General features: G+C 37.7%; 1 protein-coding gene and 4 long non-coding RNA genes across 6 annotated transcripts; 4 read left to right on the top strand and 1 right to left on the bottom strand.

Moving 5' to 3' along the window:
* Window positions 1-26,278: 26,278 nt before the first annotated feature.
* Window positions 26,279-35,467, bottom strand: LOC133881594 (uncharacterized). Its single transcript, XR_009902560.1, has 3 exons — window positions 35,320-35,467; window positions 33,486-33,585; window positions 26,279-26,510 (listed from the first exon to the last, which is right to left on the bottom strand). It is a non-coding gene; the product is annotated as an uncharacterized LOC133881594 (long non-coding RNA).
* Window positions 29,656-31,855, top strand: LOC133881438 (uncharacterized). Its single transcript, XR_009902513.1, has 2 exons — window positions 29,656-30,862; window positions 31,718-31,855. It is a non-coding gene; the product is annotated as an uncharacterized LOC133881438 (long non-coding RNA).
* Window positions 35,468-41,294: 5,827 nt separating the features above from the next.
* On the top strand, window positions 41,295-42,172 carry LOC133882000 (vacuolar iron transporter homolog 2-like). Its single transcript, XM_062321086.1, has one exon. It carries the CDS (start codon window positions 41,427-41,429, stop codon window positions 42,078-42,080), a length of 654 nt encoding a protein of 217 aa, XP_062177070.1. The 5' UTR covers window positions 41,295-41,426; the 3' UTR covers window positions 42,081-42,172.
* A 2,582-nt stretch (window positions 42,173-44,754) lies between these two features.
* LOC133882537 (uncharacterized) lies at window positions 44,755-48,768 on the top strand. The gene is made up of 2 exons (XR_009902682.1): window positions 44,755-45,150; window positions 48,521-48,768. It is a non-coding gene; the product is annotated as an uncharacterized LOC133882537 (long non-coding RNA).
* Window positions 48,769-56,172: 7,404 nt separating this feature from the next.
* On the top strand, window positions 56,173-59,184 carry LOC133880963 (uncharacterized). 2 transcript variants are annotated; one of them, XR_009902466.1, is made up of 2 exons: window positions 56,173-57,098; window positions 58,922-59,184. It is a non-coding gene; the product is annotated as an uncharacterized LOC133880963 (long non-coding RNA). The 2 variants fall into 2 exon arrangements; XR_009902467.1 differs by having other exon boundaries at window positions 58,901-59,184.
* Window positions 59,185-72,089: the final 12,905 nt, after the last annotated feature.

Raw genomic sequence — 72,089 nt, 5'->3', positions numbered from 1 at the left:
AGAGTCCGTCCTTTCTTGTTTTGTATTCAGTGCTAGGGAATCATTCCCTATTTTTTTTTTTTAACACCTCGCTAAGATTTCAGGGGAACAACGGAATACTACGCCTGCACGTGTATTTACCCTAACTCCAGGTGATGTAGCCGCGTCAAACGAAGTAGTGACGGGTACACTTTTGATTTCATTCCACTAGGTTACTGTGCTCTTTGACTCTGGTACAACGCATTCATTTATGTCATACTCTTTTTCACTAGACTATAACTTGATGTCTGAGTAGTTAGATGTAGACCTAACAGTAGCTACCCCTGTAGGGAATTGCATCATAACAGTTTGACCTTGTGAACCCTAGGATTGATCTTATTAAGATTGAAGTCTCTAAGTTGGAATCAATACTAAGGAGTAAGTTATGATCAGTATCAAAGTATGATAGGTTTTCAAGACCTGTTTAACTAAGTGTTAAGTTGTACAATCTTTCTCGAGGAATAGCAAATTTCATCGGTTATAAACCAACTTGTTTTGGATGATTAGGTATTGATGATCACAATATTTTTGAGGTATAGTCATGATTTATGAAATGCTTTTAGAGATAAAGATTATAGAAATTCGGATGCTTAATAACTTGGCAGATCTATGGATATTAAGTCAATAAATATATTAAGCATCACATAGATATTTTATGTGCTTAGTGATTATATTGAGGTTTATAGATTTCTTGATTTACTATAGGATGTAAACAAAGATATTTATGATCTGGAATCTGGTATTCTTTTGGAGATGGACACTTAATCTATAGATACTGATTCATGTGTTTTAAGGACATATAAGAAAATAAGTTGATCGAGTAAATTGATGATATTTGGAGCAATTATATGATCAGATAACTTTGATGAAGTTAGAATATATTGAGAAATTATTGAAGTTTTCTAGAGGATAAGATAATCCACATGATAAGATGAATCTTTCGGAAGATCTTAAGTTTGAGGAATGCTCTAATTATCATATTTGAGGATGATTGAGGTAAACCATATCTTGATTTATAATTTGATGCTTAGTGTGATTTTCTTATGTGATTTACGTGTTTGAGGTCTAAGGAATGAACGACTATCGTCTACTTGAAGATAAGAATGGTTAGACTTAGACTTATGTTAAAGAATTTCCTAATGGAAGGAAACTTCAACCCCTATTGATGAACATATATGGAGAATAGGTTATGATATACCACTTATATTGATGCCTAGTTGAATTTTAGGAAAGTGAGTAATGCTATGTGAAGGACAAAAGGAAGTTGTTCCTAAATCAAGCTACAGGAATATGATAATTGATTATTAGATGTTGATAACACATTGATTTTTGGAGATGACTGATTTATATATATTTGAGGAAATTAGTTGATCAAATGATTTAATGATTTTTGGAGAGATTATTTTCCCTATGCATCTAACGAACTTTGGAGAAATTTATATATATTTGAGGTCTTTATGGAGCTTAAGTCAAATAAAATTTTGATCATGTGATTCATTGATTCTCTTAGATATCCTTGCTTGGCAGATAAGTTTATAATTAGCAGATCTAAGTATTGATTGACTGCATAATTAAGTTGGAGTAATACTAAGGTTTTAATCTATTGAAATTTGAGGATGATAGTAATTATGCAGAAATAGAAAGAAGAACATAGTACCATAAGGATTATACCCGAGTTTAAGATCATAGTTTAAAGGATTACAGACATATTAGATGATAAGGACAGTATGTAGAGAATAATTATTGTCTTACAAATGAACAACTTTAGATTTAAAGAAAACCATAGACCTGCAAATCGGACCTTTTTGCATCATTCCCGGAGAGTTCAGACCTGCAGATATTTCATAGTCCTGCAGTTAGTTATTTATTTTTGGTAGTAAAGAAATGCTAGATCAAATAGAATACCTGGCTAAGTCTCAGAGCGGAAAACCCTAAGATCTTGGACTGCACGCATAAGATCCTGGTATTGTTCTTGGAGACGATTAGTGTTCTGCTCCAAGTCAGCATACCTCTTTTCCAAGTCTTTCACATACGAATCTACCAACTTCTTCAACTTTTTATTCTCTTGTTGAAGAACCCGATTTCTTCGCCTAAAATCTATATACATTCCCTGCAAAGTTGAAATTTGAGCTTTCAGCGTTTGAACTTCATTTCCCCGGACTTGGAGACGCCGAGCCATATTTGAAACCGAAGAGGCACCCTGAATACTGAAAGCCAAGGAGTCATTGATTGCTTGAGCATCAGTCCTATCCGCCAGCAACTTTTCATCTCGAGGAGTTATGATGCCTTCAGCCACGGATGCAGCTACTGCATCATTCAGCATCACCGAATCATTAGTCAGAAGAGGACCTCTCTGAGATAGGAACAAAGGACGCCAAATTTCTGGTACTACAGGCGCATCATTTAGATCAAAATTATTTTGAGAGGATGAGGAAGCCATTTTTAGAAAACTAAGGAAATGATGATACTCCTCAAGGACCTGAAGGAGTAAAGATAGAAATGAGGCTGTTGTTTGAAAGATTTGAAGGAAATGAAAGAGAACTTAATCAGTGAACGAGACGCAGTCTAATCAACGTCATTCTGAGCGTAGCCACCACTACCACTAGTAGACAACTCTCGAATCACGAGCTCTCTTCTTTTTCAACTTTCACCATTTTCACCTTCTCGAATTCCGAATTCACCCAAGACTTTTCCGGATTTCTCGCCGCACTTTTCGTGCCTAGCAGACGTGGAAGAGCATTCCGAGAAAAGGATGGAGAAATTGTGATCCACTATCGGCACCACTTGCACCGACCCTTCGCGAATCTTTTCTATAAATTCGCTCATCTTCTTCATTGCAAAGCACACCTCTGAGCTCTCAACCCTTCATACTTTGAGAGCCAAAATTTTTCTTATGGTCTGAGCTTTCATCGCTTCCTGAGAGGGAAGATGAAAATTTCATAACCAAATTCCAAAGTCTAAAGTTGGAAAAATGCAGCATCACAATCAGATTCACAAACACAACGAAGCAAGATTATTCTTGATCATGTCATCCAGAAGCAAGATTATCCTTGATCACGCTTCTGAGATGAAGTATCTTTCTCTTCCTGCGCATCACCATAAACTTTTCTGGCATCTATCCACAATCCGGTGATGGCGATCTATGACAGAAGAGAGAGAGCACTACGATATGAGTACCGCACTCATACCCTTTCATGATTGCTTGCCTCGCCTTCCTCCTTCCTGGATTCCATGTTTCTATTTAGCAAGCTTTCCACCATGATTATCAGAAAACATCTGCACAAAGGAAATGTTATACAAGAAATTTTTCCTGTAATGAGGATTTCTTAAATGAAGTTTAGATTTTCAATTATGATATGAATATGATATGTTTTGGCTGATTCGAGTACTTTTGGAGTATATTGAAATTTTGATGAACTGTCGGGATTCTAAAGAAAGATTTCCAATCTGATTAATATGGGATGAGTTTGAGGTTTAAAAGATTAATATCAATTCTATGATAGTAGCCAGTGATTACGGATTTTGAGGTTAGGTTAATATTTTAAGGCAATTCTGAATTATGGAACTAGAAATATATGATTTTGTTATTGGAAGAATTTTGGTGTTATAGGAATATGATTTGCATAATTATTGTTGGAAAACAACATGTTATGATTAAATCCCATTTTGAGGTTTATTTGGACCAGAATAATTTTTATGGGATATTACTGTTTCTGACCCGAATCGTGATGATTGTAATGTCAAATGTGGAGACTAGGTTTCGATGCATTTCTGATATTGATGCTTAGTTGATTTTTGGAAAGTGAGAAATACTACATGGCAGTAAATGGAATCAATTATATATCAGTTGATATGATTAAGGAAAATGATTATGTTATTTGAGGTTTAAGTCTTGAATTTGAAATTTGCTGATTTACAGACTTGATGTTCATACTGGATGATCTTAGAATTTCTGCATCTTTATTAGATACTAAGTATACCATTGATGATTGATTGATCTATACTTCAAGGTTAAATCTTGCAATGGAATGCAATGATATTGCCTGATTTACAATTTGAGGTTTACCTATGATTAGGGACAAGATTTGAAATGATAGTGTCTTACACACTTTTTATTGATAAAGGAAATAAAGATTATATTGTAGGACCTGATCTTAAGCCTTTATACCTTTGTCATGATATTAAGGATAGTTATGATTGATTTGATTTACGTGTCTAGGATATGATCTATGTTTTTTTTTGAGGTTTGAAGAATTAAGACTGTCTTACTTGAGGATAGGAACAGTTGGATTTAGAAATAACGTTTAAGGATTTTCTAATGGAAATGGAAACGATGTGGATAGTGATGGTTACATTGGAAGTCATAGTTATGACAAGATGGTATAAGTATGCATTAGTTTCTTTGTTTGGGGTAAACTTTATAGTTTACGAATTTCGGGGACGAAATTCTGTTAAGGGGGGAAGAATGTAGCGCCCCAGATTTTTAGGACATAAATTATAATGGTTTAAATTAATTTTAAAACATTTTTTAATAAGGAAAAAGAATAACTACGATTATTAATAAATGTGTATTTTTGTTTGTAGAAACGTTTATAGTTGCAATTTGATAAAAACTCAAAACAGACCTTAAACTTTGGAATAACGAAAACAGGGTCAAACGAACTCCGTTTTGGTCGATTCAAATTTCTGAACGCTCGTCTTGAAGTCCTCTAGCTACCCTCCAAATTTCATAATTTTTGGATTCTATTTGATACCCGAAAACACCCGTGCAAATATGACCCCTGTTCTGGACGGAAATTCACATTATTCTTTAATGGGCTATCTTTGGACTTAACCCAACCCATTCCAATTGCTATCTACAAACCCAAACCACATTTCACATGTTAAATTCACATTATTCATTATTGGGCCATCTTTGAACTTAACCCAACCCATTCCAATTGCTATCTACAAACCCAACCCACCTTTGAGAAAATAGTAATTTCATTGAGTGAGAAACTAGGCATAGTAGATTGGTCTAGCAATGAGAATGGTTAAATAATAATAATAATAATAATGTTAGAATAATATATTAAGGTTTGAGTGCATTGTGATAGGTAAATTTGAGTGCATTGTGGTAGGTAAGGTTGAGTGCATTATGGTAGGTAAGTTTGAGTGCATTTTTGAGTGCATTATGGTAGGTAAGTTTGAGTGCATTTTTGAGTGCATTGTGGTAGGTAAGTTTGAGTGCATTTTTGAGTGCATTTTTGAGTGCATTGTGGTAGGTAAGTTTGAGTGCATTTTTGAGTGCATTGTAGTAGGTAAGGTTAATTCCCATCCATTGGATCAAAATGTGTCTACTTGATCCTAACCATTCATTCTCTTATAAATAGAACCCAAAATGGAAGACACAATACCCATCAAGCTTCACTCACACACACACCTAAGGCCAAGAGAGAAAATTGTGGGATTTGGGTAGTTTTGTGTGGTTTAAGGCTTGAAGTGTGTGCAAGGAAGTATTTTGGTAAAAGCTCGATCCCGATGCTAATAGAAAGTCCAAGTAAGGGAACCCTTTACCCCTTCTCAAATTATTATATTACTTTAATTATATTCCTTTATTTGCAAAATTTCGATTTAACTATTTTGATTCGGTATTTCAAATTATTTTATTTATATAAAGGATTTGTTGGTTTTGATGTGAAATTTTTGAGTATAAAAATGATATTCTTGAAATCGTGATTTTGAGTAAAAAACCCTCCAACACGTTGCCCTATATATACTAGTAAAGAATGAGAAAGTTTTGTGAGAAGATATACAAGAAAAGAATGAGAAAGTTTTGGGAGAAAAACTCTTTGAGTTATATATAAAGGAGAAATATTTTTGAAAAGGGCACGTGTGTGGAGGAGACTATTATTTGGGCCCTAGACCCGCAGAGATTCGAGACCCTTCAAGATTTAGCTCGGTACCGTAGCTCGAGATGGAAGCGCACCCGCTGGTTCGCTTAGTGACAGCGGTATCTGTCTCTATGTCAGTCTAAGTGCACTTCAATTAATTAGCTGACGGGGGTGGGGCCTGTGGCCACAGGTAAACCGCGTTACTCACCCAGGGTCACAGCAACGACCGCGCAACCCTACGTACACAGGGCGTAATAGTGTATTGGGCATACTATGAGTAATGATTATTTCAAATATATATATATATATATTATCTTGTGTATAAAAAGGGAGTTTTTGACAAATGTTTTGGAGATTTATAAAAGGGAGTTTTTTGACAAATGTTTTGGAGATATTTAAAAGAAGTTTTTTTTGACAATTGTTTGAAGATTTTCAAAAGAATTTAACTCAACTGTTTTATGGTTGAGGATTCCTTACTGAGCATGTTTTTTTGTGCTCACCCCTTATTTTGTTTTTGTTTTCAGGTTATGAACAGAGAGACGTAGGTGGCCGGGATGGGATCTAGGAATGCATTAGGACATTTCATTTATGTTACCCTAAAATTTTCAGTTATTGTATCTTTTATAATTAAATTTTTCTAAATGACCGTTTCCGCATTTATTAAAAACTCTGAGTTTTAAAATCATCATTATTATATTTATTTAAATCAGTATACTAGTTAAGATATTTGGCAGACCTTACGAATCTTTGCAGTTTAAAGAGAAAAGTGACGAACCTAACCCATAGCGGTTTGGGGGCGTTACACGTCTTCCCTAGATATGGATTAGCTACATCTTTAATAGGATACATACAATCAATGGAATAGTAAAACCCATTTTCGATTGGTACGGACTATCTACCTAAATTACACTAAACTAGGGTGTAGTACAATCCGTCTTCCCTAGGCATGACCTATCTAACCCTCTTGAGCATATGTCAATTAAAACCGTTGTATAACAATCATTCACATAATCACAGAAAATATGAAGGATTAAGTTCAATCAATATAAAAGACTTTCTAAGACAAGATAAGAAATTTATAATGATTGAATATAAACATTAAGATCAATTCTCACAGTTATACAACTATCATGCATATAGAAAATACCAAATTAAAATACAATCAAACCATTGTTACTTGTAAAGGGCTACATCAACACCATATTAGGAATTTAGCCGCTCATCGTGGTGTTGGGATGACCTCCTGCCATGTTCTTCTCCTCTTCAACTTGTCAAGCCTCCAAGAAGAATTTTATGTCTAAAACTAAGCACAAGCACCCCTTCTCTTGAAGCTTAGGGGCCTATTTATAGAGACTATGAGAGGTCTAGAAGCTCTTGAAATTCTAGAAAAATCGTCTCTTAAGTCTTCTTGTCCAAGTAGGAGATTGAAACTTCAATCCAAGTAGGAAAAGGATTCCAAATTCGTCCAAAATTGCGGTCTTTTATTGCGGAGAAATTTTGGCATAATAAATGTCCGAATTAAGGAAAATCTATTTCTAACATATTTGTTGAATGTTTTATTAGCTTTCCAACGCCACAAATTTCATTGCAATCCAATATTTGAGGAAAAAAGTTATGATCCAAACACTAAGATATGTGCAGAATCCAAATTTGAATCCAATCCGATTTTGACTCTCATTAGAGAAATTCTGATTTAATCCTTCCCTTGGTTTGATTAAACTTAAACACATCATATAAGTCTTCTATTATGATTGGTTAAGCTTACCAATATCTTCTAGGTCTTCTCCAAGTGTGCTTTAAGCCCAAAATCAATGGAATTAATTGTATCTTTATTTAAAACTTGAAAACATTAAAACAACACAAAATCAAACAAATAGTAACGCTAAAAAATTAACATATATAAGTTAAGGGGCTTAAATGTGCAACATTCGAAGCATATCAGACTCCCTAGTAGACGAGTGAAATCTCGTGAGAGTTTGCCAGAAATTATACCCATAAACATTTTAAACTACTATGTTGTTGACAAACAAAGATTTCCACACAAATACATAGTTTATACATCGTGAACAGGTTTAATAAGGTGAACATCACAATCACATCAGGACATCACAAATCATTTAACTCATAGCTGGAAAATAGAGACAACACATGCTCCAATAAGTACAAAGTGATATTAACATAGACTCATGAGGTTTCAATTTTTCTCAAAGCTTGTGTACCCCAAAATTCATAGGATTTTTATCAGAGGAAAACAACCAAAGCTTATATCTTTCTTTATTTATTTATTTATTTGCGTAGGTTGTGCAATGTTTGACTCCCTTAAGCTTTCTAATTGACTTGTGTAATGAATGTTGGGTCGGTAACACCCAAACCAGATGGTTTTATGGCACTAGATGTAGAAACATTTCTAAGGGCTTACTTACTCAAGTCAAAAAGGCTGCGAAGCCAGACTAGCTATACAATCAACCAAATTGAATTTCTCATTTTTTTACGCGAACACTCAATGCTTAGTGAGGCAAGAGGTCCAGTTACTCAATGAGAACTCAAACTGATGATTTTATTTATTTATCCTTTTTTTTTTTTTTGTTCTTTGAATTTCAGCCAATGTTTCATCAACAAATCATCCTACTAATCTCAAGACACACATTCCTCAATTCAAATCTCATACCTCACAGACCCTATGCTAATGTGTTTGTGATGAACAACTCAAAAGTACAGTCTCTTTCTAATCCAACAAATGAGTTAAAAGATTCAGATTTTTAATGACATATAGCGTTCAAGATGTTAAACCAACCAATGATATACAAACCACAGTTGTAATGTAATCATGCTTAATCAACAACATAGCAATTATTATTATTATTATTTTTAATACAAAAGCAATAAAAATAACAACAAAAAAACAGACAGAAATGCCTACCCCACCCCAAAACTAAAATGAGACAATGTCCCCAATGTGACCAGAAATACAATACTGAATGGGCAATGCAAGTAGAGTGTAACGTAGCAGAATGCTCCCCAAAACTTGATGTGAACCTCAACCAACACGCTTTGAGACCCAACAAACAATATTGGAATAATTGCCTCAAGAAAGCTAAAATTCATATTTTTGATAGAAAACCCCAACCCAACGTTTTTAAATGAAACGCGAACCAAAGGTATAAAGTAACAAACCCCGACACAATGATCATAATTTAATCACAAACCAAAGGTCTAAAATTTGAACGCCACAAGGAAGATTCCTTGATAAGTTTATAAGTTCTCTGAAAAACCAATAGAGGAAACAAACCTCATGTTTTCTTTTATTTCTATTCAATGATCTTCATTACAATGAGTGCAGGTTATTTATAACATTTTCAGCCTACATGCCCACTATAAGGAAAAGGAAACTAACGTATTTTAAGAAAATAGATAAAAAAAAATAAAAAAAATAAAAAAGACTAAAAACATAGGAGCCTAAAATTTAACACTAATAATGGACAAGTCAATCAGCCAATTAATTGGTTTGAAATTGGAAAGTCAATCAGTCATTAATCCACGCCATTGCTAAGGAGATTACGCCTATCAAAAGCTTGGATTAAATTTATTATGCCTTCATTTTTCATTGGGCCAAGCTTGGAATGCCCCGTTTTAGAATCACCCCAAATCTCTTGAATCAGCCCATTAAGTGCTTCTTTGATCTTCTTGGATCTTACTCTAGTAATTGGCCCAATTGGAACATGCAATAGATCCTTTAATGGTGCTTGTTGATTCTCATCAAAACTTGAATGATAGACACTTATCCTGAAAAAATAGAACAAAAACAAAACAAACAAACAAAATCAAGTGACAAGGAAAACAATGAGGGTTGCCTCCCACAAGCGCTAAGTTTTTAGTCTTCAGCCAGACTTTACACAATTGATGACCATCACTCTAAATAACTAGGATCCTCCAACGATGTCTTCTCAATCTCCGAAATCATCAACTCCAAGAATAGTTTCAGCCATTGTTCATTAACCTTGAAAGTGTTACCATTCTTTGGATCATGTTGTGAGTTTTAATTTACTCATAAGTGCACTAATCGTTTGCAATTTAGTGTGTGCAAGTGCGAGGTCGAATCCACAGGGAATTGCATTGCAAAAATCAATTTCTAATTGAATTAATCCTATTTTAACCTAGTATCGAATTTTTGGGATTTTTGTTTAGAACAAAAGAAAAGATGATTAACTCAACAGAAAGAAAAGCAATAAGGTTTTGGAATCCACCAAACCAAATCAAACACCACACTCTTGCATGCTAATTATAAATCCGATTGAAATGAATTGGCTATTCAAGTTCTTTAATAAATCGTAAATCATTTGATGAATCTACCTTTAAAATAAATCATAACGATTATCCCTTTGAGATCAAATCATCTATTGTATTCGTTTGTCAAACAAATCACAATGGATATCCATTCTCAACGAAATCAATCGATGTATCCATCGGTTGAAATATATCAAATATCCACTAGAAAATAAAATATTCATTTTAAAGACATGATTCAATAAATTGAATTAGAACTTGAATTTTATAAAATATCGAATTCATAAATTTCATGACAAGAATGTTGGTGTTATGATTGATGAGGTTTCATTCTCAATCTTAGTTGAGGATTTTAGCCTCTCATAACTAAAAACACCGAATAATCTTGTAATGAAAACATAAAGTAAAATTAAGACAAAGAAAAAATAGAAGAAATGAAGAATGACAGAAATTAAACTAAATTAAACGTAAAATAATAGAAACTAAAGAGATGGAAAAGATAAAAATTAATTAATTAATTAAATTGTGAAAAGAAAGAACAGAGCTAAAAACATGCTCTGAATAAATATAAATTTTGAATTTTGAATACAAAGGTGAATACCAAGATGCTCCGAAAGTGGTGCCTAGCATGGATTTTTTATAGCAAAACATTAGTTTAAACCCCGTATTTTCAAAATAGCACATCTACTCCTCAAAACCCTAATAGGAGAAAAGAGTGCTAGGGTTTAGGGTGTCTGCAACCGCCAGGAGCAAGGAAATTCGCGTCTGCCACGTTCGCCTTGATAATCACTCGAGCGACTTATGGATCGCTCGAGCGACATCATGCTGATGCACTCGAGCGCCTTCCAGGGGCTTGTTTCTCCAATAGCGCTGCCACGTCAGCCCTAACACCCGTGCTTTGAATGGCTCTGAAGACTTCTTCTCCTGCTTCTTTGCAAAACCCACAAAAATACTGTAATTTTATCTCAAAGTCCTACAAAACATTGAAACACCAAAACTAACTAAGAAATCAAAAAATAACAAAACTAAAGGTTTAACAAATGTCAATTACGGGGTCCAAATACACAATATTTGACACTCATCAAATAACCAAAACTTACATTTTGCTAGTCCCTTAGCAAAACAAAATAAAAAACAAAAATCAAAGCATGAAACATAAGTCCGCTATCGTGGGAGGGACGATTGCATTTAGCATATGCAATAAGCCTCTTAAACCCCTAGGACTCCCTAGTTGTAACGACCAGCCTTTTACAAAAATGCATAAGTGAAAAATTTCAATTTTTGCACGTGTAATTATGACATCATCAGAGTTATAAAATAGCAGCGGAATATAATTTAGGGTGTCTGCAACCGCCAAGAGCAAGGAAATTCGCGTCTACCATGTCAGCCTTGATAATCACTCGAGCGACTTATGGATCACTCGAGCGACATCATGCTGATGCACTCGAGCGCCTTCTAGGGGCTTGTTTCTCCAATAGCGCTGTCGTGTCAGCCCTAACACCCATGCTTTGAATGGCTCTGAAGACTTCTTCTCCTGCTTCTTTGCAAAACCACAAAAATACTGCAATTTTATCTCAAAGTCCTACAAAACATTGAAACACCAAAACTAACTAAGAAATCAGAAAATAACAAAACTAAAGGTTTAACAAATGTCAATTACGGGGTCCAAATACACAATATTTGACACTCATCAAATAACTCAAACTTACATTTTGCTAGTCCCTTAGCAAAACAAAATAAAAAACAAAAATCAAAACATGAAACATAATTCCGCTATCGTGGGAGGGACGATTGCATTTAGCATATGCAATAAGCCTCTTAAACCCCTAGGACTCTCTAGTTGTAACGACCAGCCTTTTACAAAAATGCATAAGTGAAAAATTTCAATTTTTGTACGTGCCATTATGACGTCATCAGAGTTATAAAATAGCAGCGGAATATATTTTTACATAAAGACGTTGAAATCATAACACATTGAGCTAACTAAAATACTTCTAGACATTTATTAGAAATCATTTAACTAAACATTAAACACATTTAAGCAAGTGTCATCAATGACACCAAAAACATACATAGGAAATATTCTTCTAAGCATATTATATATAGAATGACTTAAACACAAGTAATTACAACCAAATGCAATAAGCTATATTAACTTTATCTCTAACTCTTTAATGCTAGCGTAATCCAATCCTTGTCTATAGAACCTGCACCAATAACTCTGTGATTGTGGATACTTCCACAATCTCATATTGTGATGTGTGAGTCAACTGTTTTACATAATAAGATACTTATAAATTTATTTAGAAAAGGGAAAGCACAATGAAAGATAACTTCATGTCCATATGTATATGCAATTTATGGGCTATGGTTGCAAGTCATAGTCATAGATTGTTTATGCATATATCTATGAAGCAATGCATAATGATAGTTTTAAATGCAATATCTTAATTATTCTTTTTTGCACTCCTCTCATAATGAATCCAACGGTCCGAATTAACGTGTTGTGCAGGGAGCCAAAGGTCCCCTCACTTAAAGTTTATTGGTTTGTTACTAGAAGCCAAAGGTCCCAGCGTCAGTTATTTATTAAGTTAACATGGAATCCAAAGGTCCCAGCGTCAGTTATTTATTAAGTTAACATGGAATCCAAAGGTCCCACTGGCCTATTCACCCTCTGCCTACCAGCTTTGTTATTAAACAGTTTAATTAAAAATGGAAAATATGTAAATTCACATGCACAAACAATAAACAAACCCATAACCATGGTATTATGAAAAACTGGTATCATACTCGGCAAGTATTTTAGAAATACTTACAACCCTTTGGTACAGCTTCAATTCATTATCTGCAATAAATATATATATTTATACATACAAAATGTTAACATCATCATTCGTGAATACGTATACATTTATTGTCTATCATTGGCAAATCATGTATATTCTCTTTTTAAACTATATATAATAATTCCAACTTCCAGAACACCACTAATCACTAACTTATTAGACTATATACAATAATTTGAAACAAAGGAATAAATATATTACCAACACATGGAAACCACACGGCTTAACAACAATAAGATGCCTATTTGGTTTTAAGGGAAATTAATCCGAACAATTAATTCAACTAGAACAGTTTCTAGAACAATCATGGCAGAACAGAATACTCAACCTTAGTGAAACATCAATACTCATACATATTTCCAATTGTTGGTATAGTTTCCAGTATGGTGACGTGTTGCCTTGTGATTCGTTGCCTTCCTTAATCTTCGCTCTCCTCGTAATTTGCAAAATAATAAACGGCTCGTCGGACTATAGGGGTGCCAACCAGACCCCCACTCCGATGCCTAAGTCAGTTCAAACTAATTTTCTGGATAATATTTGCAATCTCAAAAGCTCAGAGAATCTGCTTGTTTTCAATACCTCACGCAGTAGTCTTATTTATAGACTCACAGTTCGCAGTTATAAAACTACTGGAGTGCTTGGAGCATAATCTAATTAGGAGTCTGAGTCCTAGATCATATAGTCTTTAATCTTATCTTCATAGAATTCAAATTGGGTAGTAGAGTCCAAACTGGACATGACACTCTCTTTAGCTAATGTCATTCTATTAGGTACCTTATCCCATATTTGATGGGATAGAAGCCTATTTTGATATATTTTGAATATCCGTCTTTGTGGAGATAACGAATGGTCTTGTACTTAGGTCTGGTCTGGCCAGGCCAACCCGATGGGCTCGGCCCCCGATACTACCTTAGGCCCACATGTCTTTGGTGCTAATTATTTCTCCCACAGTTACCCCCCTAATTCTCTTATTTTAATTTAGAATGTAAGAGAATTAAGTACCTCAATTTCTGAATCTGGATCTTCCATAATCTGTATCTAACAATTGCCACCTCTTTCAAAGTAATTATGATGAATAATTCCTCGAATCTCTGGAAGGATTAGAATTCCTGCTCCTTGTCGATCTAAAACTGCTGTCAGAGTTCTAATCGAGATCTAGAATTGATGTCAGAGTTCTAATTGGACTCTGATCCTTTATTAGACTTCTAATTTGATATCTTCTTAGACTTCTGATCTGATCATTCTTCTTATCTGATTTGACCATAAGTCCTATCACAATTCTACCAGGGATAACTGATACCTGATTTCCCTGAAGTAGTTGCTAAATGTTTATCTCCTCCTTGGATCGGGTTGAGTGGATTCAACTTGTGATCTGTCATAGTACTAATAGCAACTTCTCATAGATATCTTCTTCATAAATGCCTCTACATAATATTGTCGGTAGGGCCAAAGTTTTAAAAATGATCTCCTACTCTCGGTAGCAGATGGATCAAACTGATGTAGTTGATTTCACCAAGATTGTGGTGAAATGCCACTCTGAGAGAACACTTTGCGTACAACTTTCCTGAGATCAAGGTTCTGTCTGACAAAAAATGGTAAACCGTTGAAGAAAAGGCTTAACATACCCGAAGCTTCTTCATCGGTAGCGCTTCGTAGACCGCTTCCACAAAAATCTCTCTTGGGGGCTTCAGAGGCCCAAACTAGCGCTGAGGCTTTGGTTGTCCGAGACTTATAACGACTAGGGGCTTCTGGTGGCCCGAGGTTTTGTGCTTGGCGTACCGAATCTTCTAATCTGAATACCATCTAGCTTGGTCTCACCTGTGAATATCTTTATTTTCGAACTTTGTAATGTTTGAATTCTTTGTTATGGAAAAACTTTCCATAACAAATCAATTCTCACTTATCCTCTAATAACTTGAACAAACAATCGGTTTGCGTAAGTTAACTCCGAGGAGGGTAAGAAAAATCTTTTGTTTCAAAAATCTTTTTGTTTTGAACTCCGTGACTAGGAGAGAAAAAGTCTTTTGTTTTAACCTCCGAGCTGAAGAGGGAAAAATCTTTTGTTTTGAACTCCGTGACTAGGAGAGAAAAATCTTACTTTGAGTTATCCTCCTTAACTTAAACAAACAATCAGTTTGTGTATGTTATGACCGAGGAGGATATGAAAAAATCTTTTAGAAGCGATGAACTTACTTGGTTATTTTTTGTAGAGGTGATATCCCCGTATGGTTTGTTATAGGGGTTGTCTCCCCGTATCTTTGTTCGAGTTGCTCCTGAGAGATCTTAATTTGAGAGTTTGGTGTAGCTTCGATGATTTTCCCTTTGTAGAAGCTTTAACTTTGTTGAGCTACCCCCCATAGCTTTAGTCCGCGACCGCGGGCTAAGTCGTTCGAGGCGGATAGTCAAGTCCTCTTGGTATCCTGGACAATGGTGTAAAAGAGATCTCTGAGTTCGGAGTGAGTCTCAGGGCTTCAACCTGTAAATACTTGAACTTTCCTTTTCAAATGTATCTTTTCTTTTTCATGTAAAAAATTTTTTTGTAATGAACAAAATTTCAATGTTAATGAATGGAAGTCTTGGACATTTTGACTTTCACTTTCCTTATCTTATTAGCCATAGAACCTCATAATTTTTCAAACTGAATTGAACATCTTTACCTGGAAAAAAGTTTAAAGTTTCTCACTCAAAAAGTTCTTCCGAGACATATCTCGGTTTCTTATAAATCTTACTTTTTATACTAGAGTTACCCCCAAAACTCGAACAAACAATCGGTTTGTGTCAGTTTTTTCCGAGGGAAGAACTAGTCTAATTTTTTGAAATTTAAGCTACCCCAAAAAATTTTGAACAAACAATCGGTTTGTTGAAAATTTTTACAGAGGAGAATAAAAAAACTATTTTCATCAAAGTGTTGAGTCTTACTTGATGATTTTTTAAAGAGGTTTTATCCTCATACCTTCCTGAAGCTTTTCCTTCCTGAAACTTTATCATTCTAAAGCTTTGTCATCCTAAAGCTTTGTCGTCCTAAAGCTTTGTCGTTCTGAAACTTTATCTCCTTGAACCTTTTCCTTCCTGAAGATCTGTCTTTCTAAACCTTTACCTTCCTGTTTGTTTTCCTGAAGCTTTATCATCCTAAAGCCTTATCTCCTTAAACCTTTACCATCTTGAACCTTTGTCATCCTGAAGCTTTATCTTCCTGAATCTTTCCTGAAACTCTTTCTGAAGCTTTATCTTTTTGATGCTTTATCTTTCTGAATCTTTCCTGAAGCTCTGTCCTACTGAAGCTTTACCTTCTGGGCTACCCCCCATAACTTTAGTCTGCAACCACAGGCTAAGTTGTTCGAGGTGGGTAGTCAGGTCGCTGAGCTTTACCTTCCTCTGCAGCAGTTTTTTCTTCCTGAAGCTTTCCAATCTTGCCTTGGTATCCTTTCCATAACCCTTTCGGGTCGTTCGAGGAAAGGACCCAGGCCAATTCTTAATCTTATCCCTTCGGAAACCCCCAACCGAGGGGTTTCTTCCCATTGAATCCTTTCCATGACCCTTTCGGGTTGTTCGAGGAAAGGATTCGGGCGGATTCTAATCGGGATATCCATAATCTTATCCTTCGGAAACCTCCAACCGGGAGGTTTCAACCCTCTGTGCACTTTCCATGACCCTTTCGGGTTGTCCGAGGAAAGGATCCGGGCAGATTCTTTTCTGGATATCCTTAGCCTTATCCTTCGGAAACCCCCAACCGAGGGGTTTCAACCCTTTGTATCCTCTCCATGACCCTTGCGGGTTGTTCGAAGAAAGGAATCGGGCGGATCCTAGTCCTCATCCTTCGGAAACCCCCAACCGAGGGATTTCAACCCTTTGTATCCTTTCCATGACCCTTTCGGGTTGTTCGAGGAAAGGATTCGGGCGGATTTCTTTCTTGAGCATCCCCACCATAACTCTTTCAAGTCGTTCGAGGGGAGGAGTCAGATGGACGCTGATGTAGCTTGATCATCTTTGGAGAAGTTTGATGAAGAAGTGCTTCCATTCTGTCTCGGACTGCTGCTTTATTCTTAGCAGAGATCAATCAATACCTAGGGACTGTCTGTTCTTCCTTGCTCTCGGTGTTGGACTAACTGAGAGACTTTCCTTGTTTTTTTTGCAGGGTTGTCTCCTTGGCTCTCGGTGTTGGACTAACCGAGAGACTTTCCTTGTTTTTTTTTCTGCAGGGTTGTCTCCCTGGCTCTCGATGTTGGACTAACCGAGAGAGTTTCCTTGTTTTCTCTACAAGGTTGTCTCCTTGGCTCTCGGTGTTGGACTAACCGAGAGACTTTCCTTGTTTTCTCTGCAAGGTTGTCTCCTTGGCTCTCGGTGTTGGACAAACCGAGATACTTTCCTTGTTTTCTCTGCGAGGTTGTCTCCTTGGCTCTCGGTGTTGGACAAACCGAGAGACTTTCCTTGTTTTCTCTGCAGGGTTGTCTCCCTGGCTCTCGGTGTTGGATTGACCGAGAGACTTTCCTTGTATAATTTGTTGTAGGGGTTGTCTCCCTATATCTTTTCTGGGAAAAGGGTTAACAAAGCACTGCATATACTAAAACAAAATAGCAGAATGCACAGTAGCACTATATATCCTTTTCATGTGTCGGGATGATTTTGTGATCCTTTCACTCACGGTAGGAGTGAGGCCTCAACACATGAGTCTATTTTATCAAAATACATATATATATATATATTTTTCGGCAAAGCGTACAAGTGCATGCATACATATATATATTTTTTTCCTGGTTGATAAAATAAAAACCGACATTTATCCTCACTTGAACATAAATCATAGTTGTAAAAGAAGAGTATGAACTTATCTGGTGAATTCAATGAAGATGGACCGTCTTACTTGGAGCTCCTTATCCTGTACGCCACTCGATATGGTGCTCTTTGGGAGAGTTCCTCAAACTGGACCCTCGGCTCGGATTTGTCCCTCGGCACGTGACTGTGCACTTAGGAGGATGGCAAATCTAGAGGGGTCCTCAAAGTGTGCTATTTGGAACTAGGAGCTCGGGCATAGTCTCCTTGGGATAGTACCCTCGGAATAATACTCTCAGTATGTGTCATCTCGGTACAAACTTTTCGCCTCGGTAGAACACCCTCGGATCAAACTTCTCGGTGTGACACTCTCGGGTCTATCTTTTCACCTTGGTAGAACACCCTCGGATCTATCTTTTCACTTGGTTAGAACACCCTCGGATCTATCTTTTCTCCTTGGTAGAACACCCTTGGCTCTAACTTTCCTCCTCGGTAAAACACCTCGGATCTAACTTTCCTCCTCGGTAAATCACATCGGATCTAACTTTTCTCCTCGGTAGAACACCTCGGATCTAACTTTTCCCTCGGTAGAACACCTCGGATCTAACTTTCCCCTCCGTAAATCACCTCGGATCTAACTTTTCTCCTCGGTAGAACACCTCGGATCTAACTTTTCGCCTCGGTAAAACACCTCGGATCTAACTTTTCTCCTCGGTAGAACACCTCAGATCTAACTTTTCGCCTCGGTAAAACACCTCGGATCTAACTTTTCTCCTCGGTAAAACACCTCGGATCTAACTTTGGCCCTCAGTCTTCCAAAAATCTCCCACTGTCCGATCTCTTCAAGATATTGGCGGTTCTGGATTTGGTTCAGGCTTCGGCGGGTCACAGCCATAGCTCGGTTACTTCTTGGTTCGCTGTTAAATATAAAATCTTTGAATACGGACATACATCATTCAAAGCTTTGAGAGTGAAGTCCTCAGTCATCTGGCAGAGGCCCAAGCTCTTGTCATGTGGCTGGTCCATCTGAGTTTGTTCTGATTTCTGTAACCGCAGAGGCTTGTCTCGGAAAGCCAGTTTCAAAAACTTGATTTGGCTTCTTCAAGTCTCCCTTCTCCTATTTTTCTTCTTTTCCGATGCCGTATAGTTCTGGTTCCATCTCGGGCACGGGTGGTTCCGGATCTTGCTTCAAACTCTGGCGGGTCACAGTCAGAGCCCGATTATCTCCATAGTTGGATGTTCAATATGAAAACTTTTGGGTATGGGCACACGCCGTTCAAAGCTTTGAGCGTGAAGTCCTTGGACATGGCCTCTATTTCAATCACATTCGAATCGTCTTCGGCTTCGGGAGATTGTCAAAGACAGTCATTCAAGTCTATTTGAAAACCAGCATGCATCCCTAAAAATCAAGAAAGAAATGTATCCCCCAACAATCTCTGCATCTCAGATGCAATTCTGAGATATATAGCTTCAAATCTCTCAAACAAACTACAACCCAGGCCAAGGAATTGAAATGGAGAATGAATCCAAATCAAAACTCACTATTTGGCCAATCAAAAACTCACTATTTGGCCAATCAAAAACTCACTATTTGGCCAATTATAGAATAGCCACCAGCAGAGAAATCCTCCAACTAAAATCTATCACCCAATTGACTAGCACAGTACTTCTTTCATCCATTAAGTCATCAATTCCAGGCATCACCAAATCAAAACTACTCTCGAAACCTAGTTTGCTTGAAAACCCAGAACACCTTAATTTAGCCTCAAAACCTCCAAAGTCAAACACAGAAATTTCAATCAATTTGTCAACTACAACTGAAAGAGAATACGCAATCAACCCATCAATCTCTGAAACAGACGAAAGAACTCAAACTCCAAAACCCACTCTCATTTGGCCAAGAACAGCAAATCAAAACACCCAAAATCTAAAACACAGGGCCGTAAAACACAGCTCCAGCCGCTACCCACTCACGACGTCGGTGGCCCAACCACCGTAGCCACCCAATTTGAAGCCCCTAATTCGGTCAGCTCCTTGGAGGATGAAAACCTTGCTACCTCTGGTTGCTCTTCTTCTTCATTTTTTCTCAGTATTCTGACTTAAGGTCTGGGCCAAAACCACCACCTACAACTTTGGAATCAGCCAAGGTCGTCCATATCACCCAGGTTTTCTCGAAACCAATTTTCAAGACGAAACACCGACCCTTCTTTCTCAATTCGCGATCCATCTTTTTTTTTTCTTTTTTCTTTTTTCTTTTTTTTTTTTTGGCAAAATTGATCCCATGATGGGGGACCTCTGTCAACGAAACTCACAAGCCTAGATTTTTGTAGAAGAATCAGGAATGACATGGGACCTTTGGAATCAGGATCATGGCAAAGGGAGCAAACAACTTAGGTTGCCTCTACATTATTTCCAACGTCAAAGTTACTGAATCTTTCCCGTCTGCAAAGCACCACGCCGAGTCCGGATCTGGTGACTGTGGCACCGAGGAACGTGGTGGGATCACTTACCATGTTGAGGCTCAATAGCCGAGAGAGGCCAAGGCTGTGATCTGACATAGCCCACTGACCCAACTGATCTGGGTTGGGCCCTTTTCTTCTCTCTTTTTCTTTTTGAAAATACTTACTAGACCGAGCCCATTTGGGTTAAGAAACCCTACCCAAGCCCCAGTAGTTTGGCCCAAAAATCTCCATTCTTTCTCCTTGATCGGGTCACGGCCTAATCACCAGCCTGGCGAGGATTCTGACTTCCTTGGGTCGTCGGGCGTTTTCTTTCCCAAAACACACAACCGAGAAATTCGCTTCTTGGAGTGTCTGATGGTGAGCTCGGTCTTCCATCGAAGTGAGGATCGAAGCCGTGGATTTCACCAAGGCTTGAAGAGGTGCAAGCACATTGAACCCTTTGCTAGTAGAGACCATCCTCTTCATCCTTTTCATCTTCGTGCAGTTCGAAGATGTCCATCATCCGTCGTCTGGCTCGGGCCTAAGGTCCATCGACTCCACTCTGTGGATTCTGGGTGGAATCACCGCTGCCTCGGAAGTCTAGAATCTTCTGGGTGAATCTCTCCTTTACCATCGTGTCGAAAGTCCGGGAGCCTCGGAAGTTCACATCAGTCTCACTGTTGTCTCGGAGGTTTACTGTTTTTGATACATGAAAACCAAAACATGGGGGTCTAGACAGCGTTCCGTTCTCTATTCTGGGCATTGGCCGGACCACCGAGATGAGTTTTGGGCCCTGGGCTGGCCTGTCTGATTGGTTCAACCTTTGGAATGACACTTTCACAACTTGGGTTGCTGCCGACTAGTGGCCGGTGGGCATGCTAACGCAGGAAAGGTAGATAAAGGCCTAGAAGAGCTTGCCCAATCATCGAGGTGGCTCCATGCTCCAGCAACGCTCGGCGAGTCGTGACTTAATGCTCGGAGTCTCGGACTTTTGGCTTAGGCCGAAGAAGTATCTCATATGAAGTCTCGGGTTTGCTTTCTTATTTACAGATTCTCGGTGGGTTTTGGATCTTTGAATGCAAGCAAGGGCTTCGGATTGTTCAGTTCATGATTCTCTGGACAACACAAGCTTGCAAGCAATCGCAATTCTTGGACTTCCTGCGAACAACGTCAAGAACTGAGTTGAAGGGTTTGGATGTTGTTCTCCTCCGACGTCTAGCTCGGGCCTAAGACCCAGGTCCGAACCCAACACTCCTGGAAGTTCTAGCCATGGCCGATCCGAAGGCCTTCTTGACTCAGTGGATTCTGAGTGGAGTGGAGAGTCGCCGCCGCCGCCTTGGAGGTCCAAAAACACGGCTTGGTAGCTAAGAAAAGCCTGGAAGCAATCTGTTCATCCTTGACAGCCACGGCTCAGTAGCTTAGAAAGGCCTGGCAGCAATCTAGTGTCGCCACGAGCTCTGTAAAACCGTGCGGTGAGGTGCTCTAATCCCTTCTCCGGCGCTGGTGGTTCTGGATCTGGCTTCAGATTCCGGTGGGTCGCGATCAAAGCCCGTACACTCATGTAAATTCATTACCTCTGCGCATAGATCTATTAGATTTCGATATGAGATTTCAGACTTGATTTGATCACGCAGTCACCGTTGCGGATTTATTTTTTTGCAAGAAACGATTCGTCGTTCCCACAAACGGCGCCAAACTGTTGGTACAGTTTCTGGTACGGTGACGTGTTTCCTTGTGATTCGTTGCCTTCCTTAATCTTCGCTCTCCTCGTAATCTGCAAAATAATAAACGGCTCGTCGGACTATGGGGGTGCCGACCGGACCTCCACTCCGATGCCTAAGTTAGTTCAAACTAATTTTTTGGATAATATTTGTAATCTCAAAAGCTCAGAGAATCTGCTTGTTTTCAATACCTCACGCAGTAGTCTTATTTATAGACTCACAGTTCGCAGTTATAAAACTACTGGAGTGCTTGGAGCATAATCTAATTAGGAGTCTGAGTCCTAGATCATATAGTCTTTAATCTTATCTTCATAGAATTCAAATTGGGTAGTAGAGTCCAAACTGGACATGACACTCTCTTTAGCTAATGTCATTCTATTAGGTACCTTATCCCATATTTGATGGGATAGAAGCCTATTTTGATATATTCTGAATATCCGTCTTTTTGGAGATAACGAATGGTCTTGTACTTAGGTCTGGTCTGGCTGGGCCAACCCGATGGGCTCGGCCCCTGATACTACCTTAGGCCCACATGTCTTTGGTGCTAATTATTTCTCCAACACCAATTTAAAAACATCACAACCCAAAATACTAAGGTTCAGCTTTTCCTCCCTAAATCCACAATAACCATGCTCATACTTAAAACCCACAATATACCCATAATCTGCCACAAATCCTCAAAACACTCACACATAAGACAAGGCCAATTGGACAGGGGAAGGCTCAACATCAACAAGAACCCAATTACTCATCACTGTTAACACCCAAAAACACACCATCCGCCACAATCGATCAAGAACAGGGAATAAACAACCGACACCACCATCCAAAATGCCCAATCAGTCCAACCAGAAAACCCAATAATCAGTAAACTAATTAAGCTAATTAACAATCATCAAGAATCACAAACCCAGAAAAATCATCAATAACAAGTCCATAAATTAAGCTAATTAACAATCAAATAGAATCAATATAACTACCTTAAGAATCACAGTTAAAGCTAGGAGATTCACCGGAAAAACCCACTGAAACGCTCCGACATCGCCTCTGGTAGTCGCCGAGAATCGTGCCTCTGTTCGCCAGAATCACCTATCGGAAAGCCCAGCCTTGACCTGCCAAAAAAACACCTCTATCTTCGCCGAAAATCGCTACTGGAACCGCTGGAAATCGCGTCCTCCGGCGACCCATGAAGAAACGGCCTCTGCTTCTCCGACGTCGATCCACCAGAGGATCGGGTCTCTCTCTCTCCATCTCTCAGCATCTCTCTCTGTCTCACTCCGCCTCTCCCTCTCCTCTCGATCTCCCTCTTTGATTTTACTCTCACTATCTGTTTCAATTGAGAGAAAGAAGAAGAACAAGAATAAAAAATAAGAGAGAAAAGAAGAATTTTGAGAAGGGAGAAGAAGAAAATTAGGAGAGGAGGAAGAGATGAAGGAGAAAGCTTTCTTAAATAAATGGGGTGATGTGGGCAGTAGGTCGACCAGGTGTATGGATGAGTCACCCGGTGATAATTACAGGGGTGAGTCATTAGACTGAGTCATCAAATGAAACGATGGCTTTACAAAATATTACTAGGTATTTTAATTAATTTATGGTTAAGTTCTATCTTAATTAATTTAACTTAATTAATATGTAGATATTTTACAAAACTTATTAGTTACATTTTTACTGCAGATAATTATCACATCGGGTCTTTATCATTTTAATATAACTCATTAGGATTATTATTTTAAGTCCGTTTAAAATCTAGTTCGTTTCATTATAAATATTATTATCACAATAATATTAAATTACTGACAATATCATTATACTAAATAATATTGTGTCAATAAAAAATATTATATACTAATAATATTATTAATTAGCTCACTTAAATAATCAGTCTGTCTATTAAATAAATCAGTAATATTTATTAGAGTCTAATAATATTTTTAGCTGCTGGGTGTGAGTCATTGCATGAGTCATAGCATACAATGATTAATCACACAACCATTTAGGACAGGTGGCACATGGTTATGCTCTCATCAGAGCAATGTCGATTGAGCGACAGAAAGTGACTATCGATCGACATGTCGATTGAGCGACATTTATTGTTAATCAAGCGATTGGTTGAGCAATAAGTTGATCGATCGGCAGAAGTGGTCGATCGAGCGATTGGTTGATCGATCAGCTAAAAGTGGTCGATTGAGCGACTAAAGTGTGGATAGATCGCCACAAGTCTTAAATTTTATTTAAGACGTTATGTTTTAAAATCTGGGGCGTTACACTAATGAACGAGTGAAGTCTCGTGAGGGTTTGTCAGAAATGATACCCACAAACATTTTAAAGCACCGTGTTGTTGACAAACAATAACTTCCACACAAACACATGGTTCATATATCATAAGTAGGTTTAACAAGATGAACATCACAATTACATCAGACATCCTAAATCATTAAACTCTCAACTAGAAAATTGAGACAACACATGCTCCAATAAGTGCAAAGTGATATTAACACAAACTCATGAGGTTTCAACTTTTCTCAAAGTTTATGTACCAAAAAAAATTCATAGAAATCTTAGCAGATGAAAACTATCGAAGCTTAAATCAAAATGTGTATTTTTTTTTATTATTATTATTTTTTGTGTAGGCTGTGCAATGCTTTATTCCCTTAAGCTTTCTAATTGACTTATGTAACGAGTGTTGGACCAATGACTCCCAAACCAGATGGTTTTATGGCACTATATGTAAAACATCTCTAAGGGCTAAATTACTCAAGTCAAAAAGGCTACGAAGCTAGACTAACCATACAATCAACCAAATTGAATTTTTCATCTTTTTATGCGAACACACAATGTTTAGTGAGGCAAGAGACTCGATTACTCAATGAGAACCCATACTAATGATTTTTTATTTTTTTTAATTTAAGCGAAGGTCTCATCAACAAATCATCCTACAAATCTTATGATACACATTCCTCAATTCAAATCTCATACTTCACAGAAATGTGCTTGGGAATTTTAATTAAAACAAGTGACCTTCTCTAATCCAGCAGATGAGTCAATAGATTCAGATTTCTAATGATATGCAACGTTCAGGATATTAAACAAATCAATGATATGCAAACCACAATTGCGATATAATCATGCTCAATCAACAACCTAGCAAAATATATATATAATATAATATAATATTTTTTTTAAAAAAAAATGCAAGTAGGGTAAACAGAATTATACAAGGTGCATTCAGATTAGTTCTCAGGAAAGTGAGTGGGGTCACAATGACACTCTCAAACCCCAAGACTTTCCTAACCAGAACTTGCTTAGACATTGTATTCTTGGATAGTGCCGTAAGCTCACACTAGCAATTTTTTATTTATTTATTTATTTACACAAAAGTAATAAAAATAACAACAAAACAACAAAAATAGCATATAGAAACAGAAATGTCTGCCACAGCCCCAAACTAAATGACACATTGTCCCCAATGTGACCAGAAATACAATACCAAATGGGTGAAGTAACTCGAGTGTAACGTAGCAGAATGCTCCCCTAAACTTGAATGACAAACACTTATCCTAAAAAACACAACAAAAACAAAACAAACAATTAAGTGACAAGGAAAATAATGAGGGTTGCCTCCAGCAAACGCTAAGTTTTCAGTCTTCAGCCAGACTTTCTACAATTGACGACCCATCACTCTGAATAATTGGGATCCTCCAACAAAATCGTCTCAATCTTCGGACTCATCAACTCCAAGAATGGTTTCAGCCTTTGTCCATTAACCTGGAAAGTAGTACCTTTCTTTGGATCCTCAATATCAATGGCCCTATAGGGAAAAACTGATCGAATAATAAATGGGCCTGTCCATTGAGATCGGAGCTTGCTTGGAAAAAGATGCAGACGTGAATTGTAAAGAAGGACTTTCTGACCAAGTTCAAAAGATCGTCTCAAAATATTCTGGTCATGAGCTTTCTTCATTCGTTCCTTGTATAACTTCGCACAATCATATGCATCACTCCTCAGCTCCTCTAATTCATTGAGTTGAAGCTTTCTCTGTGAGCTAGCCTTCGTAAGATCAAAGTTTAGTTGCTTGATATGTGACGACCCTTTTTTTTATTATTATTATTATAAAAATCATTTGCATAATCATTAATCTCTTAAAAATACAAATGAATCCTCATAGTGGCACGACGGTGTGTCGCAAAGCCAACATATGGTACATACCCCATAATATGTACCTGGTAGAGTAATGTCTATCTAACAATGCAACGGAAACATAAACCAACCTGAATAGCGGAAATCATAACATATACCTATATCACATATAATTACAATAAGAGCAATTTAACATCTATCCATTTAAGTCTTATCAATATAATAATTACACAACAAGAATGGCTTACAAGAAATAAGTGACACAAGCGGCACAAGCCACATACAAAACCTCTTAGACAGTGGACAACCTGCAGTCCACCAATTACGACCGTCGCGGCGAGCTTCAGTCATAACATCCCAAGTACACTACTACAAGACTATCAACTACGACTGGAGTACCTGCAGCCAAAGGAGCATCATCTATACGGTTGTGGGGGTTTGCCACATCCATATAGGTGAAAGAATGAGTTCACCGTCTCAGTACATAATACCGAGACCTCAGTAATATTAAACTGACTGAGTTTTTGCAAAAAACCAACTTTTCCTTGTTAGTCTTGCGAGCACTATATCAGCTACCAATGTTATAAACTTTTGTTTGAAAAACCCCTATAGCTGATATAGCAAATATCGACTAATAGAAAACATTTAAAACATACTATGCAACTGAGATGATACATAGAAGTTCCATTTGTAGAAACAACTACGTACGACCTTACCTACGATAATACTTTGTGGTTTGTTTGCTTAGGTTTACATACATGCGAAGATATTCATATGCACATACGCCTTAGGCTTAAATAATGGCATTTAGTCTGCTGTATCAAAACACAGGCATCCCATGCATAAGAAATACCTGCCTCCCAATATTTTGAGGCTTAATGCATTTTGAAAATACTGAAACAAGACATTTAACTTTGATATACAAAGACATTTGCATTCCCAATTATCAGTAACACTACGCTTGAATACATTGAGACTCATTGCCTTTGAGCGTCAATGTGTAATACCCGGGAAAAACACCATACTTAAGATATTGTCACATAAATAAAATTATATATATATATATATATATATATATTTATACATGTAGAGAAATTGGGTTAATAAATAAATTACTAACCAAAGTTGATCGAGCGACTTTGGAAGCGACGTCGATCGATCGAATATTGGTCGATCGAGCGATTCTGGGTCGAAGTCAATCGAGCGACCGAATAGTCGATCGAGCGACTTTATCCAGTGCAGTGCAGATTACGTTGAAACAACAAATGATCGATTTTCAACCTTCAATTTTTGGACCCACACCATGCTCATAGGACAACACGATCATACCCCTTTTAGTTAGTCTAGTTAGCCCAATTCAGTTCAAAGCCAACTAGATTTCCATAGATATCAAACAATCAATGCCTAAAGATGTGGAATAGTGACGTAAGGGATTTGGGCTACGAATTTGGCGTATTATTTGGCTTAAATCCGGCCATTGAAGTGTCTCCTTGTTGGCTTGATCTCAACCCTTCAAGATCATTATATATAGCATGCATGGGTGATTGAATTTCAGCAACTCTCTCTCCCTATATCCCTAACGTAAACCTGCTATTCCTCTTTTATGTTAGTGCAGAAACTTTAAGCTTAGAAATCTCCTTATTTTACCATGTTTTCAAGCTCCTTGTAAGACAAAACTGAGCCTTAGATTGCTCCCTTTTTACCCCAAATCAGCAGAAATTAAGCTAGAACAAACCCCTACCTCTAGATCCAAAAACCAGCAAGCACAACTCACTTGGACAGCAACTCTTCCTTCCTCCTTTGATCTGTTTTGTTCAAAAGTGGTGAGTAATCCTTTTGCTATTTGAAAACTATGATTTGCTCTTGCTTTGGTGAAGTAATGATTATGTACTTATATACGTATATGGTGTAAGACTTGTTGATTTATATTTGGAATATATGGGTGAACGGCTAAAATGTTTGTGTGTGATGGGAAAGGAGTACAAGATATGCATTGTGAAGTGTAAGTGTGCTTTGTGTAAGTTGGAGTGCGTGAATTGTGTTTAAAGGGAATCAAGAAAATATAAGTATGAGAATTTGTAGGGAGATATGTGCTGGAATTTCTTACTTAAAATGGGTGTGTTTTAAGTATAAATCTAATAAGGGGGCTTTTGGAAATAAGCTAGCCGGAAAGGAAGTTGTGTGTGCGAGTTGTTGATGATTTATATATGTATATAGAATTATGAGATTTTGATAAAAGTGTGTTATAATTTAGAAGGCTTAAAGAAGATGTATGTGTGTGGAATTGTAGAAATATGTGTATATATCTATACTAGTCAGGTATATATTAGTTGAAATTAATGGTTAATAAAGAAAGATATTTAAAATGGCGTTCAATATTTTAATTAAGAGAACAAAAATGCTATTATGTCATCCAAGTTATAAATGGGAGTATTAGAATGATTGTTAGAATAACATCTTGAGAATAAGTAATAAATATGTTCGTAACGCTTTATCACTAATTTAGTATTATCATATTATTGTAATTATGCAGTTGTAGAGGAAAAACTTTTGGAGCAGAAACAGTAAGTATCTCTATACTTACTAAGGACGAAGCTGGTTGACTTTCCTATAATATATGTTTATTGCATTATTTACTTGTTTGCGCATGTGGTTTGCATATATTATTATTTTTAATAATCTGTCTAATAACAAGCTGTTGGATCAAGATCCACAGTGGGTATATGAGGCTTCACTAGAGTTCCAAGGTTCTCAGTGAATGAGGAAGTACCTGAAAAGATATTAATAAATACAAAAACTGGTGTACCAAGGTTGTAATGCCCCAGATTTTTAAGACATATTTTTATAATAAAATTTATTATTTGAATAAATGCCCATTCGATTTATAAACTATTTTATAAATATTTTTCAAACTGATTTTTAATGAACCGGTGTTTAGAAAAAAAACTGATAATTATTTTATCACCGAATATTTATTACTGAGTTAATAAAAATTGAGGAATAATTAACCGTAAATATTTATTTACCTATTTTTATAAAATTTATACTATATTGTTTTTAATAATAAAATTTTATAATATTTTTATTCAGCATCTTCTTTCTATCCGTTCTTCTTCCTGCACTAAAATGGATTCTGCACTAAGCAGAATTACTCGCACCAAACTCCACCATTTCTCCACTGCACTTAAACAATCAAACCACTACAGCAATCATCTTTCATGATCGACCACTGCGAGTCTGCAATCTTCCATCTTCTCCATTTTCCCCACTGCAAATTTCTTAATCAAACCACTACCGTTTATTAAATCCATTATCTTCTCCACTGCACCCGTTTGATCCCCACTGCAATTTCATAATCGCACCATCCTTCTCCACTGATCAGTGCAGCACTAGGTTCAGTGTTCACCAAACCATTTCCACTGATTCTCAGTGCTTTCTCCACCTACGGCACTCATCTTCCACTCTGTGTATTTTTTTTTTAGAACACTTCAACTGCATGCACTCGATTGTTCTCCTATAAAAACTGGACATTTCTCCTTATGCAATCACACCTCTCTTCTCCTTGTTCTTCTTTTTCATTTTCTTTTGAGGCCGAGATATGGTCGGCCAAGTAAGAAAGAGGGACAGAGGGAGAATTGTTGAGAGAAGAGATGAGAGACCAGAGAGGGAGAGAGACCAAAACCCAGCAAGCACGAACCCACCGAACCCAGTAATGCAGAAGACCCAGCCGGCCCAGACCCTGTTTGAACCCGAGACTCGACAAATCCCAGCAAGCACAAAACCCCGAACACCTCAAACCCAAACCTGCCAAGCTCAACAATGAAACCACGGCAATCAGAAGCCGGGCAACCCATCCAGCCGAGCAGTGAAGGCCGTGACCCTGTGAACAACCCAGTGAGACCCGGCGTGCCCAGCCGCATCCTCTGAACCCGTGAACAAATTTCCAGCGACCCCAGCCATGACCCAGCCGATCCTCCGGCGTGAACCACCGGACTCCGATGAACCCAGCGAACCCGTGACCCCGATCCAGCAAATTCCGGCACCCATCCAAAGCAGACCCAATCAACCCGTTGTAGCCAGTGAATCCAGAACAACCCGTGACCAGCAAACCGGACCCAACTCAGACTCGGCGATGGCGCGTAGGGTCCATCAAAACCGACAGGAACCGGTGGATCCAGAACCGTGGGCGCCGATGACCGTGAACCTGATACTCAAGAACGAAAACTTGACCTTCGGAGAACATGATATAGACGTAGAGAACCGTGAGCCAACAAGAAGACCCGAGCCCAGCAACCCGGATCTGATCCAGCCCGATCCCATCACAGCAACCCAGAATACCCGAGAATCAATTTCCTTAAGCCATCAGCCCATACCACAGCCTGCAAACCATAACCCAGTCGGCCCATAACCCGTGACCCAGCAACCCAGAATTTTCTTAAGCCCAAACCCGAAGCCCATCAAACCAAGAAGCCCATCAACCATGATCAACCCAGGACCCATAACCCATGAGCCCAGACCCGAGATCCGACCCGGACCCATACCCGTGACCCGAACCCGGAACCCAACCCGCCGGTGACCCATCTCCGGCAGAACTCCGGCGAACTTTCCGGCGACTTTTCCGGCAACTTTCCGGCGACTTTCCGGTGACTTTTCCGGCGATTTTTCCGTGACCGAACTCACCACTAGATTTTCTAGTGAAAATTCTTAGTTAATAAACTAAGGAAATATACAAAGAGGATTAAAGCTCGATCCCGATATTATGGGAAATCCAAGTAAGGGAACCCTTTGCCCCTTCTCAAATTATTATATTATTTTAATTATTCCTTTATTTGCAAAATTTCGAATTTATTATTTTGATTTGGTATTTCAAATTATTAAATTATTATATATAAAGGATTTGTTGGTTTTGATATAAAATTTTTGAGTATAAAAATGATATTCTTGAAATCGTGATTTTAAGTAAAAAACCCTCCAACACGTTGCCCTATATATACTAGTAAAGAATGAGAAAGTTTTTGTGAGAAGTTATACAAGAAAAGAATGAGAAAGTTTTGGGAGAAAACTCTTTGAGTTATATATAAAGGAGAAATATTTTTGAAAAGGGCACGTGTGTGGAGGAGATTATATTTTGAGGCCTAGACCCGCAGAGATTCGAGACCCTTCAAGATTTAGCTCGGTACCGTAGCTCGAGATGGAAGCGCACCCGCTGGTTCGCTTAGTGACAGCGGTATCTGTCTCTATGTCAGTCTAAGTGCACTTCAATTAATTAGCTGATGGGGGTGGGGCCTGTGGCCACAGGTAAACCGCGTTACTCACCCAAGGTCAACGCATCGACCGCGCAACCCTACTTACACAGGGCGTAATAGTGTATTGGCATATATTATGACTAATGATTATTTCAAATATATATATATATATTAATTGTGTATAAAAAGGGAGTTTTTGACAAATGTTTTGGAGATTTATAAAAGGGAGTTTTTACACAAATGTTTTGGAGATATTTAAAAGAAGTTTTTGACAATTGTTTGAAGATTTTCAAAAGAATTTAACTCAACTGTTTTATGGTTGAGGATTCCTTACTGAACATGTTTTTTTGTGCTCACCCCTTATTTTGTTTTTGTTTTCAGGTTATGAACAGAGAGACGTAGGTGGCCGGGATGGGATCTAGGAATGCATTAGGACATTTCATTTATATTACCCAAAATTTTCAGTTATTGTATCTTTTACAATTAAATGACCGTTTCCGCATTTATTAAAAACTCTGAGATTTTGAAACCATTATTATTTTTATTTATTTAAATCAGCATACTAGTTAAGATATTTGGCAGACCTTACGAATCTTTGCATTTTAAAGAGAAAAGTGACGAACCTAACCCATAGCGGTTTGGGGGCGTTACAAAGGTCATCAGGGAAACCAAGGTTTCCAGGAGCTAAGGCTCCCAAAGATTATAATTAAAAGTTAAAGTGATGAAGCTAAGGCTTCAAATAAAACGCTAATCATGCCAAGGCCAACAGAGTAGTGGAAAAATGGCAATACCTAAAACTCTGCACTTAAAACTGTCATTGCTTTATGATTATGTTTATGTTCATTTTATGTCTATGATTCGCGATCATAGATTATTTATTGCATATACATATGATCACATGACCATTGCATTATGTTGCATTTATTAAATAAACCAGCACTCATTATATTTTGGGAAACAGTGGACTCACTTTAGTATTTTATGTTGTTGTCTTCTCTCTGTATTGTGTGATTATTCAGGTTATGAAGAAGAAGAATATCAGGATTATCCAGACTCTTAGATGGTTCCTGATATTGGGTTTTGTGAGGCTAGACTGTCTTTCTTTTTGGGAACTACCCTGTTGTAGTTCATTGTCCTAGTTCAAGACAATATTTATAATTCTGCAGTTATGTAGATATTTGGCTTGTATGACTATTATGCCCTGTGAGGCATGACTACTACTACATTGTATAATTATATTGACTGGCTTAGAAGCTCTGAAGTGTCATTTAATTCCCAAGTCTATATTATATCTATATAAACTGTTGCCGATAATTAACTCTGATAAGTTAGTAATATCACGTAGAAATTGAAAATTTTTCACTTACGCCTTTTTTGCAAAAGGTGGGGCGTTACACAGTGTGATCATGCGAGCACTAGAGTGAGACTCCAATATTCAAGCACGTCTTTGCTGAAGAACAAATAACAACTGCCTACTATACCAAGACATAACATTCCAATCTTTGAACAATGTGAACATCTAGGCACATCCAAACTCAATGCTTCTTAAATCATGCAAATAGAAATATACATATCATAAAATCAGTACACACAAACACACCATGATATATGTATGCATATGCTGATTGAACAGAGACACGTATCTCAATAGCACAGGGACCGTATCCTAAGATAACATAGAGTCTGTAACTCAAAGAGAACAGGGACCGTAACTCAAGGAACAGGGACCGTATCCCAAGGTAACATAGAGTCTGTAACTCAAAGAGAATAGGGATTGTATCCCATATTAACGTTAAGTCCATAACTCCAGAGAACAGGGATCGTATCCCAAGGTTTGTGCCGTTAAGCACGCAATGCTTCATGTCCCAATTTTTACAACTCACACTAAAAATCCCGATCATTTACAATGCAACCATAGTCTACAAAATTCCCAACCACAGCACACAATCACACTATTCATTCCACACTCCACATACCATATACAATTCTCCAAAATATCATTGATAAGTTCAACATACTCAAAAGTATTCAAATCATCCAAAATAGTTATATTCAACATACAGTTGGTTCGGATTTATAAAACAACATATATATCTTGCAATTCATTAATATATAAAAATAATAGTTTCTCAATGAGTAGAATACTCACCTTGGCTACATAGGACTCATGACTCCAACATTCCACTGAATTCTAGTCACTTGGACTCTACATTGGAGAATCAATCGAAGTCTCCAATCATGACACGAGCCTGCAAATATTTATGATATCAGACTAGCTATTGAATCTCATACTCTATGACACATACACTACCTGCGTGCTCATACACTGCATCACCCACTTCTAAGGCTAGCTAAGTATCATAAACTATTATTAGGTTATCATTTAGGTTTAGGTTCATATTATATCATGTTTATTAACAAAAGATGTATTCACTATCTTCATTAGCTTATCTATTATTGTTGTAATACATTATTATTGCTACTCTCTTTATAGTTTGTCATTCATTTACTAAGTTAACAATATATATATTTTAGTTATATACATGTATATGTATACGTATACACATACAACATTTAAACCTAATCCATTAAGTCTTTCCAACCTAGAACTTAGAACCTTAGTGACTTATATTTTAAAGGTTATCTTAATGTCTTTAATTATATTAGACTAAAATCACATAATCTATTTATATAATTACTTTACTAGTTTCTATCCTACCAAATAATTTAGATTATAGGATCTAAACGCATTAGCTATTACTTGCTTATTTTTCCTTATCTTATTACACATTTCTCACTTAGTACCTAGGTGAGGACTTAAACACTAATTGGCAATTCATTCTCTTTAAACTCCAAATGAAACATAATAAGAATCTAACTTTAATCGATTCAACTTTATCCAACACATAGCCAAAATCCTTATTTACAATCAAGACTAACTTCTCTCTCAAGTGGGAATAACCACATATCTTCAACCCAAAATCTCATAGCAATTGTCAGCATTAAACCACCATTTACTTTCAAAATCCATTATGCTTCATAATTCAATTTTTCACCAAAGCCTAATGCATACTCATCAATTTTACTATAAAACCCAACTCTCAACAATTTACACGAAGGCTAGAACTTTGTTACATAGTCTAACACAATTTCCTTAGATAATTTGCCACCCTATTTCAACAAAACAATGCTCCATAGGAAGTAATGAATATCATATTGAACTCAACCCAAGGATTAACTATAATCATTCAACAAACCCTAATTTACCTTCAAGACTCCATATACCCAATACCAATACGTCAATATTCAATGAAAAATAATAAATATTATTTCAAAACTAATTCCCAAATCAAATACCTACTCGGCCAAATAGGACCAACAACACCCATAGAAGGATTTACTACACAAAATCACTCCAAGACTTCATCCTATTCTCTCCAAATCAAACATCAAAGCCTAACACCAATTCATAATCAACAATCCATACAAGAATGACAAGAAATCCAACCATTAATCACAATTCACATTTGGCTATAACAATCTCAAACAATAGGGAATCCAACCAATAAATTCCACCAATTGAAATAACCCAATCAACTAAAACTCAATCTCTAACAAGTAAACATAAACCAACATCGTTACCCAATTTACAAATCCCAAAACAAATTTGGATTCCACCAAAATACTCATCCAAATCATCAAAAATTTCAAAACTTAACCAATCCAAACAATTCAAACATTTAATGAAAACAAAGAACTAAAACACCAACTAAAACTACCAAAACCGAAACCCCAAGAGGCTTATACCATTCGGCCATCACACCCATTGAAACCCTAGATTTCTTCTATCTTAAAAATACCCAAATCAAACCAATCAAAGCCCTAAATTCGGACCCATACCAAAACCATTACAATCCATACAATTTTTTAGGCCAAAGATCAATGAGTAATTTGAAAATACAAGGAAAGGGTTAGGGATTTACCAATTTATTTTCCTTCTTCTCATGGCCGGATCTCTCACGTTCTCTCCATTCGGTGGCTCTCTCTCTCTCGTGTGTGTGGTGCACAGACAAGAAGGGAGAAATGAGAAGGAGAGAAGAATGGAAAGAAAAGAAAAAGAAGAAAGGAAGGTGGCGTGCGTAACTGGCAAAGAAAAGGACAGAGAAAAGAGAAGAGAAAATAAGAGAAAGAAGAAGAGGGAGCTGTTGGAAAACAGAGAGGAGAAGGAGAGAAAAGGAAAAGAAAAGGGCGAAGAAGGAGAGAGACGTGCGGGTGAGGGGAGAGAGAGAGAGAAAAAGAAAGGAAAAGAAAGAAAATGGATAAGTTGAGGGACACATGACACAAGCTGAGTGGTTGAGAGGAGATAATGAAATCCTCCATAGCCAACCAGGTTATGACACGTGGCAAGGGGAGATTTCATTTATTTTTAAAGCCCCCAGCTTTTATAAACCATTGTAGGACCCCACTACATTAAAAATAACAATTAATGTATAACCCCACATTTATTCAAACTACATTTATTAATGCGATTAATTATTTATTCCACTAGGACCTTGAAAAATCAAATGACTTCTAATATAAACAAGTTTGTGCAAAAATGTGTGCAACAAAATTGCAAAATGCGGAATTAAAGGAGACAGATATTTTGTTAACGAAGTGGAAACTTAGTCAAGAGAAAAGCCACTTCGGGGCAGCCAAACCCAGGATATCCACTATTCAGAAGACAAGACTAGTTTCAAAGCAGTAGCACTCACATAACCTTATGCAGTGATCGTACCTTGAACTCTGATGTGTAACCCAACACGAACGTCTCCTAACCAAGTCTCCTACTTGAACGGGTCTTCAATGGAATCCTTTATCCTAGGGCCAACTCCTAAGATCGACTTCAAATCATCGCAGTAACAGCACACACATCAACGGCTTAGGAGAGACTAACTCAGCACAACAATTCTAAAATATAACTCTCTAAGCACTAAGGAATTTAATACCAAATTCTTGCAGTTCTCAAGCCTATGGACCTCTATTTGTAGGCTGAAGGTTCAAATGAACGCCTGGCTTAAAAAACCTTGGCATCGTCAGGACGGTAGACATAAGGCGTCCAGACGGACAACTGTGCGATCGGCTTTCCAAAATTTCGTTGAAATTCTTTCCTGATTTGAGCCACGTTCGGACGGTGTTGCCCTGTCATCCAGACAGTCGCACCTTCGCTGTACGCAATTTCCATATTAAGGCTTTGCGCGTCTGGACCATAGGAATGATCGTCCAGACGGTTGATCTGATGCATGCAATTTCCATATTTGTAGCTCGCGCATCCGGACCATGAAGACTGGCGTCCAGACGTCTGAATTTTGAAAGCGCGACTTGCCTTATGGATGAAGCGTCCGGACGGGAATCCACATCGTCCGAACGGTTGCAGCTGTCTTCACATATCTATGTTTTGGAAAGAAATCCCATAGCTGGTCGAACACTAAGTGGCGTCCGGACGTGCTGCTGAAACGTTCGGACGGATGCAAGCTGGAGCAGTTCGAAGCTTATCGACACAGAGGAAGGTCCGGACGAAAAGTTCTCGTCGTCTGGACGGATGATGCTTTGGATAGTTGGGAGTCTGGATGGTATATCATGTCGTCCGGACGGCTACAAGGGATCTGATTTCTCTGACTTTTAGATTGTGCAGAATCTTCTAGAAGACTTCTGAATAGCTGAATCCCTATTTAAAGGCATCATTACATAGAAGTGATTTTGTCCAACAGAATGTAGCCAATTACAAACTAACATGCCTATTATTATTTTCTAAAGACCCATTAGAATTATTTTATTATTCTAATTCTATTATTTTATCTAAACTCATTTTATTTCAACAACATAAACATCACTTAGAATCTATTAGCCCACAGCAACAAGGATATATAGATAGCCAAAGGAGTTTGGGAAAGGTCCCATGAAATCAATGCCCCACACATCAAAAATCTCAACAATCAGAATGAGGTTGAGGCATCATATTCCTTCTAGAAATACTTCTTAGCTTCTGGCAGTGCTCACAAGAGGTACAGTAGGTTTGAGAGTTACGGAACAAGGTAGGCCAATAAAATCCACACTGCAAAATCTTTGCAGCGGTTTTCTTTACACTAAAGTAGCTTCCACAAGCATGATCATGACAAATGAAGATGACGTTAGATTTGTCATACCCAGGGATACATCATCTCCTAATGATCTAATCAAGACAATACTTAAAAAGGTAAGGATCATCCCAGAAAAAGTACTTCACTATCGCCATAAACTTGGATTTGTCTTGCCGCCCCCAATGCAAATGCATGTGACCAGGGACAAGGTAGTTCACTATATCAGCGAACCACGATGAGCGAGTGTGAGCAATGTGCATCAATTGCTCATCGGGGAATGTCTCAGAGATGGGGTGACCTCCTTAGTGAATTCCATAGTCAATCTAGATAGATGATCGACCACCACCTTTTCGGAACACTCTATAATGCACTTCACGCATTACTTCATTAAACCTTAGTCTCTGCGTCCGAATAATGTCGCTCTAGAGTCTAGACGGTTGCAAGCTGTCTTCACCAAGCTTGTGTTGAGCTGTTCAGAATCTTCTCAAACACTGATGGGCGTCCAAACTTTTCATTGGGTCGTCTGGATGGTCAACTAGGGTCCGACTTTTGCTGAGTTGTAAACTGTGTAGAATCTTCCTAAAATCCAAAAATTGCCTTCTTGATGCTTGTGATAGTGATAATTGTCATATTAAGGCCATTTCCATATTGGAGAAATAATCTCTAAATATTCTGAAGACTTTGAATAATTATGGCATCCCTGTTACAGGAGCACACTTACATGACAGTGATTTTGTCAACAGAATATAGCTAATAAACCTAACACAAAAGGAACGCAACAGAAGCTACAGTGATTGACGTTGGGAGTGAAAGAAAAGTAAAAGAGAGGGAAGATGGTTTCGGAGGCTTCAAAATTCCCAGCTACAAGGAATGTATCAGAAGCGTAAATTAAACGCCATTCTAAAAGTATGAAAAAAAAACACGTTTGTCCTAGAGACTAGAGTGTATATAAGAAAAGAAAAGGCCAACAGAGTCGCTTCTAACATTGATATAATCAGAACGTATATAAAAACAAGCTTTCAAAACAAGATTGATGCCAACAAAAAGGTTGTACAGAAAAGAAAAGCCAACAAAAGATTGTACAAAAAGAAGAGAAAAGTGTAAAAAAAAAAAAAGAAATAAAAAAAGAACAACAGAGGCTATCAAGCTTTGATGATTACGGTACACAAAGAAATACAAGGAAATAGAAAAGAAAATACTACTGATGACGTCGGCACAGAATGTGAAAAAGAAAAGAGAGAAGCATGCTTTACACTAAAAGGAAATAAAAATAACGAAAAAGACAAGGCTCACCTTGTTGCAGAGACCAAGGTCGTGCAAGAGAGAGTCAGAGAGGCGGCTATAAGAATTTTGTGAGAGTAAAAGAGAGTAGGTCCAAATATATATATTTATATAAGCAGGGTAATGTGTCATAAATATTATATATTTGAATTCTTTAATTTATATTTGTTAAATTTTAAACATTTTTTTTTTATTAATTTTAATATTTAAATATTTTACAAGCCATTGAAAGAAAATAACAATTTGTACGTGAAATTACAAATTTATAGAGAATAATATTTTGTCTGATGGAAGACATGTGCATGAGCTCTATATTCGGGCCTTATTCTTTGCGCTTGCAAGGGACTTAAAAGTAAAAAGAACAGTGCAAAGCAAAAAGATAGAAAGGCAGCTCTTTACACGTGTACATGAAGGTGCAAGTGAGATTATTTTCTAGACCAGAAGTCGTGAGCGCCGTGGGTGCATTTATTTCTAACACATGGCCTATAGCCATGCGTCATTGCCAAGGCACAAGCTCTTTCCAAATGCGTTCATTCCTTTTGGCGGTGCGAAATGGAGAGCACCGACTTGAGCTTTTCTATTTCCTTACACGGGCATGTTTTCCGTAAGAGGTGCCTAATTACTTCCAAGAAGAGCAACAACACAGCACTGAATGTGGAAAGGGGTCATTAATTGTTTTACATGGATTCTTTCCTAAGCTGGAAGCACCAAAACACATTTTTCTCTAGGAGAAACTGCAGCTCTTTACATGTACAAATCATGCGGCACCCTTGAGAGATTCTTTCCCTAATTACCTAGCAGCAAAAGCACTGACTTAGAGCTTTTGGTTCTTTCCAAAATGAGTTTTAGCAGCATCGACTTGTGTAAATCTACGTGGAGACGTGGAGTGAAGAGGCGCCAGTGTGCATTATTTCTAAACCTAAAAGAGCCGTGCAGCAACGTCATTCTATATTTGGAACAATTGAAAGACAGCAGGTGTGCGGCGCAAGGAGAACCAAAAATAGAGCACATAATTTTCCATAACAAGCAGTGCGTTTTCGGCTTGCACGTGATCTACTGTATATTTTTCCTTAGGACGTGGAGGAGGCGCCGAAAACCCTAGGAATTTGTGGCTATATATATGCTTCTTTTCTTTGCATGTGGGGGGAGGGAATGTGAGGAACGTGTGGAGGCGCAAGACTTGTGTCGCATTCGACACGTATTTTTGTACAATTATTTTGTTTATGTATAATTAATATTTTGTTATTAAGCTTTAAACAAATAGATAAATGTATGGCTTTAATGTGATAATTAAAACTTATTAGTTTTATAAAGTTTAATTCTGCTGCTTAGTTTATTAACTCTGATATATCAAATACATATTATGGGATATGTATATTGAGCTGGCTTAGTGACAAATTGTCATGCCACTAGTAATTTCATTTTATATATATATATAATGGGTCGTTACAATAAGAATGGAGAAATTTAATAATATAATCAATACTTTAACAACCAATAATTTTGAGATATAGAACAAATATAGCTACTGCGTCTTTGAGTTGTGATGTTAAGTCAAACGACGTATATTATGGAACAAATATTACTGAACATAAAATGAACAAAAACGGTTTAAAATTATATAACAATAGAAGAATGAACAATTTTATATCAAATTTGAATGCTTGTTGTACTTTTCTCCTTTGTGAAAAGAACCCATTTTTATTCCATCCTAGGATTATTGTTATCACCAAATGTCTTTTCAAGTTGAACATCGGCCACACCTCTTTATTCTTTTACTTTATATTTCCTTTGTTAACAGATAGGGTGATTTGATTTGAAATAAAACATACAGAATAAACTCTTTTAAGGTAATAAAAGAAAATGACGATTCAGCGAGATTGAGAGGGTGCAAGGGATTAACTGATTCTGATTCGTGAGATCGCACTGATTCCCCATGCCCCTTCAAAGAATAGAAAGTAGGGAGTTGAGTTGAAATAATTTTTTATTAGGCTAATTTGTTGCAATTTTATTTATTTATTTGTTTTTTTGAGTGATCTTGCAATTTTGTTGTGTATAAAATATATATTTTTGCTTTATATATACATACATTGAAAATGATTTTTGACTTGGGCGCTCCAATATACGTGGACCTTTAAGTGTTGATTAATAATTTATTATTATTATTATTATTATTATTTTTTGCATTGATTAAGAAAATTCAAATCCCTCTAAGATACCCTTAATTCTCAGAAAGCATCTTACGTTGCTAGGCGGCGCAATGGTATCATTTTGTTATATGCACAAGTCACAACTTCTCAATGTATCGAGAAATCTCCCTATATAGCTATTACTGCAACGATCAATTCATGGGAGTATATATATATATATATATATATATATATATGTCCCAATCGCTCATTGACTCTTTAATAATGAATTGTGAATTGGACCAAACGCCAAACTAGAGAGCATTAATATTTTTCTTTCCCTGGTTTATTTTATCTCGTATTTTCTAGTTTTATATTGATTAGAGGCCACAGAGAGCATTGAAATCTCATAAGTAAAAGGATTAATAAATCCAGTTAATTTAAATGCCTAGTACCTCACGATATTTCCTCTCCTTTATCACCCAGTAACTGATAAATTGAAGTCTTGTGTGTCTTCAATTGTATAAAACTTGTCTCGCCACCCTTAATTGGTAATTAATCATGGCTGCCATTCCATCTCATGAGCAGGTGTCGCTTAGCCAGGTCAGAATTCCAGTTGATATGGAGGCACATGCACATGAAGCAGAAGACAACCATTTTGACTACCATCAAAGGGCACAGTGGCTTCGTGCTGCTGTGTTGGGAGCCACGGATGGGCTTGTTTCTGTTGCATCACTTTTGATGGGCGTGGGAGCTGTCAAAAAAGACTTTAAAGCCATGCTCCTTGCTGGGTTTGCAGGGCTAGTTGCTGGGGCTTGTAGCATGGCAATAGGAGAATTTGTCTCCGTTTACACTCAGTATGACATAGCCATAGCTCAGATGAAGAGAGAGGAGAAAACAAAAAATAGTGAGGATATGGAAAAGGAGAAGCTACCGAACCCGGTACAAGCTGCTTTCGCATCAGCCCTTGCATTCTCTGTGGGAGGATTGGTGCCACTACTGGGTGCTGCGTTTATAAAGGAGCATAAAATGAGGCTCAGATTGGTGGTTGCGGTGGCGAGCCTCACATTGGTTGTGTTCGGAGTGATAGGAGCAAAGCTTGGGAGGACTCCTGTGGTGAGCTCTTGTGCGCGGCTGCTTGTTGGAGGATGGATGGCTATGGCCATTACTTTTGGGATGACCAAGTTTATTGTCTCCACTGGATTGCAATTCTGATTCCCCCTTTTTCTTTTCTTTCTCTATCCTTCTTCCCTTTTATTAGTAAGTGGTTTTGGTGAAGTTCAATGAATAAGTTTGTTAATGTGAAAGATCATTCAGTCTTCACTTTTCCCTTCTTTTTTTTTTTTTTTTTTTAATTTATATGCATTTGTGTTTTCAAATCTTGATTACTCTACCAATAATATCATTTCCGCATGTTCTGAATACCCATGATGAGACTGTTAGTAACTGCATCTACTCTTCTATTCAACAAAATATTTTGATTTTGTTTTGATAATTACACCACAAAGAAATTGATTTAAGTTTCAATGACTCTAAACCAAAATATTAATGAAAAAAAGTATCGTTTTAACGATACCGATTATTAGACATACAGTGAGAATCCACGACTCTAGAACCAAAACATATCATTTAGTCACTACAAAAAATCAAACAACCTATTTAAGCAAACAAAATCTTTCATAGACATGAAACACCAACAAGAGTTTCAACCAAAATATACTTTCATGCGCCAAAACAAAAGCCCAAAATTTATCCTCTTTAACACAGATAACAATGGCAAATCACAATCTTCAACTAAAGAATCAATTTACCTAAACAAAATTCATTTCACAACCAATCCAAACCATAACCTATCCTTAACCGGAATCACATCACAAAACACAACCAAAACTCCCAAAACAAACCAATCCAACCATCACACAACGAGTTGGAAGAGAGCACCGCAACGCAAAACACAACAGCTTTAATTTCGGAACTAAATATTTACTAGATTTGTATTCAATAAGCAAACAACCTAGAACCAAAACCCAAAACATATCATTTAGTCACTACAAAGAATCAAACCACCTATTCAACCAATAAAAATCTTCCATAGAGTTTCAAACAGCAACAAGAGTTTCAACCAACATGCGGCAACCCGGTTCAAAGTATAACAATTTTTTTTTATCCAAGCCATGACAATAACTTGTGCCATATATATATATATATATATATATATCGTAGTGTACCAGATTTTAAATCATAAAATAAAATGTCTTAAATTAAAATTTAAGACTAAGTAAAATAGACAAGTCTAGAGTTGACTCTCTAACGGCTTAATACTGTAGGAAACAGTATTCACATTTAGTAACTGATAAAATTATGTGTCTTCTGACACAATACTTTATCTCCGATAAATAATAAGGTTACATGAATATTTATGAAAATAATTATTCTTTAGTCTTATTATTTATAAATCATAATTTTATAAATAAAGAATAATATTATTAGACTCAAATAATATTACTGAATTGTTAAATAGACAGACTTAAATATTTAGTGAGCTACTTAATAATATTATTGGGTATATAATATTTTTATGTAATATTTATGGTTTATAATGTTATTTGGTACGATATATATATTTGATATATAATAAAATATTTGTTGTGTTATATTATTATTGGTATGATAATATTATTAATGGAATAATATTAACAATGAAATGAACTAGACTCAGAACGGGCTTAAATTATAATTTTAATGAGTTAGATTAAAATGATAAAGACTCGATGTAAAAATATCTATGGTAAAAATATAATTTGTAAGTTTTAAATAAATATCTATAGATTAATCAAGGTTAAATTAATTAAGATAAAACTTAATCATAAATTAATCATAATATCTCAAGATATTTTACTATTAGCTCAGATTAATCTAACTGAGATAAAAATTAACATTGAGTTACAAAATATTTACTGATATTTACTAAACTTAATCAGTAAGCTTTAGGAAAAATAACTCATCTCCTTTTCAATAAAACAAAACATTCCTCCCTGGGTTAGCCTAGTGGAGGTTAGAGTCTCCCAACCACTAGGGTTGTGGAGTTTTGAGTCCCCCTGGACTTGTTCCAGTGGTGGTTTTAGTCCTCCTAGTCTTTTTGGACTATGGAGTGTGTTTGTTTTTTAGTTTTTTAGGTTTCTTTGTTTCTTGGCAGGAAAACACTTCAGAGAGGAGCCGGAGGGGGTAGCTTCCGTCGTACGTGTCGCCGGCAGAACGATTTGGGGAGTCCTAGTTTTTATCATTTTTTAGTTCCAGATCTGCTCTGTTCTGCCACTCTCTAGTCGACACGCGCCCCCCAGCCTTGCTCGTCGTCGTCCTCCGGCTCTGCCGCTGCTAGCTTCGGCCGATATACTCACCGTTGACCGGAGCGTGGTCGTCACGCGCCAGGGGGTTAGTCACTCCTTGGGCCGCGCGTGATGACCACGTTTCCGCCTCTGTTGCTGAGTTTGGTGGCGTTCGGTGGATTTGGTGTTCGGTTGCTGCAGGGGAGTTGCGTGTGATTGCAGATTGTATTTGATAGTTTGCTTTGTGTTAGATTTAGCCTATTCTTTGATGATTTGTGACTGACTCCATAGTGCAAGTAGAGGTTCAAATGTTAACGCAGTGGCACATTTCTATTGATTAGGTTTATTTGTAGCAACTATCGGTATAATCTGAGTTTTAGGGTAACTGTAAGAGGACATTTGTATTGTTATGAGTCCCTTATTGGTCTGAGTTTGTTTATGACTGTAACTATGTTACCCTTTGGGTGTTTAATGAAATGTTTACATCTTCCCTTCAAAAAAAAATAAAAAATAAAAAATAAAACAAAACCCACTGCCCTTACAAATTCACGCACATTTCTGTTTTCTTTCTTATATTTCTCTTCTTTTCATTCCTCTTGCTTTCCTCTTTTCCTTTTTGTCCTTTCTTTCTTGTTCTTCTCGACAGAGACGAGAGAGTGAGACTGAGAGAGAGATCAGAGAGACCGAGAGATTAAAGAGGGAGAGACAGAGACCGAGAGAGAGATGGAGACCGTGAACCCGAGAGAAGGAGGCCCGATTTCCGGCCGATCTTCCGGTGGGTGAGCTGGGTCGACGCCGGCGGAGACAGAGAACCCGTTGGACCCAGAAGGAGGATCCGAAACCCAGAGACCTGATCTTCCGGTGGGTCGACTCCGGTGGTTTTTGGTGGGTCGGAGCCGGCGATTCCGAGGGCGATTTCCAATGAAATTTCCGGTGGGTTTTCTAAGAAAATTCCTAAGGTAATTTCTTGTAATTATAGGGTATTTTAGATTAATGATTTTTGATTGGTTTTGAAGCTCGGTGCTCTGCTTTTGGCCGTATTCTTTATTCCGGCTATGTATGTGTATATATGATTCTCTGATTTGATTATGTGTTAGGTTTGAGATGGATTTTGGGTTCCCCTCTTTTCTGGTTGTTGTTGTTGGCCGATTGGTCCGTGGTAGTGTGGGTTACCGGCTGAATTGGGTGTAGATTTGATTGTGTCCAATTATTGATGGAATCGGTTGAAGGGGTTTTTAAGCTAGATTTATCCTCTATTTTAGCCGTGTGATCCTTGTATTTTCTGTTTGAGTTTTGAGTTGTGTTGTACTATTGATTGATTGTGGGTTTCTTGCTGGTCATGTGGTTCGGTTGAGTTGTGGGAATGGTTTTTTCTGTTGGCCGTGTATGTGTGCTGTGAGTGTTGGTGGTTCCGGCTATGTATATTGGGTAGATGTTTGTTGTGAGTATGTGTGTTTTGAATGATTAGTTTTGCCCCTGTATTGATGATTGTGTAGTGTTTCGGCCAGCTGGGGTGTGTCTGGTTGTTACGGTCAAGCTATGACTTGGGTTGTGGATTTAGGTTTGGTTTAATGTTTTGGGTGATTTCTTGTCCATTTGATTATATGGATGGGCTATATTTTGAGTGTTGATAGTTTCAGTCATTTGGGTTTATGTGTAGGTTGTTGAATTTAGGTTGGCAGAATTTGGGTGTTACCCGATTGTGTGGATTAGCTTTGGGATGTAATTCTTGTAGTTGTTATGACCGGATCCATGTGAAGCATGATATTTCCTGCATGATATTTCCTGTTTAAGTTGTTTGGGGGTAAATTCACTGTGTGTTAACCATGGGTAATTTTGGATATTATCCTAGAGAATTGAGATGCTGATATATATATATATATATATGGGTATAGTTGTTGAATTGTTATATAGGAAAATATGAAATTATTGTAAGTAATTGAGATTGTTTTCAAAGGTAATAAAAACATGATTTTCATGGTTTGATTGATTGGGTATATTTTGTTGAATTCAATTACTGATTTATAGTTGATTGTTGTCTTTAGAATTATTAACTGAATTATATTAATAATGCTGTGTAAGGTTTATGTTTAGTTATAAATTTCTAAGTAATGACATTGACCTTTTATGCAAATATATATGTATTGTTGTAGATGGTGAACTAAGAATTGTACAAAAAGGGCTGTAAGTATGAACTACCTACTGAGGATGCTGTTTGTATAATATTATGTTTATAATTTAAATAATAGTGCAATGTTTAAATAATGAACCTTTTAATATTGGGAAAGGACGGCTCCCAAAGTACTAGGAGAGGGAGGTCTCAACTAGTACGAAAATATGCTAATAAAAAGTAATGTAGGGGGGATGGCCCCGATGATAGCCGCTAATCGAGTGACGACTCAATACAAGTGGAGTGAAAGAACTAAACTGAACTGTTTAAGACTAAGCATATAAAACTGTCATCATACTACTGCATTATGTACTCTTAAATAAATAATAAGCATCATATTATTGAGCCAGCTGACTCACACAAATTCAATATGTGATTGTGGAAGAATCTACCATCATATATTTATTGTTGCAGGTTCTGAAGATTATGGATTGGATTAACGGCTAGCTTAAGAGGTTTAAAAGCTATTGTAGTTAGGTTTTAATGCTTTGTAATTATCAATGTTTGTACTATTTTGTATGTAATATGTTTAATGATTTACTTGTATGTAGTAAGTTTCCATGTACGCTTTCGTATCATATATGACACGTGTTTCATTCTAATTAGTGTAAAGGAAATTAAATGACTTTTAATAAATGTCTAGAGGAATTTCAATCTACTCAATGTATTGTATTATAATTCCCAAGTCTTTATGTAGAAATTAAATTCCGCTGCTATTTTATAACTCTGATGACGTCGTAACGTCATGTGCAAAAATCAAAATTTTCACTTATGCCTTTTTGTAAAAGGCGGGTTGTTACATATATAACATGAATATATTGATTACATTACATCATATCATATATCACAATACATGCAGTGGGATCATAACAGTGCTATGACTTGACATAATACGGAGAGTTGACATAAAATCTATATTTTTAAAGCATTATATATTTTATCAGTTACGAAACGTTTTAAAGGAAATGATTTTATAAATGGTAGCTGTTATTGCGAACACATGATAGAATAATGAAATGTTGGTTCAAAGTGAAAACTTAGTGAGTTTTATACTACTGACCTGGTGAACTCACACTTTCACCTATGCAGACATGGCTACCATCACAACCGTGTAGATATTGTTCCTTTGGTTGTAGGTACTGCAGATGTAAACAATGACTTAGTTACTTTGTATTTGGGGTACTATGACTAAAGCACATCGCGACAGTTATATGTCATGGACTCGAGGGTAGTCCTTATTTTGTTGACTTTTAACTATGGCTTGTGTCGCTTGTGTAAAGCCATTCTTTTGGATATGTATATAACATTATAATTTAAGCCTTAAATAGATAAATGAAGTAATGGCTCTTTTGTTGTAATCAACAGTTGATAGTTTTATGAGATTTGATTTTCGCTGTTCAAGTTTATGTTTTCTGCTGCATAGATAAATATTATACTCTGATATACCAGGTACATATTATGAGATGTTTACTATATGTTGGCTTTGTGACAAATTGTCATGCCATTGTGATGATGCCATATTGTATGTTATATATAAAGAAAAAGAAAATGGGTCATCACACGTATTAATATGCTTATGAGTCTTAATGGGAAATAACATATGCATATTTCTATTTCGACTAGATTGTATATGATTTAAGTGATGTCAAGTTTGGATGTGCATGTATACTTATATTCTCCGAAGTTGTGGAATATCTATATGCTTGTATAACCAGGTTATGATGTTAATGTTTTCATATTTGATTGATGTCATGTTTTGATGTGCATGTATACTTGTATTCTTCGAAATAGTGAAATATCTGTATACTTGTATGATCAGGATATGATGTCATTTATTTTCATGTTTGGATGTGCATTTATACCTAGAATTCTCCAAGGTGTGGAATTCTTCCATACGATTAGATTTCTCCTATATTTGTTATATATGTACAAGTGTATAATGTAGTAAGATTTCTCCTATTTATAAGTGTATGTGATTACCCTTATCAGCTACGAAATGTTTTAAAAAACAGAAACATTATGTTGGTAGTAGCTGTTGTTGTAAACATACGGTAGGAATAAAAGGGGTTGGCTCATTGTGAAAATCAGTGTGTTTAATACTACTGAGTTGGTGAACTTATACCTTTACCTATGCGAACGTGATTACCACGATCGTGTAGATGTTGATGCTTCGGTTACAGGTACCGCAGATGTCGTTGAAGATCCTGTGGCATTTTACTTGGGAGACTACGACTTAGACTCTTCGCATGTGGTCGTAGGTGTGTCAGACTCGGATAGTCCACATTTTGTATAGATATTTTGTATATGGCTTGTGTCTCATGTGACATAAGCCATATATAGAGAGAATGATGTATGGCTTTGATGTTGTAATTACTCTGTTTAGTTATTGAGATTAGTTTTCGCTGCATAGTTTGTCTCTGATGTGTCAAGTACATATTATGGGATGTGTACATTGAGTTGGCTTAATGACTAATCGTCATGCCATTGTGGTGATTCTATTTTGTAAAAAAAAAAAAAAAAAAAAAAAAAAAAAAAAAAAAAAGGGTCATCACATATGTTAACAAGAATATCTAGAAGAATAAATTTCAGGCCAAGAACTATAAAAGTTCAAGAAAAAATGGCCCAACCATCAAATGCCAAAACAATAAAAAGAAATTGATTGCTTTGTGTGTGGCAAGCATAGGCATCGCCCCTATCAATGTTGGTATAGGAAAGAAGCAAATGCTGTGAACAATAACCTCGTTGCGATGGTGACGAAAGCCAATCATGTAACATCCGAGAGTGTATGGTGGCTTGACACCAGAGTTACTGTTCAACATTCAAACCAAAGTCCTTGAGAAAAAGAACCACCGTCATTGCCAAAATCTTGCAACCCCTTTTACCTACGGGCAGAGGGCCCATGATGTCGACCCCCCATTACACAAATGGCCAGGGTGTCGAGACTGAGCTTAATTCCTTAAGGGGATTCTTCATTACTCTAGCGGACCTTTGACACTTGTTGCAATTCTACACGATGTTCACTGAGTCTTCATTCATGTGGGGCCAAAAATAGCCGAACTTGATTGCTTTATGGGCGAGCATTTTGCTTCCTGCGTGGCTGCCACATACTCCTTCATGTATTTCATGTAAGACATAGTTTGCTTTGGCCTTCGAGATTGCGTGCAGCAAAAGTGCAACCGTCCGGACTTTAGGGCAACACCGTTCAGACGCGGCCTTTATATGGAAAGCGTGTAGCACAGTATGGAAAGTCGGTTGCATAATTGTCCGTCCGGAAGGCCTCAACTTGCATTGGAACGCCGCCTAAAGAAAACTAAATCAGTGTCGATTTAGGTCTTCTGTAGCCCTATAAATAGAGGCCTCTAGGCATGTAAAAAATCATAAATTCCGTGTTGAATTCTTCTGTACTTAGAGAATATGTTTAGGTAGACATTGTGAATATCTGCTAGTTCTCTAAGGGTTGTCGTTGTGCTATTGTTGTGCTCGGTATATGAGTGTTACTGTCTTTGTATTAGTTTTGTCTTCTAATAGTGGATTTCCTGGGTTTGTGTAATACTCCAGATTTTAAGATAGGGCGCCTTAAATAGAATTTAAGACCAGTAGTGATCAATTCACACTTTTAATCGCTCGATTGACCACTTCTGCCGATTGATCGACTTATTGCTCTACCATCACTCGATCGACAATACCTGTCGCTCGATCGATCTCTCGATTGATAATCGCTCGATCGACTGTAAAGTTGCTTGATCGACATTATTCTGAAAATTGCATATTTATGCATCACCTGTTCTTAATTGATAAATAGACAAACTTAAATATCTGATGAATTAGTTGGGATAATAATATCTCTAATATTATTATATGAGAATATTTGTGGAATAATATTATTGAGAAATATTTATTGTATATAATATTATTTTGGCATAATATTATTTGGTATAATAATATTATCAGTGTAATAATGTTATTAAAAAATTAACATTATTTATGAAACGAACTGGACTAAAAATGGGTTTAAAATTATACCCTAGTGAGTTATTAAATGAGAAATGACTTACATATAAAAATACTTATGATTAATAATAATTAGTTTTTATTAAAAAGTAATTCTAGTTAATTTAACTAGATAAAAGTTAACCATAGGTTAACTAGATATTTTTAAAGGTTAATTAAAGTTAATCTAGCTAAGGTAAATTTAACCGTGAGTTAATCTGATATTTTACTTTTAACTCTAATTAACTAACTATGGTAAATTTAAACTCCTCTATAAATTAAACCCACTTCTACTTCGTTAGAATTAGTCCTGTGTAGATCGGCCGCCTGCCGCCCACCGGCCGCCCACCGTCCGTCACCGCGCTGACACGGAGCCGCCACCGACAACTGGCGGCCGGAAGGCGGTACTAATTTTACCTACCGACGTCGGTTCGGTCGGTAGGTGAAATAGATGCCGGGAGGTTGATTTTCGCACCGACCGAACCGACAATATTATTTCTGTAAAAAAAAAATATTATATAATAAAAACGACACCATTTTGCATTTACAAAGAGTAAAACACACGCCTTCTGAGGACTAGAAGTTCTCATTGAACTGAATCAGAACTTTTCTCACCGTATTCGGCCTGTATATTCATCACACTTAGAAGTTAGAAAAAACTCAAAAACCTAACTTAACCTGAAACTTTTATAAACACGACTTCTTCGTTCTTTCATTCTCTCTTGCGGTTGCCAAACTCTGAAACTCATTCTCTCTCAGATCTCAATCTCTTGCCGAGCGGTGACGAAGTCTGAAGGTAACAAAAGCCTTCTTTTATGCATGCTTTATTTCCTCTTCTTCTTCTTTTTGTTTTTTTGAAGTTTTATGTCTTATTTTTTATTAACTTAAAACACACTTACACACGTCTTCATAGACTCAAAGCTGTTGCCACACTTTTTAAGACTGACAAGCCTTACGCATAGGAGTTGAACTCAATCTAACTTTTTCTTTGTTCTTGTCTCATTAACTATACGAAGCAATGTTACTTTAAAAACCAAAAAAAAAAAACTGTGTAGCAAAGCGACTTTATTAATGGTGAACAAAGGAAAATTAAACACACTTTTTAAGCTGCCAGCAATGTTTGACTCGTCAAGACCATGACTCTAAAAACTTTCTAGTCTTTTACTTTTCTTTTCTTTTAATAATACATGAACATTGATCATCATACACAAGACTCCCACGCCATCCTCTTTGGGGTTGTGCGATGTGGGCGACTCTGGACACATGCAAGGCTCAAAATTTTTTACTTTTCATGCAATGTCAATCCCTCATGCAGTGTGTCAAATTGTCAATTTTAATTTTAATTTTTTTTTTCTTTTTTGGTCATGAACTAACTATGGCTTTGTGTTAAAAAGCTTAAAGCAGTACATCTCGTGATATTGTATTAAAATGCTTAAATATTTTTAATTTATTGTTAACCCATGACTTTGTGTTAAACCAGTACGACATGTTTTAACAGTAAATATTGTTAATCAATATTGATCTAATGATTTTTTTTTTTTTTTTAGCTTGTATTTTATATAACTTATTATTATTATTATTATTATTTTTTATATTGCTTATTTTAATGATTTTAATTATTATTATTATTTCTTACTTATAAAAAAAAAAAAAATATGTATTAGGTTTGTTCACCGTAATAAAAAATACTCTTAATTTTTAGTTGTTAATCAATTACAGATGGATTCACCTCTAGGCACACCTTCATTGGATAGTGCTTCTTGTCATTCATCTTCTCCTTTGAACACTCCAGTGATTCCCATAGAGATTGAGGACACTCCAATGACTCCAATAGAGATTGGGGATGTAGAAACATCTGCTACTGAATCTATGCCAGTTCGTGGTCATGGTCGTGGTGAACGACCACCACTCCCTAGGAAAAAAAGAAATGTTTCAAACAAATTTGCAGCATGGGACCATTTCACTAGAGATAAAAGTACCCTTGATGATGATCCCGTGGCACATTGCAATTATTGTGGGACTTCCTATAAATGTCATACAAAAATCAATGGCACCTCATCTATGCTGTATCATGTGAACTCATGCCAAAAGTACAAGAGCCTAAAATCTAAACAGGATAGGTCTCAATCTAAGTTCACTTTTGGGGCCGGGCAGGGTGGTAGTGGTAACAACCTCATGATTGCCAAGTATTCTGAGAAGGTTATTAGGGAGGCACTTTGTGAAATGATTATTATTGATGAAATGCCTTTCATGACCGTGGAGGGAAAGGGATTTTAGAAATTACTTAGGGTTCTTGAACCTCGATTTAAGGTTCCTTCTCGATACACAGTGATGAAGGATTGTGTCAAACTGTATATGAAGGATAAAAACATATTGAAAAACACGTTTTTTACAACTGGTCAAAGGGTTTGCTTGACCATTGACACATGGACTTCAATTCAGAATATGAATTATATGTGTATCACTGGACATTTCATTGATACTAATTGGAAATATCACAAAAGGATATTAGCATGTCGTCAAGTGGCAAATCATAAGGGTCAAACAATTGCAAGAGAATTAGAAGAGTGTTTGGTTGAATGGGGTATTCATAGGATATTGACAATATCAGTTGACAATGCAAGTGCTAATGATACTGCAATTGATTGGTTTAAAAAAAGAACTATGGCCAATAAGGAAGTTGTTTGTCGTCATGAATTTATTCACGTGAGGTGTTCTGCACATATTCTTAATCTAATTGTGCATGAGAGTCTAAAAAACGTTGATGATTCAATCATAAAGATCCGAAATATGGTAAAGTATGTGAAGTCCTCCCCCCAAAGATTGGCCCTCTTTAAGTCTTGTGCAGAAAGAAAAAATGTTGAGTGCAATGCTTCCTTGACACTTGATGTTCCCACTAGATGGAACTCTACTTATACCATGTTGGAGGTGGTAGAGAAGTACCAAAGGGCATTTGAACTTATGATAGATGAAGATGGGCATTTTTGAAACTATTTGTACGAGGATGGTGCAGAAAAAAAGGGATTGGGTTCTCCGACAGATGATGATTGGTATAATATTCGTCATTTTATTAAGTTCTTGCAAGTGTTTTATGATGTCACAATGCAAATCTCTGGTTCCTTGTATTCAACTTCCAACTTATATTTCGATATACTTTCTTCTATTTATTCATGTTTGACAGAATATTCTGAAAGTAGTGATCCATTGTTGAATACCATGGCGAACAGAATGAAAATGAAGTATGATAAATATTGGGGAGATGTTGAAAAGATTAACTCGTTGTTATTTGTAGCTAGTTTGCTTGATCCACGTTATAAGATGGCTGGTTTGGAATATTGGTTCCGGCTTAGTTTTAGGGCTGAGAAAGCGGAAAGAATTGACTCTCAATTGAAGTGGGTATTGGGTCGGTTATATGAGCACTACGCATGTGGTTCTAAAAATGTTGGAAGTGGATCTATATTATCAAATGATGAAGTGCGAAGTGGTACAACATTAGTTGGTAGTTCTAGGTCTAGAACTACTTTTTTACAGAATTTTCATTCATTTCAGGCATCTCGAAATTTGATGCAATGTAAGACAGAAATAGAACAATATTTTTTGGAGGATGTTGAGACACCTAGTGAAAGCTTTGATATTTTAATGTGGTGGAAGGTAAATTCAACAAAGTTTCCAATCCTCACTGAGATAGCGCGAGATGTATTAGCAATTCCAATTACCACGGTTGCTTCCGAGTCAGCATTTAGCACTGGGGGTCGCGTGATAGATCCTTATTGGAGTTCCTTGGCTCCAAAAACAGTTGAGGCTCTTGTATGTACTCAAAATTGGTTGAGATCTTCTACCATTAGTGCACACGAGTCATACTTGTCTAACGTTGAAGATGAAGAGAGCTACAAGCTTGATTTAGGTAATGGTAACAATATAAATTTCATATTTTGTTAATTGTTTCAATTATCCATTGATTTTATTAATTCTTTAAATAATTTATTGTGGTAGAAATAATGTCCAATTCCATCACATATGACGCGGATTAAGGCTTAGATGATGTACTTTGTCGAATGACGTCTTTTTTCAGGTAATGGTATATTTTTTTTTCCATATATTTTTTTTACTTAATATTTAGTTTGTACTATTTTTTGATTGATCACTATGCTTATGTTTTGATTTTTTTATCATTGCATGTATCAATTGAAAGGAATAGAATATTGTTTAGTTTAATTTAAAAATTGAAGTGATCAAAATCGAATGTTGCTTTTTACTATCTAATATGGGCACTAAAGTATTTATTTTTGTGTTTTGAAAAGTATGGATATTAAAGTTAAGTTTAATTGTTATATGGCATCTTTTGTTCCCATATCTTTTGTGTGTGTTTTTTTTTGTGTTTTTTTTTATTTATTTATTTAAGTTTTAGATCACCCATCTTTGATATTCATGGTTGCAGTTGGTCCAGCAATGATAGTTGAGCTGGTCAATTGGAACCATAAAGTGAACGTTTATTTTATTTGTTTTGTACTTCTTTTTTTTTTGAAGAAGTTTTGTGCTTCTTCTGATTCCATTTGCAATTCCCATGTCTTATGATTGTCCAGTCTTCTTCTCTCTACCATACATTTTTGATTCAACAGACGCTACATGCAGCAGGCTAGACTGTCATACAGTCCATTCACGAGAGGCTCGTGATTCCCGTCGACTCCAGTAATTTCTTTTCTTTTTTTTAAAGAAGACTCCGGTCTTAGTCTGGTACTCTAGGACTTAAGAACACGGTTTTCGCACATCTTAGTCTGACACCATAACACTCATTTAAAGCATAATAGATTAAAAAAATTAGGCCCGTTTGAAATCAATTTTTTTTCCTTCCCCCAGACTGTCCAGCGCTCAGGCTTTTTGGCAGATGTCTTGTCCTTTGGTTTGAGCGTGTTGAACAAGCTTGCTTGTTCTTCTGTTTTCACTCCCCATTTTACCCCTAGTAGGATAAAAAATCATCTGCCTTTACCCTTAAAGACCTGCAGTTTACACTTTACAGTTTACAAGCTTGACCGTGGAGGTTTGGACTTTACAGTTTACACTATGCCTGCAGTCTTAGTTACAACTTACACGGCCTTACACTTCCTCTTCTTCATTCTTGCGGAACTATAAGTAACCAAAAGTAGCATATGATCTAGTTACACTTCCTTTCCATAATGATTACCAGTAACTTCATTTCCCTCCATATTCTACTATAATGATTACCTATGAAAACTAGTTTAGAGCCTAGTAGCCTACATAAAAATAAATCAAAATTCTTACTCCACTAGTCCACTTGCTGCGTAATGAGTCCTGTTTTTGTATTGAAAAATATGATTAAAAATTCTTGCTCACCGTGAACCATCTTAGCCGTAGATCAAGGTCTTCTCTCTGACTCACTTTATTTTCCCTTCTTCCATTTTTCGAGCCAAGGTCGTCTCTTTGTTGCCTTTCAGTCTTCACCTTCACTTTTTGCTTCTTTTTTTCTTTTTTCTTCTTCCGTTTTTCATCGCAATATAAGAGCTGCTTCACTTTTTTGGACGCCAGGCCAAGCCACACCTTCACGCCCTTCATCCTTTTCTAAGTATCAAGACACAAGGTGACTATTATCTGAAAAATGGAAGTTAAAATATGATTTTCGTGCTGCCAGATCAACCAGCCATCTGCCCCGCTGTGTCTCTCTCAGGATTTAGTCTCCCTCATTTTTTCTTCTCTCTCATTTGCTCTTTCCACGCAATAACCAGATCAGCCAGCCGCTGCCAGCCCATTGCCGCCGTCGCCCCACCACCGTAACCATAGCTTTGTTGCCTCATGAACTAGCAACGTGGAAGCCATTTTTCTCGTCGATCTAACAGCAGAGCCTCCCTAATTTGTCATTTTCGTCTCTCATTTGTTTTTGGTAAAAACATAGCAAAGTAGCTTTGTTACCGATTACCGACCATTACCGTCACCGGTTAACCGGTGATGGTAACGGTCGAAATATACAACGTCAAAAAGGAGTCGGTGAAATTACCGACTTCCCCGACAAAGTCGGGACGGTAGGCGGAAAACCCCCTACCGTTCCCGATTCCCCCGATACCCACCCCTAGTTAGAATTCACCCCTCTCAGTTAAAGTTACTGAGTCTTCTTCATTTCTCTCTTCTTGTTCATTTCTTTTTCGTTTCTCTTTCTTGCTCCTTCTTTCCCTGTTCCTGTCCGAGTCTTCGAAAGGGGAAGATCGTGGGAGAAAGAGGAAGTTGTGAGTGATGAGAGATTAGAGATGTGTTTGAGAGAGAAGAGTGAAGTTAAGAGAGAAAATCTGAAGAGGAGAGACCCGTATCCTCCTTTTCTCTTTCCCCTTGCCCGGTTCCCCTTCCTTCCTCTTTTCTTCTACTTTGCTTCTTCTTCCTCCCTCTCTACTCTCAACCGAACACAGAGAGAAAGAGATGGGTGAGAGAAATCGAGAAAGTGAAAGAGAGAGAGAGAGAGAGATCGAACACAGGGAGAGAGAGAGATAGCCGTGGGAGAGTTAGAGAGGGAGAGAACGGGAGGATCGGACCCGATCGTGGAGAACCCGAGAGACCCAAACCCGATCCTCCAATGGTCATCGCCAGTGACGGTCCCAGTAGCGATTTTCAGCGGTCCAGTAGTGAAATCCGGCTACTTCCAAGGGCAATTTCCGGCGAAATTTCCGGTGAAGCCCAGAGATGTTTTCCGGCGAAATCAGAGATGATTTCCAGTAGATTTTTAGTATTGAATGAAGATCCTCTGTAAGTAATTCTTGTGATTTTGATTTGGTTTATGATAAATGATTGGGTGTTTTTGGATGTATAATTATTGATGAAATTGGGTTAAATTCACTGATTGGCCGAACCTTTTGAAGCCGATTTTCTGTTTGTTCTTCTTTCTTCCGATTGTGTGTGTGGTGTTCTGCCCCTGTTCACAGCTAGGTGTTTGGTTGAATTAAAATAAATTTTCTGTGGGTTTTTCTTGTTGGCCGGATGGGTTTCTTGTTGGGTTTTGGCTGGAGTTTTGGTGGGTTTCGGTGGATGGGTTTGCCCGTGTTCCCTGTTCAGGTCGGGTGTACGTGGGTTGGTTGGCCGCGTACTGAATTTGACCGAGTACCCATGTTTTGAGGCATGTACCCCCCCCCGCCATAGTCGATTGCTATAATGTTGGGTATGCTCTCATTGGACAAGTCATGGGTATGGGTTAGCTATCTCTGATGTCCCAATTGTTGTAAGTATATGTATGTGTAATTTGGGGGTTGAACCCGTGTTCCCTACTCTCCGTTTTAGTATTCTAGCCGTGAGTGTGTTTTGGTGGTGTAGCCTTTTAGCCAATTCAGGATTTGGGGATTATTATTGGGTATTTCCGGTGTGTATATGGTGTTGTGGGTGATTTCCCTTGTTAATCGGCTGTGTGATGTCTTTTCCCCTGTTATAGTATTTCGACCTGTTGGGTATGTCAGTGGATTTTGGTCCTTGTGGACCGATTATGTGTGTGTCATATTGATGATGGTTTAATTGATGGTTTTTGGCCAATTGTGTTAGATGAGGTTGGACCAATTTTTCTATGCGTAGGTTTTAGCTATTAAGTGTTTTGGTTACTATTACGCTTTGATATTAGGAAGTTTCGGCAGTGTTGATGATTCGGCCAAAATGAATGCATCTTACTCAATTGGGTGTGATTTGGTTAGTTCTAGAATTGGGTATTCTGGTAATTGTTTTATTTAAGTATATTATGTTTATAATTTTAACCGATTTTGGGTGTTTAAATAATAGGGATAATTGCACCGTTGGTCCATGTGGTATGCCATAATTATTTTTCACTCCCTATGGTTTAAAAAGTGCATGAGATGTCCCTGTGATATGCAATAATTACGTTTTACTCTCTGGGTCGATTTTCCGTCCACCATTTTGACGGAATCTGTTAGCCCTACACGCCATTTTATTGGCGACACGTGTCCATCTTCATAAAAAATATAAATTTATTAATAAATAAATAAATAATATATATATATATATATATATATATATATATATATTTAAAAAAAAAGAAGGAAAAAAAAAAAAAAAAAAACTGGCAGGCAAGGGGTTGCTGGGCCACCCCAATGGCCGGGGGTGGCCATCGGGCCACTATCTACTAGGGCCTTATGGCCTGGGGGTGGCCCCGCACCACCCCCGGCCACCGGGGCTGGCGTGCGGCCATCCCCATTGAGGATACATGCCCATTAGTTTTTAATCCTATACTATAGCTAAGAATTGATAATTGAGATATAGTTAAGAATTGTTAATTGAAATGTAGTATGAATTTGTATGTGAGCACGTGGAATACGAACAATATTGTTATGTTGTGTCTGCGTTTACTCTATCTACAATTATGTGATTTCAAGAGACATGTTTTCATAACAAAAACAATAACTATTATTGTAAACAAGAGACTAAATAAAATGTCGTTTTATGCGAAAACTTAGTGAGTTTTATACTACTGAGATCTCAATAATTTATTACTGAGGTGGTAAACTCATACTTTCACCTGTACGGATGTGGTTAACCCCACAATCATGCAGATACTAATGTTTTGGCTGCAGGTTCAACGGATCTAGAGGATGACCCCGTAGCTCTGTATTTGGTGTACTGCGACCGAGGCATATCGCTAGAGTCGTAGCTGCGTGGACTTGGACGTCCCATTTTGGTAGCCTGTTGTTATTGGCTAGTGTCCTATGTGACATTTGTATTTTGTAGAGCCAGTCTTTTGATATGTAATCAATGTTAAGTTTAAGCCTTAAATAGATAGACTTATGTATGGCACTTTTATAATTAACAGTTATGTTATAGAAATGTTTTTCTGCTATTCAGATTATATATGATTGAATGTTCCGCTGCATAGATGAAACTCTGAATATCAGGTACATATTATGGGATGTGTACCGCATGTTGGTTGAGCAACAAGTAGTTGTGCTACTGTGAAGATCCATTTATGTATGTTTTCAAAAAAAAAAAAAAAATGGGTCTCACAAAATCGATATTGAACTCTCTAATGAGTGTCAAATATTGTATATTTGAACGCTTTAATTTATATTTGTTAAACCTTTATCTTTATTATTTCTGGTTTGTAATTGGTTGCATTTTGTTGGGCAAAATCACTTTCATGTAATGATGCTTTTTATCAGGGGTTCAGTCATTTTCAGAAGTTTTCTTTTTCATAGATATGTTTCTAGAAGATTCTGCTTAGATTTCAAGTTAGAGAAATCAGATTCCTTGCATCCGTCAGGACAATGTGATATTCTGTTTGGACGCTCAATTGTCCAAGCATTATCTGTCCAGATGACGAGAACTTTCCGTTCGGACCTCCCTCTGTGTCTATAAGCTTCGAACTGTTCTTGGTTGCATTCGTCTGGACATCTCGGCAACACGCCCAGACGCCTTCAATGTTTGACAAGTAAAAAAATTTCTTTCCAAAACATAGATATGGGAAGACAGCTACAACTATCCGGACGATGTGTGTTCTCGTCCAGACTCTATCCTTGATAAGGCAAGTTGTGCATACAAAGTTCAACCATCCGGACGACAATATCCATGGTCCGGACGCTCAAGCCTTATATACGGAAATTGCGTGCATCGGTTCAATCGTAAAGACGCCATACTTCATGGTTCGGACGTTCAAAGCATTAATATGGAAATTGCGTGCAGCTAAAGTGCAACCGTCTGCACGCGGCTCTATTCAGGAAAGAATTTCAAGTGAACTTGGAAAGCCGATCGCACAGTTGTCCGTCCGGACGCCCTTAACTACCGTCCAGACGCTGCTTAGAAAATTCAAGTCAGACGCGAATTTAGATTCCTGTAGTATATAAATAGAGGCCCCTAGTCATGTTGTTTGTAAGAATTCCATATTGTAAGAGTTATTGTGCTTATCTGCTCACTTTCAAGTTGTTGCGAAGTGCTGTTGCTGTTGCTGTGCTGAACTGAAGTCTATTATAAGGGTTGGCCTTGAGGTAAAGGATTCTGAAAAATTAAATGACTTCTAATTTTAACAAAGTGTGTGAATAGTGTGCAACAAAATATTAAATGCGGAATTAAAGGAGACAAATATTTTGTTGACGAAGTGGAAACTCAATTAACAGAAAAACCACCCCTAGGCAGCCAAACTCAGGATATCTACTGTTAAGAAGATAAAGCTAGTTACAAAGTACTAGCACTCACATACCTCTAATGCAGTGGTCATAGCTTGCACTATAACGTGTAGCCTAACACGAATGCCTCTCAACCAGGTCTCCTACCTGAAGGGGTCTTTAATGGAATCCTTTACCTTAGGGTCAACTCCTAAAATAGACTTCACAGCTGATCAAATCATACATTAGAAAAAGCTAGAGAGCTAGCAGATCTTTAATATCTCCCTAAACACCATCTCTAAGCTGTAAGGAATTCACTACTGAATTCTGTGTAAAGTGCATCCCTAGAGTCTCTTATTTATAGGCTTTAGAAGCCCTAATTCTAGTCAGAATCGGAGTCTCTGGCACGTGTGTCTGGATGGTAGCCTTAGGCGTCTGGACGGGCAACTATTTCCGTGTCCAAAAAGCAATTATGAAAAATTCTCAAATTTTGGCAGGGCCGTCCGGACGCTTGATGTTTCCGTCTGGACGGGGTCGTCCGGATGATTCTATTGGCCGTCGGGACCATCAAATTGCAAAATTTTTCGTTAGCTTTCCAATGACCCTGATTTCGTCCGAATCTGATATTTGACCAAAATGTTATTATCAAAATACTCGAGGGTGTCCGGACGGCTTGACCAAGCGTTCGGACGATCAATTGCAACCGCCTTTCCAAAATAGCACTGAAAACTTCCATAACAAGGCCACGTCCGGACGGTGTTGCCCTAGCGTTCAACACCGTCCGGACGGTTGCACTTCGGCTGCACGTAATTACCATAATAAGGCTTTGAGCGTCTGGACCCTGAAGGCTGATGTCCGGATGGTTGAACTGGTGCACACAATTTCCATATATGATGCTTGATCGTCCGGACCATGAAGACTGACGTCCGGACGGTTAAACTTTATATACACGACTTGCCTTATGGAGGACATCGTCTGGACGGTTGCAGTCGTATTCCCATAACTGTGTCTTGAGGCAGAAACCCTAATGCTTGTCAAACACTGAATGACGTCCGGACGATATAGCCACGTCGTCCGGACGGATTCACTGGAACACTGGGATCTTCTCGAACTCTGAAGAGCGTCAGGACGATTTGCCATTACGTCCGGATAGATGCAAACTTGAACTGTTTGAAGCTTCTAGACACTGATGGGCGTCTGGACGGAAAGTTCTCTTCGTCCGGACGGATGTGGCTGACTGATGAGCATCCGGAAGGAATACCACGTCGTCCGGATGGATGCAAGGGAATTGAACTGATTGATTTGAATTCTGCATAGAGTCTTCTTGAAGCTCATAACTGTAGTGTAGACTCTGAATAAAACAACATCCATGTGAAAGCAGCAACATTACATAGAAGTGATTTTGTCCAACAGAATGCAGCCAACACAAAAACTAACAAACTCCCCCTTTGGCTATTCTGGGACAAAAATCACTTGACCGGTTAAAAATACAATCCAAGTCAAAATCAAAAATTACTCCCATTTTTTGTCACAAAATGACAAAGGGTAAAACAGAGTAAGAAGAAAAACCATACAAAAATTACTCCCCCTAAGTGTCTCAGAAGGACAAGGGTAAACAGAGTAATAATATCCACAGACAAAAACGTTCTAAAATCCAAAACAATAGGAAAATAGAGAAAAGTCTGTAAGTGGCCCAAAAGAGAGGAACAAAAATCCTCCAAGCACCAAATCCTGCTGATCCACTAAAGTCAAGTAACAGAGAGAAATCCATATAAAAATCTGGATTTGTACTACTTCGGCTTCTAGATCTGGAAGCTGGGAACCATGGCTTGAAAAACCTTTAATCTCTTGATTTTCCAAAGCCGGAACTGGTTATCCGCAGATTGACATCCTCTAAGTAACTGGTCTGCAAGATAAATGAGGAGATTCATCACTGAACCTCTAATTGATACAGATATGAGGGAATGCTACGGATGGCTCTGCATGAGCTAGGGGAAAAGCTCATCTTAATCCTGAGACCTTTGGAATTTTGAACATCCGACTTGAACAACCGTCAGTTTTCCAAAGGAGCCATTTGTCAAACATTGTGCTGGGAGCCGCTGAATGTCATATTCCTGAACCAAAACCAACCAGAAATATCTCCAAAAATACCATTAGATCCTATTAGTTCCAAAAATAATGTGGTATTTAAGACGCCTGTCAAATGGATGCCAAAGAAAAATATAAGCAATGCAGCTATTCATAAGGCATAAATATATCAAGATCAGCCCAGCACACAGACAAGAAAGGATTTTCATGCACATTATCTCAAGAAAATATCCCAACAAATATTCCAATAGTCTAAAAGCACAAAAACTTAAAAGAATAACAGAAGACACAATGAAGATCATGGGATGAGAAGAGGTGTGCAAAGAATGCCAAAATTTCGGAAGAAATCCACGAGAAAAACACACAACATGACATGATAAATCAATAAAAATGCAAAGATGTGTGTATGGCAGAGAAATAGACGCAAGTCTTAAACTTGTGGAGATCCCGTCCGGACGTGTCACTTAACCGTCCGGATGGCAACTGCTATGTCAGCATATGGCAAGACTGCTCTCGTCCGGACGTAAGAATAGGTCCATCCGGACGCTTCATACTGAAAATATGAAACTCGAGAAAAATATGCAGAAAAATATTTTTCCTAAAGTTAGCTTCAGAACACGCATATATAATCGACTGATAAAGCAGTCAAATAGCATTGCAAAAATATGCAAAGATATAAATGAGAGTTAAGTATTCAATAAGCACAAATTTCCTTGCAGATAGAAATTTTAAATAGATTACTCAACTCATGCAATGCGTGTGTGTGTGTGAAGACTTTTTCCAAAAGGTATGAATTTAATTGATATGACAAAAAAACAACTAGATTTTCTAGACAAGAGAGAAAATCAATGAAAGATCAGTCAAAAGTCAAACCTTATTAATTACTAGGGCCTAGCCACCCTCATCTGATACACTCCCCCTAAGATGCAACACCTAATTGTTTTACTTGTACCATGAAGGACAAGGTAAAATTGTATTTGCACCATGAAGCACATAATTCATAATAGTAACTGCTTGATTCTTTTGATATTGCAACCTAGAGAGTGTCAGAATTTTTAGGTTCTAGGTTCAACTAGCATTTTGGTCAATTTGACCATCTAATCAAAAACATCTCTCTCATTAGAATTTTCAGAAGCAAGAAGTCAGAGAGGAAAATGATGTACCTTAGGGGAGCCTTGGATAATGCACATTTTTATCGCATGAGGAAAGTAATTATCTATCATTAAGATGTAATAGAAAAACTTAGCAGATATCATGCATAAACTCTCAATTATATATAAGCATGTTTAATCAATGCACAATGAACTGAGATATCAGGCAAAAACACATGCAATATTTGAAAAGCTATCAAGAGAAAAAATAAAATTCCGCATCTTTTCCCAATTTTTTTTTTTGTTGAAAACCAATAAATAGAAAAAAAAACAAAGACATGCTTATGGAAAAGGAAATGACATCTAGTCCCAGCGTAAAATTAAACTTGTCCTCAGGGAGAGAGGTTTAGAAATAGCAAGACAGAAAAGCAGTCGCCCGACGTACTTTAACTGTCATCCAAAAAAAAAAAATATCTGCAGATGTTTCTCAAGACAACAAGAGAAAATATAGGGGATAAAATAACTGGTTCCTCAAATACAATGCAAGGCATGAATAAGATATGACATGATAAATGATGCAATGCAAACATACCTGACATGCACTAGGATTTAGAAACCCTCAAGGGGTGAATGGTCTCATCATTCTTGACCCATACCTGCTTGACCCGTGGAGATGGTTTGCGGGTCATGTCCATGTTGGCCATACTCCTTAGCATACCTTGTATTAGGCTCAACAATCCTTCATAGCCATGGCTGCTATTGGGCTTCTGCGGCTTTCTCTTGTAGCGCCTTAATTTGTTCCTTTTTGGTTTGCCACTCTGATTGGCAAGAACAAACTTCTGCTGATGCTGTGGAGCCTGAAGAGCCGTAAGAGGTAAAGTGCCTGATGTAGCTCTTGTTGGCAGCTTCTTCTGAACCTTCGACTACTGAGCCTGGAGCTGTGGACATTTGGGTCGGATATGATTGGTGATGCCGCAGTGATGGCATGTGGGCAAGCTTCTTTTGTTTGAATGCTTCTTGACATTCTCTACAGAATTATGATTAGCATTCTTACAAATAACATTGCCCTTACCTTTTATATGTCTCCTATGTGGAGGGACATATTTTGATGAGGAAGAATCTTCAATTTCACTTTTCCTCAAAGCATCCTGCTTAATCCAAGGCCTGCGGGATCTCAACAAATAATAATTTGGCCTAATATGACCGATCTTCCCATAATTATGACAAGTAGGGACAAACTTACCATGAGCTTGTGTACCTGTATCTTTGGATTTTGGCTTCACACAGTTATTTAAGCAAGAATTTTTAGAACAAGCTGCATCTACTATCACAGGCTTAATATCAACAGAATCTAATTCAGAATTGAAAGCATGTGAAGTAGAAGTACTTAAATCAGCAGTCAAACCGGGCTTGTTCGAAATATTTGAATGAATACACAGCATGCTTTTCAAATTATCACTTCAGAATTTTTTTAAGAGATTTTCAGATTCCTTTAATTTGTTCTCAAGTGTATCAATAATGTCAAATAGCATGGTATTCTCAGATTTCAAAGAGTCAATCAAAGCATGTGATTCAGATAACTGAACAATCAAAGACTCTTTTTCTTGCTTCACCTTTTTGAGCTCCTTTGGAGAAACAATTTTATCCAATTTAGCAAAAACTTTAGAGAGCTCAATATCATAATTTTCTTCAGATAACTGAGAGAAATCCATGATAAAAGGTGTAATAAAAAAATAGAAGTCACAAAGAGATGAAGATCACACTCAGGAATTAAATCCTTTAAACAGAGTGCACCCGCTCTGATACCAATTGAAAAATTAAATGACTTCTAATTTCAACAAGTGTGTGTGAACAGTGTGCAACAAAATATTAAATGCGGAATTAGAGGAGACAAATATTTTGTTGACGACGTGGAAACTCAATTAAGAGAAAAACCACTCCGGGGTAGCCAAACCCAAGATATCCACTATTCAGAAGACAAAACTAGTTACAAAGTAGTAGCACTCACATACCCCTGATGCAGTGGTCATACCTTGCACTATAACGTGTTACCTAACACGAACGCCTCCCAACCAGGTCTCCTACCTGAAGGAGTCTTCAATGGAATCCTTTACCTTAGGGCCAACCCTTAAGATAGACTTCAAAGTTGATCAAATCACACACTGGCAAAAGCTAGAGAGCTAGCAGATCTTCAATATCTCCCTAAACACCCTCTCTAAGCTGTAAGGAATTCACTACTGAATTCTGTGTAAAGTGCATCCCTAGAGCCTCTTATTTATAGGCTTTAGAAGCCCTAATTCTAGTCAGAATCGGAGTCTCTGGCATAGTGTCCAGACGGTAGCCTTGGGCGTCTGGACAGGCAACTGTTTCCATGTCCAAAAAGCAATTATGAAAAATTCTCGAATTTTGGCAGGGCCGTCCGGACGCTTGATGTTTCCATTCGGACGGGGGCCGTCCAGATGATTCTATTGGCCATCAAGACCATCAAATTGCAGCATTTTTCGTTAGCTTTCTAATGACGCTGATTTTGTCCCAATCCGATATTTGACCAAAATGTTATTATCAAAATACTCGAGGGTGTCCGGATGGCTTGACCAAGCGTTCGGACGGTCAACTGCAACCGCCTTTCCAAAATAGCACTGAAAGCTTCCATAACAAGGCTGCATCTGGACGGTGTTGCCCTAGCGTCCGGACGGTTGCACTTCGGCTGCACGTAATTACCATAATAAGGCTTTGAGCGTCCGGACCCTGAAGGCTGATGTCTAGACCGTTGAACTGGTGCACGCAATTTCTATATGTGATGCTTGATCGTCCAAACCATGAAGACTGATGTCTAGACGGTTGAACTTTATATGCACGACTTGCCTTATGGAGGACATCGTCCGTACAGGATCACACATCATCCGGACGGTTGCAGCCGTCTTCCCATAATTGTGTCTTGAGGCAGAAACCCTAATGCTTGTCAAACACTGAATGACGTCCGGATGGTATAGCCACGTCGTTTGGACGGATTCACTGGAAAAGTGGGATCTTCTCAAACTCTGAAGAGTGTCCAGACGATTTTCCATTACTTCTAGACAGATGCAAACTTAAATTGTTCAAAGCTTTTAGACACTGATGGGCGTCCGGACGGAAAATTCTCGTTGTCTGGACGGATGTTGCTGACTGATGAGCGTCCGGACAGAATACCACGTCATCCGGACGGATGCAAGGGAACTGAACTGACTGATTTGAATTCTGTACAGAGTCTTCTTGAAGCTCATAACTGAAGTGTAGACTCTGAATAAAACAACATCCCTGTGAAAGCAGCAACATTACATAGAAGTGATTTTGTCAAACATAATACAGCCAACACAAAAACTAACAGATTCTATTGAAGACACCTTCAAGTAGGTGACTTGGTTGGGAAGCGTTCGTATTGGGTTACACGTCAGAGTGCTAGATACGATCGTCGCATCGGGTATGTGAGTGTTACTATCTATATACTAGCTTTGTCTTCTAAATAGTAGATATCCTGGGTTTGGCTGTCCCGGAGTGGTTTTTCTCTTTATTGAGTTTTCACTTCGCCAACAAAATATTTGTCTCTTTATTTTCCGCATTATGATATTTTGCTGCACACTATTGTACACACTTGATATACTAGAAGTCCTACATTTTTTAATTGGTATGAGAGCTTGGTACACTCTGTTTAAGATTTAATTCTTGTGTGTTATCTTTCCTTTTTGACTTCTAGTTTTACTTCAATGTCTCAAAATCTTAATATTGTTTCTGCCTTTGATGGTACGAACTATGGTTATTGGAAAGCTCGTATGTGATTCTCTTTAAAATCCATTGACTATTGGAAAATTGTTGAAACTAGTTGGCCTAAACCAGCGGATGCAACTCCCGAAGCAGTCACTGAGAAAAACTCACGACTTACCAATGATAAAGCCCTCCATGCTCTATGTCAAGCACTTTCACTGTCTGAATTTGTAAGAATCTCAAACAGTGAATCTGCTAAAGAAGCACGGGAAATCTTAGAAACAACATATGAAGGCACCAAACTTGGAAGACGAGACATTCAGAGAGTTTTACTCCAAAATGAGCGACCTAAGAAACTCAATGGTGAGTCTTGGGAAAACTGTCTCAGATGTAAAACTCATCTGTAAAATTCTAAGATCTTTGCCTGAGCATTTCAGAATCATGGTAACTACAATTGAAGAAAGCAAAGACTTGGAAGAGATGAAGATTGAAGAGTTGGTGGGTTCTCTTCAAACTTATGAGCTGTCCTTGGTCCCAGTCCAAAAGGTGAAGACCATTGCCCTTAAAGCTTCCAAGATGAAAGTCGAAGTCTCATCCAAAGATGACTTTAAGGATGAAGAAAAAGTTGTGGCAATGCCGGCCAAATTTTTTGGAAGATTAATGAGGAATGATCTGTTAAAGAAGAAATTTTCCGAAAGACTAAAGAAGGCCCCAGAGAGTCTGAACCTGAAGAAGCTGAGAAGAAAGATACCAGAGGCCCAATATGTTTTGAATGCTCAGAGTTTGGGCATATACAAGCTGACTGTGGGAATCTAAAGTGGGGAAAGGGGAAGGCATATGTTAGTTTGTAATTGGCTACATTCTGTTGGACAAAATCACTTCTATGTAATGATGCTTTTAAACAGGAATTCAGCTATTCGAAGTTCTTCTAGAAGATTCTACACAGTCTATAAGTCAGAGAAATTGGATCCCTTGAAGCCGCCCGGACGACGTGATATACCGTCCGGATGCCCAACTGTCCAAAGCATCATCCGTCTGGACGACAAGAACTTTTCGCCCGGACCTTCCTCTGTGTCAAGAAGCTCGAACTGTTCCAGCTTGCATCCATCTGGACGTTTCAGCAGCACGTCCGGACTCCACTCAGTGTTCGATCGGCTATGAGATTTCTTTCCAAAACACAGATATGGGAAGACATCTGCAACAGCCTGGACGATGTGGATTCCCATCCAGACGCGCTCATCCATAAGGTAAGTCACGAATTCAAAATTCAGACGTCCAGACGACAGTCTTCATTGTTCGGACGCGCAAGCTTTAGATATGGAAATTGCGTGCATCAGATTCACCGTCCGGATGATAGTCTTCATGGTCCGAACGCGCCAAGTCTTGATATGGAAATTGCGTGCAGCTAAAGTGCAACTGTCCGGACGACAGGGCAACACTGTCTGGACTTGGCAATTCATGAAAGATTTTCTGCAAAATTTGGAAAGCCGATCTCACAGTTGTTCGTCCGGACGCCTCTTGTCTACCGTCCGGACGGCGCCTAGGTATTTCAAGCCAGATGCTCACAGCCTATAAATAGAGGTCCCTAGGCTTGAGAATTGTAAGAATTCGGTATTGAATTCCATAGTACTTAGAGAGTTATATTTTAGAGTTATTGTGCTGAGTTTGTCTCTCTTAAGCCGTTGTTGTTGTGTGCTGTTGCTGCGCTGAATTGAATCTATCTTAGGAGTTGGCCCTAAGTTAAAGGATTCCATTGGAGACTCCTTTAGGTAGGAGACCTTGTTGGAAGGCGTTCATATTGGGTTACACGTCAGAGTTCAAGGTACGATCACTGCATAAGGTTATGTGAGTGTTACTGCTTTGTAACTAGTCTTGTCTTCTAAATAGTGGATATCCTGGGTTTGGCTGCCCCAGAGTGGTTTTTCTCTTAACTGAGTTTCCACTTCGTCAACAAAATATCTATTTCCTTTTATTCCGCATTTTGATAATTTGTTGCATACATTTTCGCACACACTTGTTTATATTAGAAGTCATTTATTTTTCAATTGGTATCAAAGCTTGGTACACTCTGGTTAAGATTCAATTCTTGAGTGTTATTTTGTTCTTTTGACTTCTAGTTTGTTTTATAATGTCTTTAAATCTTAATAATGTTCCTGCCTTTGATGGTACGAACTATGGCTATTGGAAAGCTCGTATGCGATTCTTTTTAAAATCCATTGACTACTGGAAAATTGTTGAAACTAGTTGGGCTAAGCCAGCGGATGCAACTCCCGAAGTAGTCACTGAGAACAAAACACGACTTACCAATGATAAAGCCCTCCATGCTCTATGTCAAGCACTCTCACCATCTGAATTCGCAAGAATCTCAAACTGTGACTCTGTTAAAGATGCATGGCAAATCTTGGAAACAACATATAAAGGCACCAAACTTGTTAAATTTGCCAAACTTCAAATGTTAATTTCCATATTTGAAGAAATTAAGATGTTGGAAGAAGAGACATTCGGAGAGTTTTAGTCCAAAATGAGCAACCTAAGAAACTCAATGGTGAGTCTTGGGAAACCCGTCTCAGATGTAAAACTCATTCGTATAATTCTAAGATCTTTGCCTGAGCGTTTCAGAATCAAGGTAACAACTATTGAAGAAAGTAAAGACTTGGAAGAAATGAAGATTGAAGAGTTGGTGGGATCTCTTCAAACATATGAGCTGTCCTTTCCCCCGGTCAAGAAAATGAAGACCATTGCCCTAAAAGCTTCCAAAAAGAAGGTTGAAATCTCATCTGAAGACGACTCTAAGGATGAAGAAAAAGCTGTGGTTATGCTGGCCAAAAATTTCGAAAGATTAATGAGGAATGAGTGATTCAAGAAGAAGTTTTCCGAAAAAATAAAGAAGGCCCCCAGAGAATCTGAACCTGAGGAAGTTGAAAAAAAAGATCCTAGAGGCCCAAGATGTTTTGAATGCTCAGGATTTGGGCATATACGGGCTGACTGTGGGAACCTCAAGAAGGGCAAAGGGAAGGCATACAATGTGACTCTCAGTGAAGAGTCCAAAGAAGAAGAAGCTCCTGAATAAGAGAAATTTCTAGCCTTTGTGGCTCCACTTGTAGAAGAGGAGGATTCTTACTACTTTGAGCACAGTGATGAAGATGGAGAAGAACTCAAGGAGGCTTAAAAAACCCTCTATGTAGAGTTCGAAAAGCTGAGGGAAGCTCACAAGCAGCACATTCATGAGCTGAACAGTTTACAAAAAAGAAAAGTTCACTACTGCTCAAGATACAGGGGCTAGAGGAGAAGCTGCTAGAGACACAGCTACAATTGGAGAGAGTCACTGATGAAAAGTTGACTGACATGCTATCAATCCAAAAGAGCCCAACTGACAAAACTGGTCTCAGGTATGTAGCTCCTCTTTCTGATATTCCTTCTACTTCTAGGACTGTCTTTGTTAAGCCTGCTAGGGGTGGGCGTGGGCCGGATTGGGCAGATTTGCATGTTTCCCACAACCTGCCCCGCAGTGAACGGGTTTGAAAATTGAGATCCGCAACCCACATAGTGAATGGTCGACCCGCTGGTCCTCGGGTAGCACGGATCGAGACGGGTTCATGCGGGTTTGGGTATTTCTTTTTTTATTTTCCTGGGCCCAAAACTAGAAAAATAATTCACAATCTTACTAACCCAATTCAAAACCCAACTGTAAAGAACTTTTTTATTCTTTTCTGTGATTGTAGATTGAATGGGTATGTGTATGTGAGAATGTAGAGATGGAAGTGTATATGAGAATGGAATAAGAATAGATATGAAATGGATAGTGCAGAACTGTCCATTTCAAAACTGTATTGAATGAAATCAAAGGTACACAATCTGGGCAATTCGTGACTCTTATAATTTTTTTGGGAAAAATTTGATGAAATCAAAGGCACACCCCTAGTCGTGACTCTTACAATTTTTTTGGGGAAAATTTGATGGTATGACTATAAAGGGATGCTGGGAGGGGCAGGTGTGCGGGTGGGAAAAAATTTAATACCACAACCCGCCCCATAAATCACGGGTTGTCATATTTAGGGTCCGCACTTCTCTAGAAATGTCTTATATCTGTTATTGGCGGGGCGGGTTCGCGGGATAGTTATGTCTTCTATCCCCTAAAGCCTGCAATCCCAGAGCCTCCACCCACTGTCGAGGATAAAGGGAAGGACAAAATTAATGGAGATGTTCCGAGTACTCAGAAGCCCCCTACCATCAGAAAATCTCCCATATGCCATCACTGCGGACTAAGTGGGCATGTTCGACCCCAGTGCTCCCTCCTCAAAGCTCTAAGAGTAAAGGTCAAGAAAGAAGTGCCCAAACAAGCAAATTATAGCACAAGACCTCTGGACCAGCATCAGACTCCATGGCATCAGGATCCTTACCAGGCTCCATGGAATCAAGCTCCAAGGTATCAGGCTCCTTATCAAGCCCCATGGCATCAAGACCCAAGGCATCATGCCCCAAGGCGCTAGGCTCCACAGCACCAGCGGCTTCAACATCGATTTGTACCTGCCAATCATAGTGGCAAATCCAAGTTCAACAAATCTAAGCACTTCAAAAAGCTGCAAAAGGTTGAGGATGATTTGTACTACTGGGAGCCACCTATTTGGATGCAAAGCATGATGCTGTGGATGGATCAGCAGATGAAGTCCTGCCAACAACCACCCATAGGAAGGCAGGCTTGGGTCAAGAAGAAGGAAGACATTCAT

This window comes from Alnus glutinosa, chromosome 11 (assembly GCF_958979055.1).
Source record: "Alnus glutinosa chromosome 11, dhAlnGlut1.1, whole genome shotgun sequence".
NCBI classification, from domain to species: Eukaryota; Viridiplantae; Streptophyta; class Magnoliopsida; order Fagales; family Betulaceae; genus Alnus; species Alnus glutinosa.
This window is presented reverse-complemented; position numbering and strand designations above follow the sequence as displayed.

What these genes read in the sequence shown, in the direction of transcription:
- LOC133882000 (XM_062321086.1), top strand. Translation starts at nt 41,427, where the DNA reads ATGGCTGCCATTCCATCTCATGAGCAGGTGTCGCTTAGCCAGGTCAGA.